A 72,089-nucleotide genomic window follows, 5' to 3' on the forward strand; every position below is an offset into this window, starting at 1 on the left:
GAACAAAACCTTCCAAAGTAAACAGTACATATATCTAAATTAAACATAAATGGAATTCTGGTGGTTTAAAAAGTTGTTGTGATATGAGATATTCAAAAAACAAATGTGATATGACACTGTATGAATGGAAAATTATATATTTATGGAGTGTGCTGATATGTCTGGATATTAAAAATTATTGAGCGGAGAGGCTTATTCTACAACTTAGTATGTTGGTTATAATAATAAATAAAAACATATTAGTAAAGTAATTACAAGTAAACAAAATGTGAGTAAGATGTTTAAATCTTATAATTTGGTTATTGAAAAAATATTTTAATACGAATTAATATTGACATATACTTAAACTAGCATTTGCACTAGATGTTGCAAAGGAAACGCTGTAAGGCATAAATTGAAGAACACAAATACAACAAAAGAATACTTTGATAAAGAATAAAAATATATTGAACGCTCAAATCAATGCCCCATTAACTGGAACCAGTTAGTAGACATATCTATCAACATTAGGATTATACACAATGATCAAGAAATTTCCCATATACAAATACTTCCACAGCAACCTTTTGTCACATCCACATTTTAAAAAATGCCTTGGAACATGATTGGAATCTCCCATATTGTTTTTTTCATTATGCAGATAAATCTTCCATATTGCTATTTTCATCATGAATGTTGTTAGTTCATTGTTGTAAAGTGTTGGTGTGTTAAATTCAATACTATAAGTTTGACATGCGAAAAACATTCCTCAATTAGCATAATATGCATTTTTCTCTCACCGTGTATTTTTCAGTCATGCATTGCAAAACTTCCATCAAAGAGCACAAGTAACAGATTAACATGTATTTTCCCTTCATTATTTTCATCATAGAGCCAAGAAATCTACGCCTTATCTATAAAGTAACAAAAACATTTTGAAATAAGTTTAATATTTCAAGTCAGTGTCTAACCTATAAAGTAACAAAAACATTTTGAAATAAATTTAATAGTTTAAGCAATTGACTAACCTAATTTAATAATTGAAAAATTCTCAAAGATGAATTATACTCCATAATAAGAGAGCCAACATTGGAGCCCATACTTTCACTGAAACCAAAAGAAACACAACCACTTGTTAAGAAGAAATTCAAATAATAATAATAAAACAAAAATAATAAACATTAGAGTATAAAATGGTATTTCCAACACACAGGTATAAATATACATGCTCTATGTCCATTGTTAGGTTAAATGGGTGTGGAGAAAATTAGTAGAGAACCCAAAATTGTATTTCTAATTAGGAAAGGGGTGGAGAAATGCTTTAAATGTGGGTTGTTGTCATTCTAATGAAACCCTTTGCAAAGGGGATGTTAAGATTCTGAGAGAGAAGCTAGGCTTGGCTCCTGTGAATCTGAACATCTCTTGAGGAACAATTATTTGTTATATTAGCTAATGATTCCTTTGACAGAGAGATATTTTTTTTATTTCTGTTTCCTTTCTTGTCAAGTCAAGTTGGGAGAGCATTGTAATTAGGCTTATATATAGCTAGAATGAGTAGAGTGAATCTACTGAGAGGGTCACTGAGGCTTCTGAGAAGCCATTGTAATCCCTTCACGACAGCGGTGTAACTTTTATATTGTGTGGATAAGAAAATATTAACTGTTGTTTCAAACTACGCGGTATAACTTTTATATTGTGTGGATAAGAAAATATTAACTGTTGTTTCAAACTACTGTGTGTTGTCCACTATATTCATGTTGCCTATATATGTGTAGTTTGTGATTTTTTTTATTACTCGAATGGAAGATAACACGAATCTGGCCTCTGTCGATGATATAGAATTTAGTAATCCTGTAGGTTCCACTACTACTATTGTCCTTGGTGACTCTGAAGGTGTCCTTGGTGACTCTGAAGGCATGAGTTCATCTCTTCAGAATTAGAGACTTCCTACTGCTATTGTTGGTGCTTTTTCTGAACATGATGAACACGAGCGAGGTAATGAGGAAGATGTTGACCGAAATTCTAAACACACCAGGCAAATTGTTGACTCTCCATCATTTAGACATGGTATTTGCAACAAGAGGGTCAGGTCTCCTAGTGATGATCTGTCAGTACTGGAGAGTTAGAAGGAGATATCCAAACAGTCTAGGGATTCAACACTAACACAAATAGAGAACGATCCAGAAAATACCATAAAGTTCATCATGGATCTGCATTATTTTCTCGATATATTTTGGATGGAGATCATAAAAGAAGTCAGACAAATCTTGAGCCATTTATCAAAAATGGGCTTGGAGCAGTGGATATTCAATTTCTAAGAACACTAGATCTTGCCTTACCTGGAATTTCCTCTCCTCTTGGTAAAGAGAACATCATTTTTCTCTTACAGTGGATAGAGGATTTGACCCTAAACTGCCTTTAGACATTCCTTGAAGAGTTTGAAAGGAGCATAACTGAAGGAAAATGGCTAAAGCACATCAAGGTACCAATATCATAACCTGTCTTTTTTGTTCAATTCTAAATGGAAATCTATTGGTTTTCAGTTAAGAGACCTTCCCTTAATTGATATTTCATTCTACGGCAAACCCATTGATGATGTCATGCGGGCCCTCCAAAAGATGGGAGTGGTGGTTGAGTATGGGAAAGGATGTGGTGTTATCACCAGTTGAAAGGCTTAGCTGCTCGAACACTCTTCAAACTAAGACACCTTATAAAACTTCGGGAGAATGTACTGTATTATTGTAACAATAATATTTATTTTATTTAAAAAACCAAATTGCTATGTTTATCCCTAATTAAAGAATGGATTGAGATATGGTAATGTATGCAAATGTCGAGCTAGCAATGAATTGTCAATTGTCTTTCATTCCATGTCCCTGATCGTCTTTGTGATAATTCAAATTCTCCAAAACAGACACAGATGTAATGAAAACAAAAAAGTGATATTGTAATTTTCTTTTATCAAAAACTGTTTATTGTAATAGTAATATTTATTTTACTTGAAAAACCAAATTGCTATGTTCAACCCTGATTAAAGATAATGTATGCAAATGTCAAGCAAGCAATGAATTAAAATTTGATGCAGAACTCTATGCTTTGATTAAACTTCTCATTTCAAATTCTCCAAAACAGACACAAATGTAATGAAAACAAAAAAGTGATATTGGAATTTTCTTTTATCAAAAATTGTTTATTGTAACAGTAATATTTATTTTACTTGAAAAACCAAATTGTTATGTTCAGCCCTGATTAAAGATAATGTATGCAAATGTCAAGCAAGCAATGAATTAAAATTTGATGTAGAAATCTATGCTTTGATTAAACTTCTCATTTCAAATTCTCCAAAACAGACACAGATGTAATGAAAACAAAAAAGTGATATTGTAATTTTCTTTTATCAAAAACTATTTATTGTAACAGTAATATTTATTTTACTTGAAAAACCAAATTGCTATGTTCGGCCCTGATTAAAGATAATGTATGCAAATGTCAAGCAAGCAATGAATTAAAATTTGATGCAGAACTCTATGCTTTGATTAAACTTCTCATTTCTATGACTTCTATTCGAAAATATGTGAATTGTCTTTCATTCCATGTCCCAGCTTTAAAATCCAGTTTCTAAATTTTTTATGACTGGTCCTTGAAACAGTTTCCTTACAAAATTAAAATAAAAATAACTTCAATATCACTGTTGTTATACAATAATCGCCCTAGAGATGCAGAAATTTCTATTTGCATCTGTCTTCTTCCTATAGAGTATATTCTCCATAGGAAAGAACTCAAATTTCGTCTAATTTCCTTGGTAATTGGAAGCAATTTTTCTCAGTCAGAGGTAAACATTTTCGTGGTTGCACATTTTTCAATGAATTGAAGATGATATAAGAAATTTTCTGCTAGATATTTCGTAAAAGTCATATTCTTTTAATGATTTCGATGATGTTATTTATTAAGATAGTCCATACAGTTCTGTAAGAACCTTTTCTCAATTAAAATACACAAAATAAACAAATTTCGGAAAATATGACATACTGGCAGCGTATTTTCGCTTGAGAAGGGAATATTATTTAGTCATTTTTCCCATTCCTAAAATGAAGAACACGCATTCAACCCTATCAAATAAAAAACATTTTTCCAATTCATCCAATCATCTTTGTGATAATTCAAATTCTCCAAGACAGACACAGACGTTAACGATGTAATGAAAACGAATGAGTGATATTGTAATTTTTCTTTTATCAAAAATTGTTTAGCTAAAACTTAAATCTTCTCCTTTTTGTTTGAAACATTACAATTTTTTTTCGTTCCAAACTTCAAAAATTTTCACACCATAGAGAGAAAATACAATTAGTTTCATGTTATTGGCCGACGGAAAATTTCGTCCCAAGCTTTACAAAGTTTCGCAAAAAAAAGAAAAAAGACAATCAATTTCAATTGGACATAAATTTCAAATTTCAACCTAATTTCCTACCTTTCAAATTTTACAAAGTTATATCAAATACATTAAATTTCTGTTTTTTTGGGGTAAGCCAGTGCAATTTTTAACAAAAATTTACAAATTTCAACTTTTACTTCGACATGAAAAAAGAAATCGAGCAGAACGAAGTGTAGCCTTTTCATTTTTTGTTGGCTACAATTTCACATCCCGTCTCTCAAAATCCTGCTTGAATTTAGAGAGGTTACCGTCAAACGAAAACAAATCATAGTAGGAGCAATTTAAACATACCATATCTCATAATTCCTCTCGAATTTCAAATGTTTGAACACAGGTATCGAGTAAAAATTGAGTTGCGTTAAAACCCTAAGCAGTGATGATAGAAAATCTAAAAAAATAATAACAGAGTAAGCAGCTCACTCACTTTTGCATTAAAACCCTAAGCAGTGAGGACAAAAATCTAAAAAAATAATAACAGAGTAAGCATCTCACTCATTTTTGCGTTAAAACCCTAAGCAGTGAGGACAGAAAGTCTAAAAAAATAATAACAGAGTAAGCATCTCACTCATTTTTGTTTTCGTTAAAACCCTAAGCAGTGAGGATGGAAAATCTAAAAAAATAATAATAGAGTAAGCATCTCACTCATTTTTGCGTTAAAATCCTAAGCAGTGAGAACAGAAAATCTAAAAAAATAATAACAGAGTAACCATCTCACTCATTTTTTAACGATTCGAGAACGAACCGTACAAGGGTTTACCCTCTGGAACAGAGCACAACATATTTTCCATTAAACTTAAAACATATGTACATAAATCACATTCCAGTGCAAAACAAATACATATCTAAATGTATTCCAGTGAAAACCTGAACGAGTAGTACCACAGAGGAATGTTAACCAAAAGAAAACATAGCTGAGCTTTGGAGCTACAGCCTGCAAAGTGAAATTTATAGTGGATAGTTAAGAAAATTTTCACTTACAAAATAGAAAATGAGTTTCGTACCTCCACTGCTTATCACTAATTACCCTGTAGTAAATAGTGGCTACAAGAAACTAAAGTAAAACAATAGAAACAAATCTAGGGTTTAATATATGCGATGATATAGAACCTTCTTTATAGTTTCTCTCACAGCAAAGAAATAAGCACCGTACCTACCTAATGTATAAAAGAAGACTGATAAGCTGGACGAGGGGCAGGCAATCCACTGCCAAAGTGCTGGTTGTTGTAATTAGTAGAGGAATTGTAAGAACCGGAACCCATTTAGAACATTAAACATTATATAGTGAAAAGAAAATATTCCTCCTCCCTTATAGGTTTTATGGGGCCTGATAAGATCAGAACTTGCTTGACCACGGTAAGATAAGCACCATACCTACCTAATGTATAAAAGAAGACTGATAAGCTGGAGGAGGGGCAGGCAATCCACTGCCAAAGTGATGGTTGCTGTAATTAGTAGAGGAATTGTAACAGCTGGAACCCAACAACGAAGGCCCCATGTTATTTGATGGATGCAGTCCGAAATCGTAGTTGTATTTTCCACAAAACATACGCATTCATCACTACATTGAGAATTAATTTCAATACAACAATGTGTCACCAGAGCAAGGTGACACATTACAAGGCACCATGGCGCACTGGCAGCAAAAGTAAGTTGTGAGCTGAACATCCCATGGCTGAACACCGTGGCAACACCTATCTCCTATGTAGTATGTGCATTAAACTGCAACCCTTGAAAGCACGTTGGCTCCTGAGGAGTAGGGTTACTGAATAATGATTGATCCACATACATGGTGGACCAATTTTTGTTGAAATTTATGATTAAATGGATTGAAATTGTAGAGCCTGATTGGCATTGATGGACTCAGTAACAAATATCTACTTCACCCTGATTATGCACTGTGGGTTTCATATACAATTTCATGGAACAAACAAACAATTTGATTAAAACTATAGATTGTGATCGTATAGCTGGATTCAACAATAAACATATACTGCACCCTAATTTCTGGAAGATCATGAAAATAAACAAATAATTTGGCTGTAATTGTATTTGTAGATTTTGATAGCATAGAAGGATTCAGTAACAAACAACTTACTGCACCTGAATTATGCCAGTTGTGACATACAATTTTCTCAATCAAAGAAACAAGAATAATTTTAGCAATGAGGGCCAAGGTCGCTATTAAATGCACATTCTACATAACAGATAGGTAGAGCCAATGTCTTTAAATGAGATTTTTTGGAGTTTCCTAGTGAAAAAATTTGTGGCCAAATCTTGATTTGTGTTGTTTGAACTGGTTTTTTAACTGCATATATAGATTCAGCACCCTCAAAAATCTCTGGGGCACTTTCTTTGTGAAGAGTTCACCTCGACAGTGTGTGATTTCAATGAATCCCTAGCAGATTTTAAACAAATTTAATCAGAAAACTTTCCAAAAAATCACATCTAAAAACTATTAGAATCTAAAAATATCTTGCAATCCTAAAAACAAGGGCAAGTTCAAACCATTAACCTTGCTGTTATCTGCCAAATTACTGAATATATAAAAATGCCCATGGTTGCCCCTATAAACAACATTTTCTCACCTGAAAATAAAGCACTGCTATCAAAGAGAGGGGAGACTGCAAGAATCACAAACAAACGAAAGAGACTGTTAAAAATTGTTGCTTGTTGCAGATTCTATTTCTTTCTTGCTTGCAGTTATAGTATCTGTCTTTACCTTTGATTATATTGGCTGTGAGATAAGAAGTGAAGAGAAGTAGAGGACACCATTAAAGCAGCAGTAGCAGAGGAGGTTTCGACTGGGGCGACCTGGGAACACGTCCACATTACTCTAAACTCTTGATTTCTCCATTAGTCCTGTGAATGTGTTGCAAGGTCACCCCAGTCGAGCCTGCTCTGTCTCATTTATTCATGTGAGCCCAATATGCAGGGGAAACCCTTTCTGAAACTGAGAGTCAATGAATGTCTGTAATTTATAATTTATTGAAATGAGATTGATAGAGAAGGAGAAAGGAACCGAAATCTGGTAGTACAAGCAGTACACGTGAAGTGCAGAGATGGCCCTGAGATTTATGTTGAGTTAGGTCGAAATTAGATGGTTTCACACACTGTCAGTGGAAGCAATGAAAGGGCTTAATCTCCTCCATATTTAGGTTGAAAGGACAACGCCACGATGGGAGTTCAGTATGAAATTGCAATGTATGGAATGTACTCCATTACTATTTTTACAAGAAAAAAATTGAATAGTACACACAATAATACTTTATTATAATAATAGAACGAATTGAAGTATAGTAAGGTTTGAAGGTGTCAAAGCCAGTGTGAATGTTGACGTGTCTATGAGACTCAGTTAATATAGTGACTATTGAGACTATGACATTAGCCAGGGACTTGCACACCAAAACTAGTTTCTGGCCTGATAAATATTTTGTTCACGGATGATATGTTATAAATCATATACATTTCACAACTTGCTTGACCATAGTAAGATAAGCACCGTACCTACCTAATGTATAAAAGAAGACTGATAAGTAGGAGGAGGGGCAGGAAGTCCACTGCCAAAGTGATGGTTGCTATAATTAGTAGAGGAATTATAAGAACCGTGCTCTAATATGTCTGATTTTGAGTCTGAGTTAGTTAAGAAAAATGCTCAAATGTAACTATATGCTCCTTCAGCAACCATGATGTCATGGTGACTTAGGAGCTCCACAGGAAATTTGTGAATTTCAAACCATTGCATTAACCCACTTGCAACTTCTCTTGGTAATGAACCACCTCAAGCACATTCACACTAAACCTCTGTGGAAGTTCCTCACCGAGCTATATTTCTCACCACCAATAAAACTGTATCCCTTCTTTTCTTGAACATAATCACACCAAAATTGCATATCTAATGGCTCTTCTCCATACTGAGATTCAAACTTATTTATGCCTCATTGGATAAATCCGTACATTCTTTCTACAAAAGAAATGATCACTAAATTTTTCAACACAACAATGTGTCGCAGGTATGGTTCAAAGAAAACTGAAGAGTTTAGAACCTTCTTTATAGTTTCTCTCACAATAAAGAAATAAGCACCGTACCTACCTAATGTATAAAAGAAGACTGATAAGCTGGACGAGGGGTAGGCAGTCCACTGCCAAAGTGCTGGTTGCTGTAATTGGTAGAGGAATTGTAAGAACTGGAACCCATTTAGAACATTAAACATTATATAGTGAAAAGAAAATATTCCTCCTCCCTTACAGGTTTTATGGGGCCTGATAAGATCAGAACTTGAAGGAGGTTGAGTGCCTCAGCATGTGTCAATAGAGTGCACAAGGGCAAGATTGAAGGGTTTACATGAGTGAGAACAGAATCTGATTTGAAAAGGCCCACTTGCAGTCCGAAATGAGTCAAGCCCTAAAAGAGACCTGAACCTCAGATCAGACTATGGTGGAGGGACGAAAGGCCTATCTGATTTGAACATTGTTTCAAATGCAAGCCAACTTGCGGTCTGAAATCGACAAACAAAAACAACTCTACATTATTCAATACAAATCTGATTTGAACATTGTTTCAAATGCAAGCCAACTTGCAGTCTAAAATCGACAAACAAAAACCACAACTCTGCATTAGTTTCGAAAAGAAATACACCTATTTATGTTTCTTTGTCGTTTCTAACTTGTATCAACAGCTAACTTGTAGGGCTTTGTCCTTACACACAGTAGAATCACTTTGTCCTTACGCACATTAGAATCAATCCTCCATAGGCCTGTAGACTTGCAACTCAAGAAAAGTAAACATAAAGCAAAATATCAGATAACAGTAACCCGAATATATATAAAACTTCATAACTACCACCATAATATGCAGAGGGCACCATATTCTGAGGGAAAAACGAAATAGCCTTTTCATTTTTCATTGGCTACAATTTCACATCCCGTCTCTCAAAATCCTGCTTGAATTTAGAGAGATTACCGTCAAACGGAAACAAATCACAGTAGGAGCAATTTAAACATACCATATCTCATAATTCCTCTTGAATTTCGAATGTTTTTATGCAGGTATCGAGTAAAAATTGAGTTGCGTTAAAACCCTAAGCAGTGAGGACAGAAAATCTAAAAAAATAATAACAGAGTAAGCAACTCACTCATTTTTGTGTTAAAACCCTAAGAAATGTGGACAGGAAATCTAAAAAAATAATAACAAAGTAAGCATCTCACTCATTTTTGCATTAAAACCCTAAGCAATGAGGACAGAAAGTCTAAAAAAATAATAACAGAGTAAGCATCTCACTCATTTTTGTTTTTGTTAAAACCCTAAGCATTGAGGACGGAAAATCTAAAAAAATAATAACAAAGTAAGCATCTCACTCATTTTTGCGTTAAAACCCTAAGCAGTGAGAACAGAAAATCTAAAAAAATAATAACAAAGTAACCATCTCACTCATTTTTTAACGATTCGAAAACAAACCGTATGAGGGTTTACCCTTTGGAATAGAGCATAACATATTTTCCATTAAACTTAAAACATATGTACATAAATCACATTCCAGTGTAAAAAAAAATACATATATAAATGTATTCTAGTGAAAACCTGAACGATTAGTACCACAGAGGAATGTTAACCAAAAGAAAATATAGCTGAGCTTTAGAGCTACAGTGAAAGTGAAATTTATAGTGGATAGTCAAGAAAATTTTCACTTACAAAACAAAAAATGAGTTTCGTGCCTCCACCACTTATCACTAATTACCCTGTAGTAAATAGTGGCTACAAGAAACTAAAGTAAAACAACAGAAACAAATCTAGGGTTTAATATATGCAATGGTAAAATCCCCAAAACACGTGGAGTTCAGAGCCATAGGGTGGAACGGTTGTCTAATAGCACTAAGCCTATTGACAACCATGCAAAGCTAGAGAGTGACCTGCGGGAAAATCAAACACAAATGTCATATTAAAACTTGTAATTATAATTAATCTATAGCATAACACAATAGCAGAGTTTACAAAAGAGGAATTAGTCAGCAAAGGAAATAAACAACAGCTGCCTCCAAGCCTGTGAAGTAGAGAAATCCTGGGAAGCTGCGGTCTCTAACCAATAGACCGCAAACAAAAAGAGATTACTAAGAAAACTTAGGGTGTACACCCATAATGAATCCAGCAGAGACAGAAAATAAAGGAACCATGGAAAGGAAGAAAATAAAAGAACCATGGAAAGTAAAACCTTGTTAACACAGAAATTATACCTGATAACTAATAATGGAGCAGAGAATCAGTCGCTAAGTGGATGTGGCTTAAAGGCAGTGGCAAATAACCTGGAATCCCAAGCAGAAGAGGTGGTTGTATCCGTGACAGCATTACTGTTGACAGATGGGGTTGAGAGCTAAACAGTCCCATGACAAACATGGGGAAACCAGAAAAATACCTTCCAAATTGTAACTGAAGAATACCTGTATTTTTGACAGATACGGTTGAGAGCTAAACACTGTGGGAAACCACTGAAAAATACCTTACAAATTATAACTGAAGAATACCTGTATGTTTCAATCTAATGGCAGAGGTTGTTTTAATCGTCTAACATTAAAATAAACGTCTCACAACAACACATGTGGCATGGTAGGGACTTTTTCTCCTGTGAATCTGCGCATTCCAATAGTCGGTCCCTTCCTTTGGTCTTTCTGGAGGTTCATATTCGCCCGGGAGCCTTTTATGTGCAAAATGTTCGTACCACAGAGACATTTGGTATCCGAATATCTCCCCTCGAGCTCCGCAACCCTGCTGGTTGATGTGCTCTGGCTGGTAACACCCCTGGGCTATTTTTGTGTCTCTGGCTCCGTCCATGGATTGCTGGAGGATCAAATTTGCGCTGCTCAGGCGGTTAGGGAGTTGCAACTACCTCAACATAATCGAACGACTCAACATGGCTCAATCATCTAACATATCATCTAATGGTGCAAAGTAATGACACGTAGGCAGAGAGCAAAATTGATTTCAGAGGGAATGCCTTACGGCGTAAATATGTTAATAATAAAAAACCATTTTAATTTGCGTCATAAAATGTCTTTATGTACATATTATGTAAAATATTTTAATTTCAAGTGAGTATATATTATATATCATTTAAAAAAATTATGTATATATCATGAAAAAATTAAGTTTTTATGGTTAAAAAGTTTATTTGGTCCTATATATACTTTATTTAGCATTCAAAATACAATTTAAACGATGAAAAATAACACATTATATTTTACACTCTAAAGAAGTTTGCACATAAAAAAATTTGATCTCTCGGCTTATGTTAGATTCGTACTTAAGATGGACCTATGCTCGTTATAATTACAATTCTGAATTATAAAATTTAGGGAATTATAAAATTTAGGTAATTATTTGATGGAGGTGCGACATTCATTCAAGGTACCAAATCTTGGTCAAGCTTTGACCTTGTGAGCTCCCATGCTTTTTCACGTTCTTTAAACAATTAAGCTGTCCAAATCATATCATTAACAGCGTGTATATTCGCCCATATTTTGCAGCGCATGCTCCTGCTTTGTCTCTACAAATCTGACATTAAATACTTTTTTCCTGTCACTTTCCATGAGTGGTTTGCGTTTTCAGAAAGAAGAAACTGGGTCGGTTCGTTGATGCCATGCGAGAATATGAAGGGCATTGTGGCAGAATACAGAGCTTGTAATTCCCAATGTAAGGCACAGATGGATCATAGATAATTAGGCCATTGATTGATCGATCAGTTGATATATTGATAATTAGGCCATTGATTGATCGATCAGTTGATAATTAGGCCATTGATTATTAGGGATTGGGAATGAGGATGCCTGTGGGAATGTGGAGGAGAAATGTGGAGCCAGAATCGAGAGGGCCCCTCGCAGTCTCGCTTGTCCGATCTTGATATCCGTTCTTGGCCTAAGTAAGTTTCATCTCTTCATTCTTTTTGTGGTTAATTATGTTCTTACTCATCAATATATAGTTCAGAGATTTAGGTTGAAGGTCTTATAAATGCAGAGAGTTTAAGGCTCACGAGAATTTCTGCAATATTTTTAATGAATTTTGTTCCTAATCATGTATGCTGGTGGCTTTGGCTGAAACATATACCAGAGTGGTATGAAAACTGAGCTTAAAGCATTTGGTTTACTTGGTAATGAATTTTGAATTTGGTAAAACTGACCAAATGTTCATACCCAGTCAGACATTTTCGCAGGTTTCAAAGGTAAATTATTATTCTGCTCAAGCCATAAGGTTCAGTATTATTCTGAAAGGATGCTGCTGGTTTTTCTGCGAATATGACTTTAAGAGTTCGATTGTTGGGATGAATATGAATATTTTGAAAACATATTTCTGGTCTTCAATATTGATATGATATTTCAGAGCTTTTTAAAGTAATTTTTCTCTCCGAATTCTCAGGGATGTTTCCGTTGGTTGGTTTCTTAGTAAAGATATGGAGTAGATTATTGCATCTTTTCTATTTAGATATTCCAGCAAGGTATATATCAAGTATCTGCCGGGTATATATAAAGTATGTGCGAGTATGGAATTAATTAAATATTTAGTACAATTATATAAATTAAATGGTTAATAAATGTAGATAAGCAAAATATATACCATTTAATTTATGTATTTTTTAGAATGAGTAGGTCATAATAAAAATTTTGATATAAAAAAAAATTGAAATTTTTTAATTTCATACTAAATTATATATACAAATAAAAGATTCTCAAATTTTAAATTTAGGCTATCCATGCATTTTTACTTTTTAAATCCATTCTGAAAATGAAATAAACTAAAGTAGAATTAACCAAATACCTAATTAACTTTATTGATTAAAAATAAACTAAAGTAGAATTAACCAAATACCTCATTAACTTTATTGATTAAACAAACTCTTAAGCTAAAATCTTATACATAAATCAACCTGGTTTTCATGTAACAGGTGGGGATGTCCTCCAGGAAAGTTTCTACTGAAATGCGAGGCAGAGGAGACATTTTACCTTGTGAGAGGTAAGGTGAGAGCATATATGGAAGGATCTCCAGATCAGTACGTAGATTTCGGTGCAGGTGATTTGGTGGTCATTCCAAAGGGGATGAACTGCACCTGGGACGTGTCTGTAGCTGTGGACAAGCACTACAAATTTGAGCACTGACTGACAGTTCATCAGCTTGTCTTTCAACATTCATCATAGCTTACTTCACATGAAAAGAAAGCCTTTGGAATACTTGTAATTTTCTTAAAGATTGATAGAGATTTAGCGCTCATAATTTCAATGTTGCCAAAATGTAAATTCTAAGGGATGCAAGTATTTGTGACAGGTTGCAAAAGCAGACGTCAGCATTTTCATATTGTAGATGTATAAAGACATGTCAGCGTGCTGAATTAAAACAAACTTGGCTCCTATGAAGATTAAACTCTTGCATTGTTAACAGATTCACTTCTTTGCATTTTGAAAGTTTCAGTAGCCAATTCCCGTGCTTTTATCAACATTATTAAAAAAGAGAATGGCCAGAAAAACAAATTTGGTTTTTATTAAAATTAGAGTTAGAGAGGGCGCGCAACAACTAGTAGTTTTATATCTCGAAGTTTAAATTACACACCATTTTTTCTCCTGTGAAGTGCGTCTTGGTGGAAGGCCGTAACAATCAATGTCAAATCATCTAACAGTTAATGAAGCAATTGGACACAACCAACTAATATTAATGTAGATACTTCAGAGGCTGTTTCTGATCCAAGTAGTTAATGTCGTGCTGAAAAAAAACAGTTAATGAAGCAATTGGACACAACCAACTAACAACCATTTCTATAAAATCAAATCCACTACTAACTACCGTAAATTATTCAAGACCCTCTCCATCTAAAGAGATATTGTCCTCTCGTGGAGTGTTACAAAAACATTGTTGGGTAAACATTACATTAAAATAAATTATAATTAATTATTAATTAAAATATTTTATTTTTGTTAAATTATATAAAAATAAAGTAAAATATGAAAAATAAATAAGTAATTATAATTATAATTAATTATTAATTAAAATATTTTATTTTTGTTAAATTATATAAAAATAAAGTAAAATATGAAAAATAAATAAATAATTATAATTATAATTAATAATTAAATCATTTTATTTTTATAGTAATTTCTGATCCTAACGAATTAAATGTCTTGAGGTACAAATTTTTTTTAGAGTTCAAAGAAATTTGATCATCTTAATCATTGGTAGATCCTGAGTTAAGTTGGATTTACAATAATCTGAATTAATTTGGATTTACAATAATTTATCTAAGATGCTTTTTATATTTTTCATTCATTAAAAATATATCAAGATCAGAATGAGTCATTAAATTGAAAAGATTTGTCTTAATTTTAATTTAAAAAATAAGTATTTATACAACATTTTTCTATGATAAAAATATTGTTATGGAAACAAAGGTATACTAAAATGTTTTTAGATATCATATTCCATCTATTTTAAACTCTAATTGAAAAAAACTAATGATATTATACAATTTTTAAAAATAAAATTAAAAAATATATACTTATTATTTTTTTTTAGAAATTACTATCAAATCTTCATATTTTTCCTAACAATTAAAAAAAATAAACAAAGAGTAATTCTACAAGGGTAGAATAACAATAATAAAGATTGAAACTTACATTCACACTCTTCAAATTTAATAAATTATATCTATATATATATATATATATATATATATATAGAAAAGAGGTTTTCGTCTATTTTCACAGATTATAAATAATACTTTATTCTATCAAAGAGAGAGAAACATTTTCCAATAATAGTTTGTCATAGTTGATTAAGATTCATGTTTACTTTCTTATAGATTCCATGCTCCAAACCTATGTTTCTTTGGATATGATTTATAAACAATACAAAAGAAATTATCCATTTAAGTAAAACATCTAACAATATTGATTATTCATGAGTTCCCAACACTAAATTTTTCACATAAATTTTGTACATGTACCATAAATTTAAATTGGTAAACTAGAGAGTTCCTTCTTAGGTTTTACTAAATAATATGCCCCAAATATTCTTCTTATAAATCACTTATGAAAAAAGCTAATAGTAATATCCAAAGTAATTACAATATATGTGATGTCAACTTAATAAAAAATCTGATTACATTTATTTAAATTAATAATCACATCTTAAAATAAATAAATAAAATTTCACATAAAATATTTTCACTAGCTCATACATTTTGTCCTTCCATAATTCTCAATCTCTTAACAAATCAAGCATAAATATATTAGTCTTATCAGTACTTTCCCTCTAGAGAGTCACCAAATGTGATGGATGTGTAACACTTCTAACATTATCATTTGAAATGAATCCATTATCCTTTTCAATTTTCTATTTATTTTCTAAAGATTTCTCAGGTATGAATAAACTTTGTTTACAAACTAATCAACAATTTGTAACTTTATAAAATAATTTGAAACATTATTCATAGTTAATGCTTTTCAGCCAACTATGGAGTGGATGCTTAATAAATGATGAACATGCTAATTGTACGATATTATTTTGTGCATGGTGCTTGACATTCGATAATAAGACTAACATTTTGGAGAAAAAATTGATAATATTAATACATTTAAAATGAAGAGACTTGTGAATATATAGATGTGTGGAGGAAAAGAATAATAGTAAAATTTGAAAGTTAGTTAATGCACCAAGTTACGAAATTAATAAATTTGCAAATAGGACGGATTTTTCCCATAACTTGGTATGCAGGCCATTTGTTTCATTTTGGAAAAAATAGACGTAAGTCTAATAAGAAAAGTTCGAATGGATGAAATAGTTAAATCATGAATAGTAGTTCGAATGGATGAAATAGTTAAATCTTGATCAATTTATGGTATTGTTGTCATTGCTACAACACCCTCCAAAAATTTTACTACATGCAAATTTGGAGCCTACCTCACCATTATATCAAGTGTTGTTTCAAGTCATTTTATATATTTCAAGTGTTTTTGATCATTATGATGTGTTGTCACATTGATTAGAACATCTCTAGAGCATCTCATGGTCTGAACACCTTGTTTGTTGTAAAATGACACTTTTGGTCGTAGTTACACACACTTTTATTTGTTGCAGTTGAGGATTATATCAAAAGTGGCATTTTGATGTCTATTCATCATTGTTTAAGCATGTCTAAATTTTCTTGACGAGTTGGTATGTTGCACACGATTTTATGTCTAAACTCATTGAGTTAGGTCCTTGTGTCATCCTCCAGACTTAGACAAATTTTGATGGTTCAAGAGAACCCATTAAGGCAAGAAGCGCATGAGCACACTCTTAGCCTTGATCAAGAACCTTTAGTTGTTCAGAAGTGCACCATGCGCCGTCTAAGAGTGCATAGCTCACTCCTAATGAATCTTTCCCTTTCCTTGTCCTGAACTACGCCCTTGATGAACCAAGTCTTCCTTTAAGTACACTCCTTCGACTCGAAGGAATGCACCCTCCTTGAGCACATGAGTGCATGGTGAAGACTTGAAGCTCAACTCCTTTAGCCTTTAGCACTGCGCCCTGCGCCTTCCTTTTCCTTATTGAGTGCATATCACACCCTGAAGCTCCAAATACTTTTCCTTTAGCCTTTAGCAATGCACCCTTCACCCACCTTGTCTCCCTTGACTGCACAATGCACTTGGGAAGCATGAAGCCTCATCCTTCGTCTTTCGAATATGCACTTTGTGCCCTCCCTTGAATGCCTCTCTCTCTCTCTTGAGTGCATGAGGGCATCCTGAAGCCCTAAAGATTCTTATCTTTAGCCCTTCAACCTTTTGAAGTGCGCCCTTGTGCCCAGAAGCTCTCCTTGCTCTGCCCAAGTGCACTATTGAGACACAAACAAAAAATCTACATTAAACATGAAAAGCATGCATGAAGAAGATCAGGCAAAGAAGGCCGATAAAGGAAGCATTTGAAACAAATAACACATGGAGCTCTTAATGATTGAAGCATCCTAAAGAATCCATACGATCAAAGACCCTTTGGAGGGTGAAGACATCAACGATCAGAAGCTGCACACAAGAGCAAAGACACGAGTGTCAACCATGTCACCATTGAAGAAAGTCCATGTCATCAGTCACTACAATCCAAGTCATTAATAGAAGTGAATTTTCATGTCATTATCAAATGATGATGTGGAAGTTATGATGTAATCATGTAATCATTGTAAAGACAAAGAAGCGAAAGTCTAAGAGTCATCTATGGACAAAAGAGCCATATATAGAAGTAAAAAATACATGTAATACCAAGAGGCATATGTAATTCAAAAATTCATTTGGAATTCCAAAGGTTCTAGAAGTCCAAAGGTCATTAGAAGTTGGAAAGCCAACAATCATGAGAATCTGAAAGGTCAGGCCTCAAGTTATAAAAGGATCCTCATTTTTCATGGAAAGGACTTTTAACCTTGGCTTCTCCCATAAGCATTAGAGAGATTGAGTTAGTACTTTTGGGGAGCAAGTAGTAGCTCTAACACTCCACTATTAGAGCTAGTGGTGTTCATTGTACTTATGTACCTTGGAAATTTTTCTTAATACTCAAATCCTTTTGGCTAACACATTTTCATGCATGGATTGTGGATGTTTTAATACTACTCTTTGAATATTTATGATTCACATTTTTTTTCAAATGTACTATAGTAATTGGTATATTTTGGTGACTTTGGTTGTTAGCATGAAATTTCTTGGAAGGTGTACCAAAAACATTCCACTTAAGTCACTCGTGATGTTAATTTTTCATAGGGCTACATTATTCTTTGCTTTGATAATTACATTTCTTCATTAACACATTAAGTCCACCCCATATCATTATAACATTATTCATATTTACATTATTATTCATAATCATATGCAACTATATAGAAAGAACATTATCATCATCATCAATGCAACAGAACATAAAGGAACAATAGAAGAAAAATATGCACACATAGAGACATCGTGATTGGTCGGAGACCAAGGCAAAACTCACTATGGGGAAAACCCTTGTAAATTCTTCTTCTTCTTAAATCGTCATCAAATGATTCAACAAAAGAGAGTACAATGATCCATATCTTTATCCACGCAACAAAACAACTAGAACATCCATAACATGACCTTAAACATGCTTGTACTTAAAGACCCTGATTCTGAGGACTGTAATGCACTGTCACTAACTGTAGTCAACTGCTGAATATGAGGTCAATGAGCGGAACCTTCAGAATAATGATACTTCATCTTTCGGTCTCAAACACATGCAGAGATACTGTGTGCAAGTGTCTAAGACAGATCTAGATGCTCTGTAGAGAACTGGATGAGTGAGTTTGGGACTGGTTTGGATGCTCCGAAGAGAATTGTATGCAAGTGTATGAGGTCCAACTACTTTGCAAAAACCCTAGACTCTTGGATGCTCCCTTAGACACCCTATGTGAGTGTCCAAGATTTCCTGGACGCTCCCTTGACCATACTGTGTCAGTGTCTAGGGACAAAAAACCTTAGTTACATGCGAGCATCCGAGACTCAGAAACCCTAGACACGTGCAAGTTTCAACCCTGTAGTTTTAGACCCTTTGCGTGAGATTTCCTTTGTTAGACCTGAGCGAACCAGACAATAGAAGAGTGAAGAGAGTGGTTGATCATTGTTTCCAAAATGAGCTTGGGGTATCTTCTATATATAGGGTTTCACAAGGTTCCACTTGAGGTTGAGGCTGACCTATCCAATTGTACATGTGCTTATGACCGACCTAATTCAATATACATGAGTAAATAAATAAATTCAAAAACCAACTTCTGCTTGTACAAATAAGGTGATCTTTAGGTTGATTTTGGTCCTCTAGAAAAGAGGAATCTATTGCAATTATTATCTTCATCGTATGAGTTGCCCAAAGTGGGATTTGACCGCAGTTGCATAATTTTAACACTCCATTTCAACTAGGGAGAATTCCACCTACCAATATTTGTCCATCGATCAATATGTCATTCTGATATCTTCAAGTGTCATCACGTATCATCACTGATCATTTCTGTCATGTATTCGTCATGCCATGACCATCTCAAGTGTTTCATCATCACAAGTCATCAATGTACATCTCGATCTATCCCTTGCTTATTCCTGCGTATCTCTTGATTGTTTCTGTTATCGGAGGGAAGCTTAAGCTACCACCCTCTATCCATCAAGCTACTACCCAAAATCTATGCTAGCAGGCTACTACTCGAAATATTATCATTAATCATCATCAGATAACATATCATCAAGGAGCACATCTCAACCTGTAACCACATCGAGGAGCACATCTCGACCCAAATATCATGGGGGAGTTATAAATCTACAACCCCATATCGAGCAATAGGATATCCAAACATACAGGGAGCACATCTCGACCCTGGGATCACATCAGGGTGCTCAATCCCAAACTGGAACCACATAGGGTTATCTCAACCCGTCCTATTACCTATTGATCTTCCCATCAACGACCTTGAATAGTCATGTGGTAGAACATCTGCATCATAATCGACTTGGGTTGTACACCCCAAGTACACTCTCAACTTGTTGGCCAAACGAAGAGTGGTATTCCCTACAAGCCCTTCTTGTGGGTATGATGCCAACTGGTGTATACTCTGCAAAGACGAGATAGGGGAGTAACATTCTCCAACCCTATGAAGATAGGGGAGCAACATCTCCAACCCTATGGTTAATAGATAGGGATCATACCCTATTGTCCAGAGTTCGCTCAACCCAAGGAGCCCTATATCTCAATTCCTCAACCTGGGAGCTCAGGCAAGAAAGAAGAGTTAGCTCAATGTCTTCGATCAGTACTACTCTCATCATACTCAAATCCAATATTTGTTTGTCTTAACCACAATTGATTCATTTTCATACAGGACATCAAATCGAATATCATGTTACGTCATAAATAATCATATAAAAATATCATAATCATCCTCCCTCTCACAGAAGTAAACTTGTCTCGAACCACTAATATAGATATTTAAAATACCACTAAATATGATAAAAAACTATAGAAAACCATTATTTTAAAGCAACTTTGCACCTTCCTTTCCTTTTCATTTGCTTTCTCTCTTCTTTTAGCTTTACGTGTGCACTGCTTTTCGTGCCCTTAGCATCTATCTCAGCATCTCCTGGGGTTGCACCCCTAAAAGCAATTTCTACTTTGATGCTACCATTAAACTTATGTCCCACTTTGACGACACATTGCTTTAATGTTATTTTGAATTCTTTAAATGCATCAGGAACGAACTAACTATAAAATCGCTTGAAGTGTATAATCAGAGTAGAATCTCATAAAATCTGATACGTTAGTTGATATCTCGTGACAAGTTAATCAGCATGAACCTCTCGGACGAAAAAAGATCCCTTGACTATAATTTGAATTCCTTAAATGCATAAGGAATAAACTCATTATAAAATTTATAATCATAGTAGAATCTCATAAAATCTAATATGTTAGTTGATATCTCGTGACAAGTTAATGAGCATGAACCTCTCGAAGAAAAACCCCTTGGCTTCAAGATAGGTAAGAAAATGACATTTACGGACCATTCACAATTATTTAAAAGTAGGTGTAATATAAATATAGTTGTTCAAATAATCTTCGGCAAAATCACATAACCAATCTTTTGTCGACGTGTTTCGAACCAACCAGTGTGGTTCATCGTCAGGACAAGTTGAAGAACCAATCCGGCTTAGCTTGATTAAATAGAGTGTGCATAGACTCCAACAGCTATAATGCTAACGGCTAATGAGGCCATGAAGGTAATTATTAAGCTAACTGACCCCGATACGGCTAAGTTAGTTGAGCTTTGCCTTACCTCCACCTTTTTCAGCTTCGAGGGAGAATTCTATGAGCAGACTTGCGGAGTTGCCATGGGCTCCCCCTTGTCCCCGGTCGTGGCTAATCTCTTCATGGAGGAGTTTGAGTCTAAGGCTTTGGCCTCCTCTCGCCTCTTACCAAAGCTCTGGAAAAGATTCGTGGATGACACTGGTGTTGTCTGGTCTCATGGTCCTGTCGAGCTGGATCGTTTCTTTAGTCACCTCAACAACCAATCCGCCGCCATTAAATTCACGATGGAAAAGGAAGATAATGGTTGTCTTCCGTTCTTGGATGTTCTCATCTCTAAGAAGGTGGATGGTTCCTTTTCTCATCAGGTGTATAGAAAGAAGACGCATACTGAGCAATACTTGCATGCTTCTTCGCATCATTTCCCCGCTCAGAAGTTAGGGGTTCTTAGCACGCTTGCCACCCGTGCTGTTAGAATTTCGGATGAGGAGAACCTGGAAGCGGAGAAGGCTCACCTCCTAGAAGTCTTTAAGAAGAATGGTTACGATAGGCGCCTCGGTCAAAAAGCCTTCCTCAGGGCCAAGAAGGAGCCTTCAATCCGAAGGGTTCCTAATGATCGTATCATGGGTGTGAACCTTCCTTACATCCAAGGAGTCACGGACAGGATTGCGAGGATTCTGAAGAAGTATGATGTTCCCGCAACTTTTAGACCTCTCAATACTATCCGTGGCTCCCTCAGGTCTGTGAAAGACCCGATTGACCCTAAGGACATGAAGGGCGTCTATGTCATTCCTTGTTCCTGTGGGACCCCTTATATTGGTGAGACTGGTCGCTCTATCAATCAGCGGATTAGCGAGCATTCGGCTGACTTAAGGCATGGTAGGACCAAGTCCTCGGCCCTGGCTGAGCATGCGGGGAAGACTATGCATCATGTATGTATAGAGGAGGCTCAAGTCATTGCCAAAATTGCGCAGTTTCACCATCGCAAATTTAGAGAGGCCCTGGAGATTGAGAAAAGGCTGAACAATCTTAATAGGGATGATGGCTGGAAGATTAGCAGTTGCTGGGTCCCAGCCTTATCTTCCTAGCCACCTCATTCCCCTTTTTGTTTTGTCTTAGGGTTTCTGTCTCCCCCCTCCTTTAATTTCTCTTTTAGCAGTTTTGTCGGATTATTATGGAGTGTTTAAGTCTTTAATAAGTTAGGATTTGGTTTCGGGCTAATTATTGTATTAACCTTAACTTGTTTATGATTCTATTGGGCATATTATACTTAGATTTGATTTTTTCCTTTTTTTCATTATTTATACATTTATAATTATTCCTATTATAACCTTAGAATTGAGTTTCCCTTTAACTAATGTCTAAAAAACCCCCCTTTTTAAACCTTATGAATAATATTATATTTACCTAATGACATTGTTAACTTTAATATTTTTGGAATGAATAAATATTAAATAAATATTGATTATTAATAGAAATTTGACCATTAGGTTTAAACGATAAATTATGATATACCAATAATATTAGTTATTCTATTAGTAATAAACATGGTCTTTATCAACCCTATAGGTAATAATATATTTACCTAAGGACTTAGTTACCTTTAATATTTTTATTGGAATAAAAAATATTGAACGAATATTGATTATTTGACCATTAGGTTTTAAGGTTGAATTATGATAATATTAGTTATAAATTATGGTATTTACCTAATATAACTAAATTCTAGGAATAATAATGTTTTAACAATTTGTTTGAAATTATAAATTATTAAGTAGATATAGATTATTTAATAAACTTATATTATTTTATATATCTTATTATTTTAATGGACCAGTATTTTTAAATAATAAATATGATATATTTTAAAGAACTAAATAGTGAAGACCTAACTTACCATTGGACCATTAAATAATTATTACGCATTTACCTAGTGTAACTAAATTATAAAAATAATAGTGATTTATTACCATTCTCTTGTATTTAAATAATATTGGAATAATAATAAATATAGTTTATTTAATATATATTATGAGATATATTGACCATTATAATTAAAATATTAACCTTTATTTACCTATCTTAGCTTTTTCTAGAAATATTAATTAACTAATTTAGTGGTTTGACCAGGAGCATTAGGTCATATTAGCCATTAGCATTATAGCTGTTGGAGTCTCTGCACACTCTATTTAATCAAGCTAAGCCGGATTGGTTCTTCAACTTGTCCTGACAATGAACCACACAGGTTGGTTCGAAACGCGTCGACAAAAGATTGGTTATGTGATTTTGCCGAAGATTATCTGAACAATGTTATGGATCACAGAAGTCTAAATTCCTTAATAAATATAGTTTTTTTAATAATGTTTTTAAATTTTATTTAAAATTTGATAAAAAATATTATTATTAATACTTTTCCCCAAAAATCACATTTTCTTATTAAAATATAAAAAGTTACATTGCCCACCTGCCAACCCAAAAAGATAACAAAAACTAAGCTTTTATATAAACAAAAGCAACCTTGTTATCATCATAGGTCCATTTACTAAACTATTCTTCTGAAAAATAGAACAAAACCTTCGAGAGTAAACGGTCCATAATTATCTAAATTAAACATAAATGGGGTTCTGACTGTTTAAAAAGCTGCTGCCATATGAGATATCCAAAAACAAAAACATATGTGATATGACAATGTATGAACAGAAAATCACAGATCTATGAAGGGAGTTCGCTGATCTGTAGAAACATATTCAAATATATATATAGATATATACTTACAAGTCTGAATTATAAATTAGATAGAAAATTTATCAAAATATTAAATTTATTTATATATTAAAAATATAATTTAAATTAAAAAAAAAAACACACATTGTTAAATCAACCAAAATATACATTAAAAAACCTTAAACTAATCCATAAATAATATGCGACTATCTAATGAATAATTGCATGTATTTTGATCATTGTCAACTGCATGTATTTTCACTACATGTATTTTGATCATTCTCAAGTGATTCAATGGTGAGCATCCCTTTCATATATGCATATTATATTTATTTTTGAGGAGGTTTATTTGTTTAAATAATATTTTAATCATATTTCTTATCGACATATGTATAGGGAGCGAAACACAGAAACAAATATATCACAGATAATTAGGCCATTGATTGATCCATCAGTTAATATATTGATATGGCAGAAGGGATTGGGAATGAGGATGCCTGTGGGAATGTGGAGGAGAAATATGGAGTCAGAATCGAGAGGCGCCCCTCGCAGTCTCGCTTGTCCGATCTTGATATCCGCTCTTGGCCTAAGTAAGTTTCATCTCTTCATTCCTTTACTTGTTATGTTCCTACTAATCAATATATAGTTCAGAGATTTAGGTTGAAGATCTTATAAATGCAGAGAGTTTAAGGCTCACGAAGATTGCTGCAATATCTTTAATGAATTTTCTTCCTAATGTATGCTGGTGGCTTTAGCTGAAACATATACCAGAGGGGTATCAAAACTTACTTGGTAATGAATTTTGAATTTGGTAAAACTAACCAAATGTTCATACCCAGTCAGACATTTTCGCAAGTTTTAAAGGTAAATTATTATTCTGCCCAAGCCATCCGGTTCAGTATCATTCTGAAAGGATGCTGCTGGTTTTTATGTGAATATAACTTTAAGAGTGGGATTGTTGGGATGAATATGAATATTTTGAAAACATATTGCGGGTCTTCAATATTGAAATGAAATTCAGAGGTTTTTTAAAGTAATTTTTCTCTCCGAATTCTCTGGCATGCTTCCGTTGGTTGGTGTTTTTAGTAAAGATATGGAGTAGATTATTGCATTTTCTCTATAGTAGATATTCTGGCAAGGTGTAGATTGCATTTTCTTTATAGTAGATATTCTAGCAAGGTGTAGATTGCATTTTTTCTATGCTATATATTTTAGCAAGGTGTAGATTGCATTTTTTTTTATGTTAGATATTCTAGCAGGCTGATAGTGTGAAATTAATTAATTAAATATTTAATATTAGTATAATTATATAAATTAAATAGCTGATAAATATAGATTGTTGGAAATAGTGAGAGGGCGGTGAATCAGTATTTCTTTTCTGACTAGTGTTTTACTAGTTAAAACATATATGTTCAGAACACAAGATGAACAACAAGAATAAATGCTTTTATTAATATAATCTTTGCAGTAAAATAGATACAATATATAGATGGTTGCAATCGGTTGCCAAGCACCAACTTGGACTTTTGTGAGGCTCCAACCTCCAGAGCTCCAACTCTATTTCACCAAGGTACCAACCTTGGACTTAGGAGCACCAACTCCCAAGAACTTCAATCCTTCCAGTTCCTGAGACACCAGTCCAAAGGACTCCTATCCTTCCTATCTCTGAGGCACCAATCCCAAAGACTTCAATCCCTCTTACTTCTGAGGCATCAGCCCCAAGGACTCCTATCCCACTTACTTCTGAGGTATCAACTCCAAGGACCCCTATCCTTCTTACTTCTGAGGCACCAGCCCCAAGGACTCCAATCCTACTTACTTCTGAGGCACCAACCCCAAGGGTTTTGACCCAATCTTGTCAAAGCACATTTGATAGTAATGTTTTGCTCTCAAAACTCTTCTCTACTGAGTTCTATATGTTCATAGCTTCACTGTAGTCTCCAAGCTACAACATCACTGACAACCAGTCTTATTATGAAGGAGTCTTCCCAATTCTTCATACTGCCCCCACAGAGTCTCCAATAGTCTTTGTGCTCTCTGATAATGTCTTCACACAACTGTAGTTAGTCTACTGTTAGCTGCACTAAGCTCTGATAAAGAACAACTTTTTGTTCAAGCATATATTCTCATTGTCACAGTGAATGCTTTAGCATGACTGTTTCTCTGCTGGCTACTTCTCCCCTTCGACTGTCTACTGTCCTATTGGTCCTTCGTCCCTCTTTCTGTTCTGCTGGACCCTCTTTCTGTACTGCTGGACCCTCACACAGCCTCTGTTTCCTCCAACTTATTTCAACAACGTTCAACCACTTCAAACAATTCTCTGTTTTCTTATACCCGACACCGCTGGCCTTTGGCTTCCTCAACGCTCACTTATCCTATCAGCTTCTTCCTCAGTCGCTCTCATTTCCTCTGCGTTTGCTTGCTTCTTCGGTGTCCCGACTTTCGGTTTCCTCTGTCTATTCGAGCGTTCCAATATTCACAGGACACGTTTAGGAGGAAGAGAGGGCGTATTACAGAGAAACATTGCCTATTAAAAGATATCAGAGAGATCCCTTTTTCTTTTAATAACGTTCATACACAGGACTTCAGTGCTTACGGAGGCTTTCATTTGGAGAGACTGTACCATCAGGGCGAGCCCACATGTCACGTTACCATCGCAATCACAACTGGCTTGATTCTAGCCTTCTGAGCTATCCGGGACGGTCATCATATGCATTTTTGCCTTCACACCCCACGCAAGGCCAACATTCAAATACATAGGAATTATGAGTAAAAACCACGAGTGAAGCGTTAAGGGCAGACTTCAAATTTAATTCACCTGAGTCTATAACCGCATTGGATCCTATGTACGATCGCAATCGGCAGTCGCACTCATGACATTTCTGATGGCCGATGGTCGATTCTTCACTGGATGCGATATTATATTAAGCCCATCTATAATGTTGCATCGGGTCCGGTCTTGTAGTCGCAATCAGCGATTCGCGACTTTCGGAGGTCCTTTATACGTCGGGCCCATGACATTGCCGATGGCCGACGACCGATCCACCTGCGGATGCTATATAATATAGGGTTGTTGTTGTAACCCATTCGGGTCCATGGGTCCCCATATATATATATATATATATATATATATATATATATATATATATATATATATATATATATATATATATCACAATTGCTTAAGGCCCGCATACATCGCAATCGGGGGTTTGGGGTGATGGCATGGTAGAACTTGTCGATTTTGTTGTCGCCGATATACATATATCTGCCCGCTCCAATAGTGTATTCCGCTATAACTCTGTTTTCAGCCTCCTGATAGTGTTAATATGGGTTTATGCTGCCGATAGTGTATATGACCCATATATATATATATATATATATATATATATATATATGTTTATGTACACTTTGCCTCCAATAGTGTATATAGCTCCACTCCTTTAACTCTGTTTATATATTTCTCCGCTGTTTCCTTTCTATCAGTTCTATGTGGCTCCTCCAATATTACATACTGCTCCGCTGTAATACTCCTCTGTTAACTTCTCTTCCGCTGTGTCCTCTGCTCTTCCTCTATGCTCCTCTGATCAGTCTTCCTTTGTGTTAACACTCAGGTTGTTCCCTTTGACTCCTGAGGGAATACGGCCGGGGTAACCACTAACCAAGCTTTGGATCACAGGTTCTAGCCAACCTGTAATCAGAGAGGGCTCTCTCTTTCACTGTTTACCTTTGTTCTTAAGAATCTTAGGCTAGATATGAGGTAAGGGTTTGGTTTGGTTTGGTTTGTAATTTTGGTTGAATGATGTCTTTCAGTACTTAAGGTGATATCTTCAGACAGTTTTAGACCATTGGGCAATGGAGTCTGTGGTTACAGGTTGTTTGAAGTGTTGAGTGGGATTGTCTAAACTGCAGGGCCATTTAAATATTCCATGAAACAAACTTAAAATTGTGGTGATGAAATATGATTAGCCAGTGGAAGGCAATTAAGAGTTTTCCACTAAACTGGTGATGTGAGAAAGAGATGTATTGACCAGGAGCAGGCTTGAATTCCTGAACAATAATCACTGTGAAAGGTATAGTTTGGAAGTGCAGCAATTAAGAATTACACTCTTATAACTATAACTGAGGTAAACATACATAATAGCTTAGATTGAGTTCAGGGTATTCTATGAATAAATCCTGAAGCTATTCTTTTTCTTTGCCATTAACTTGTGAAACAGAACATGAATGGATTATGAAGAAAATAACAAACATAACAAACAGGTGAAAGAAACTTATTGTTCCATGAAATACGCAAGAATCCTGTAGCATTCAGCAAGCACATCAAAACGCATCAGACAACACAGAACTTTGGAAATTCCATCAGCTTTGTTGTATTAAAACTCTGAATATTTACAGCATAGTATCTCCTGAAGAGAAAATCAACAACCCCTGCAAGCTTATGCGAGGGGGAATATATACAATCAGTTATACAAAAATATCTGAACCGCTGAGTCACTTGATAAATAAATACGCTCACCAACTTTACAGAATAGCAGATAAGGAAGTTATTACTGCTCTAAATACAAAATGAATACTCTTTAATTCTGTCAGAAGTCTTTTTGACCTTTGGAGGCCACTGAGTCGGTTGAGCATTCTGCATTAATGCTGAATGATGTGTCTTTATGGCTTTGTCATGCTGTAGCTTTCTCGGCCCTGTCATCTGTAGCTGTCAGTATTGCTTTAGTGGCCGAATTGGTTTGCTGAGCTGGCTCAGTCCATTCTTCTCCAGATATACTGAATGCATCAAATCTTTCTGAACATGATGACTTATGTTTTTGATGGAAAAACTTGATGAAAGCCTCTTGTTTACAGCAACAACTGTATCATTTTGGTCCACCATTCCTGTGTAGGCAGCTGATGTCTCAAAATTGCATCTAAGGTTTCATCTGCCTCTGTATATTTGTAGAAGTTTGGAGGCACTTCAAACAAATGTTTGATCTCATTCATAATAAAAAATAAGTTCTCTACTCTGTCATAGAGACTTTGCCCAGATGCTGGCCCTGTTTCTTCCGAAGTACTTGCTCCTGCAGTGATCTCGTTAGTGGCAAATGTATTCACCTTTTTGGCATAATTTTCATGTGATAATAGCCTCCCTGCGCTGTTCAGCAAGCTAGGAAGGCCTCTGCTTTGTAATGCTGCAAACTTATCCATGAATCTGTTTACTTATGTTTGCATGTCCTGGCTTCTTCTATCCAGTGTTTGTACCAGGCTTCTCAATGTAAGGACCCTCTTTATTAGCAGGATGGTTTCAGTTCTATTGGGGATTCCTATTGCTGCCAGCTGAGGACCTGTATGGTTATTGAGAACGTTGATCATTCTATTGGCTATCTCAGGCATATTGCCTAGAGATGCTCTTGCCCTTTGGACTTCCCTGTGTGCCTTGGCTATGAGCTCCATTTGCTCATGAATTGTCTCTATATACTGCCATTGATCTGTTATGGATTGGCCAATGTTGGCCCATAAGACTTTCTTGATTTCAGTTACAACCTTGTCAAGGGTGAGCTCTTTCTCCAGCTCCTTTATCTTCTCTTTGAGAGCCTTTATTTCTCTTCCTTTTTCAGCTACATTTTGCTTAGACTTGTCATATTTTTCATTCAGCTTAGCTAGATTTTCCTTGGCCTCATTTAGCTCTGCCATTTGGGCTTCCAGGGCTTGAATTTCATTCATCAGCTTCTGCATGTCAAGGCTTGGAGCCTGCTCTGATGTTGTTGCTGGTGCTGATGTTGATGGAGCTGTCTCAACTGTTTGCACTGTAGGAGGAGTGACAATTTGAGGGGGTTCCTCAAGGTTGATTACTTGTGGAGGGGGCTGAACTGCTTTGCCTCCTTCTTTCTGCTGTAGGGCTGCCTGCAATGCAGCCTCTGTTTCTATTAATTTTTCTTCAGTCTGCACCAACTGTTTGTGCAGTGTTACCAGCAATGTTGTTGTATCCTGGTCCTTCCTTTGCTGAGCAATCTCTTCTGTTTGGGGGTGAAAGGTTGCTGGGATCTTTATCATCTTCCTTAGAGCTGCAATATCTGCATCTCTTTCTTTTAGCAGTGCCTGCACAGCTTTGGGGTCCTTTGGGTCATGCCCGAGCTCTATAATTATTTCCTCCAGAGACTTGATCCTGTTGTCTTTAGCCCGGGATGATGCCTTTTCTAACTCCAATTGTGCAGTGGTATTATTCAAAGAATTCTGCAATCTATAATTTGTCAATGTATTATCTGCTAGGGTAGCATACACCATCTCACCCGTCTGTTTATGCAATTCAATTTGATCCATTGGGTGGATTTCCTTGGACAGGATTTCCAAGTTCGTTCTTATATAATCAACTGCAGACTGTGGCTGCAGCGCTGTGGGCTTGAAATGGCTCATTATCATTTTGCCCTCTTGCACATCATATGCAGACATCAACCTCTGCTGGTTTGTAGGAGCCATTTTCAACAAGTGGTTGTATAGCTGTAACCTCAATGGCTCATTTCTGGTCTTGATGTCTATGAATTGTTTCTTTATGCTAGACTCACCCTTTCTTTGTTGCCCTGAGGAGCTGACCTCTCCTCCAAATATTCTTTGTTTTTCTTGCTGTAATGAGCTAGCTGATACCTCTGTGCTGGGGGGACCCATCTGTGCTTGACCAAAAGGCATCTCCTCCTCTGAAAAAGGATCGAGCCTTTGTCTCTTTTCCCCTTGTTGTGATGTTGTGGTACTAAGGGGAGTCTGTTCCTCTCTATCTCTCTTGTTACCCCTCTCTTCATTGATAGGGGTTTGGAGCACCGAAGTCTCCACTGTAACATTCTGCACTGAGGCCTCATTTTCTTGCGTTTGCTCATCATTAGGACCAGGAGCCTCTGCCATTTCTTCCTGCTGTTCAGGATGATTTTCAGGCTGTTCTTCTTGGGCTGATTTCTGTTCTGTTTCCTTGCCTTTATCCTTGGCTGAAGTCTCTGCTGTGATTGGGGCTTGGACTGTCTTTTGTGGAGCTATAGATGATGAGGCAGCTGCTCCCACTTGAGTGCCTGGAAGAGAAAATTCCTGTGAATAGAGCTCTAAGTCAGCCAACTTTTGGAGATTTCTTATTCCTCTTTGAGCTAATTCTTCTTGTGTAGTGGCCTCTTCTAAGGCGCCTTCCTTCCATTCTAGTTGATTTGCATATTTTTCTATGTGAGGCAACCTTATGTGATCATAACCGGCCAGCCTATATCTGACCCTTTTTAAGCTTATGAAATGATTGGGGTTGTATGGTTTCCAAAGGAAACTGGTCTGTAAGCCAAGGCTTTCCAGCATTATATTTGCCTCTTGCCAACCTTCCTCCCTTTTATTGTAGATGAAGTGGCCTAATTGGTTTCTAACTTTAAGCTGTGCCTTCTTGCCCCTGCTTGAAAAATGGAGTACATCAGCATTCCCAAATTGCCTGAAATACTCGAGGGCAAACAATCTCATAGGCACATATCTGGGCAATCTATATGGGGGCAACTCACACCCACATATTCTAATAACTGTGTGGTTTTGGTAAAAATACCAATCCCCAATGCTGTATACCTTGGACAACTGAAGAATCCTCTGCATCTCATCAGTTAGTCTTGGAGGAGGTGAGCTCAGGAGCAGAGACATGGCTGGGTGGATGAAGAGGTCTATAAACTCACAATAAGTGTATGGGGAATAAGATCTGCAGTGGAAAGCAGAGGACCAATAGACCACTGACCTTGGATTGCCTTGTGCATCCACTCTTTTCATAGGAAAATGAAATTTCTCATGCTGATAGTATAGGATTAAATGGTAGATATAGGAGGTGTATCTGAACACCCTTTCTCTTGCTAAGTCTATCAATTGCTCATGTATTTTATTGGAGATGTAAGTGGCATAGTCATAACAGATTGGGGGCTTACCAGGGGAAAACATGGCCATCATTACCAGCACAGTTTCATCAACAAATTCTATTGAATTATAGCCCAGTATGGGACTAATCATATCTGCAAGGTCTCTGCCCAATTGATTCAGGTATACATGAGAAATGGGAGGGTACTTCATAGTCTCAGAGGTTGAATCAATGAACAATTGATTTATCTTAGTGATTTGAGCATCTGTCAGTTTAGCTCCTTGTTTTATCAGATCCATCAATGATAAAGGAACTAATTTCTTATCAGTCTTGAAGTTTAGCATCTCTCTGATGGCTACAGGGGTGACATAAAAAACAACTGAGCCTGAAGGGTCAAGCACAACCCTCTGAGTGGGGTCATAGCAGTCAGCACATCGGTGGATTAAGTCAGGGAACTGGTTGACCTGAGGGAGCTTGAAGATGGGGAGGAAAGAGTCCCAAATGCCCAATATATCCATTCCACTATCATGCTTGAGTTTCAATTCATTTAGCAAGTGAATGTGATACTTGCTATGCATTAGCATTTCCTCTGATATTTGGTAATCTTGATCTGCTAATGATTTCCACTCCAACTCTCTCTGAGGGGCATTCAATGGAGCAACATTCAGGGCAACAGGTGCTACTGGTGTATCCATGTTTTACCAGTGAATTTGGTTTGAATTTCGACTATTTCTGGAAGAAATACCGTCCTGCGCGGTGGGTTAGGTAATTTGCTGAATTACAGCCTGTTTCAGAGCAACAGGGGTGTAATTGGGCACAATTGGCCGGTTTAAAAAAGGAATTAACTTAGTTTCAAGGTGTAGCAGGCCTATTTCTCAGGTGAAAATGGTCAATTTCCTGGTTTTTTAATCAATGCAGAACGTAACAGAGTGCGCAGTCGGAGAATTGGTAAATACCTGGTGTTATAATGATGGAGGAGCTTGGTTGCAGTCAAATGCTGAGCGGAAATAGCTCTGGAATGGTCTTGGTAGGTTGGCGGCAGCAAAGGACGTGAAAATGCATGCAGGAAGCAGAGCACAAAATGTTGAAAAAGTGCGCAAAAATGGCAAAATTCGGCCAAATATGGGCTTTTTGGCGTTGGCGCGAAAATTTGGGTGACGTCATCAGGTGGGGTCAGGGTCGGGTGACGTCAGCATGACGTCATCGGGTGACGTGGCGGCCTGTGAGTGGTGCACGGGGACTGCATAGGTGGCGTGACAGCTCGGAGCGATGGCAGGCGGGGGCGCTGACGCAGCGGTGAAGTTGCGTGACGTTGGCATGACAGGACAGCTGAAAACCAGGAGTGGTAAGCAGTATGATATCGCACCGCTCTTCATACGGAAGCGGGATTGTCAGAAGGCGGCCCGATAAGATTTGGGGGCGACGCGTGGTAGAGGCCTGACGTCACCCTCTGACAAATTTCGAGAGGTAATGTCCGGTCTTCGGGGCCCGTCCGATATGGATGTGGGCCGTCGGATGGGAAAGCCCAGATCCGACGGTCGACGGGTCGATAAGGTGCCAGGACAATATGGCAGCGGGCGAGGAATATTTAATTGTTTTTCTGGAAATGCGCGCCCAGGCGGACCTTTGGACTTTGGCGGGTTTTATGGGTTTTTTTTCAATGTATTTTCTGTTGGAAATAATACTGAGAGGGGGGGTGAATCAGTATTATCAGATTAATAAAACCTTTTCAATTTCCTACTCAGAAACATATACGCGACTTCTGTTAAGTGAACCAGCGTGTACACGCGACTGTGTCTAAAGCAACTAGCGTATATGAAGATATCTTATGATTCAGTTAATCTTATCTTCAGTAAATGCATCAGAACATTATTAAGCAATTTAGGAGTAAACAGGTGCAGTATAACAGAACAGAATCATCACACAAGAGCCACACACATGAACACCATGATATAAGGTGGAAACCCAATGTGGGTGAAAACCACCTGCTGCAATTCGTCTCTTTCTTTCTTTAATGAGAAACTTCTTTTACAATATACTGGTGCAGTCCTTTACCAGTATGCAGGCTACAACCTGCAGAGGGCTACAACCCTCTCTTTCGTTTTCCAACTACTTTTGGAAGGGAGCTACAACCCCCTCAGCTCTTGTACTAGCTGATCCATTTACTAGTACGTAGGTGCTGACCCTACAACCTTCAGGGACCACGTTTCATCAATTTTCAGACTGGATCCAAGAGTACAAAGCAAACATTACCGCAATACAATCATCAACTTATACTTGCATCATAATTCATTAAACAACCCAATATCGAATCACTGAAACCCTGTCATCAAGAACACAGAACCCAAACCAGAATCTAGAACTCTGCAACAACCACCAGAATCAGCAACAACCTGAAATATCAACCCTTATCATGCATACGCTACTTCACTGTACCAAAACCGCGTGTATACGCGCTTTCTCCAAAGGCAACCCGCGTGCAGATCTAGAAATGATTACTTCTGCCTTTGCTGTCAGATCCGACCCTTACCAAGCGTCCCGAACAGATAACCAACAATACCAGATCCTCTCACTGCGTCAGCTACACACAATCCATGCTACTTTGCCTAGTGATCTTCTCCTTATATAGCTTTAGGCCTTGTTCAATACCAAGAGCCAAAACCATAGAAACACAATACCATCAACTTCAATACTAGGGATCGACACGCCCGTCGAGACACAATGGTCCGAAACCATAGGCACAACTTCCAAGGACTAACCGCCATGGACCAAAGGTACGTTTCCACATACACGCGCTTTTGCTGAAGCCAACCTGCGTGTACACGCTGATTATCCTTGCTGAACCTGCGTATATATCTTTCTTGTCCTGCTGTACTGAGATCTGTCTTCTAGTTAAGTTGTCATCACCTGTACCAGTCTCTGAGCACCTGTACCAACCTTCTGAGTGAGTTGCCATCAAGGACAACACTTGAATCATAATGCCAACAATCTCCCCCTTTGGACTTGATGGCAACCACCACACCAAGTCACTCTCCCCCTTTGACATCAAGGGCAAAGGGTGGACCAAGATATTCTCTTCCTTGGTATACCTTCTGCTGACCATACTGCTGTCCATACTCCCCCTGAGTATATGCTGAAATCTCCAAATGTGCTCCCCCTTTGTGTATGCCAAAGTGTACCAATCTATCCATCCTGCTCTTGCTGAAAAGTGCTGTTCATGCTCCCCTTGACTGTAGGCAAGATCTGTAAAAGATGTTCTACAAGAAGAACAAAGACTTATACATCATAGAAGACCTTCCTATCACCAAAAGACTCAACATACATTCATCACCCAACCTAGTGGGGATATCCCAATATTGACTCATTCACCTAACCATGTGAAGATACATGATAATACATGAACATTTCATCATTCATCCCAGGCATAGTGGGGAAACCAACATAGGCCGTTACATGACCTTGACATCATAAAAGAGATACATGACATAGTGATGAAATATCTAGACCAAGACTTATGAAAGCCACCAACAGCATCATGATCTGTACCATCAGCCTGCAATACCATTCCTAAACAGTAAGATGTATCATTTAGCTTCATAGACTTTATCAACACCTTCTAACCATAATGCCAACAATGCATTATTCGAAGAATATTCTCCCCCTGAGTGTAAGCCAACCATGTCTGAACCATTTCCTGAGTCTGTTCTGCTCCCCCTGAGCCTGAGCCAACCATGACTGAACCTGGGTCTGTTCTGCTGCCCTTTCTTCATATACACGACTTTGCAGCCTGTAACTCGCGTATATACGCGACTTGTCTTCAGTCTATCAGCGTATGCAGGATGGAATACTGAATTTCATCACTTTCAGATTCCCCTGTGTCTGTTATGTCAGCTGTCTGAGTTATCCCACACCTTTCTGTCTCTGTCTTCTTCAATTCCTGCAACTGTGATGATGTATGGTCCCCTTGTCTTGAATTTTGAAATCTGCTTCTGCATTCCCTTGCTTTATGCCCATAGTTGTTGCATGTATAGCACCTTATATTTTTCATGTTCCTTCTATCACACTCAAATGCTTTGTGTCCATATGCATTACAGGCAAAGCAATACCCTCTGAAATACCTGGGATGAGATGATCTTTCTTGAACCATTCTACTTCTGAATCTGGCTGCAACATGTCCAAGATTATGACATACATAACATTCAACTTTATTCAGCGGAGGAAATAATCGTCTATCACGTTCATAGTTAGGAGTAAAGGATCTTCCTTGAGGAATTTCTTTTCTTGGTTGTTCCTTGAGCATTTCAGATTTCTCATTAGAGTTTCTTGTCTCACCTTGTGAACTAGATTCACCTTCAACATATTCATGAAAACCAAGACCAGTCTTGATAGCAGGAGATCTTTGACTATTAAGAATATCATCCAAGACTTTAGAACTATCTTGAAATCGTAAAAGCTTATCCTTTTCTTCTAGTTTACCTTTCAAGATATTTACCTCAACTTGATGTTGTTCTTCCTTTTTCAGATACTGCTTCCTTAGGTCTTCTTCAACTTTTCTCCCTTCTTCTACTTGTCGCTTTAGTTTGATCACTTCATGTTCTTGATCTTCAAGATCTTTTTTTAGAGAGAGGATCTTTGATTCAAGTCTCTGAATAGTTGTGCTCTGATCTTTTGCTATATCCTGCAATTTCTCCCTTACCCTGGTTTCCGTTTCCAATAGTTCTTTTAATTTGGCAGCTTCTTCAGTTTCTGCATTCTTCTCTTCATGTGCCATGAGACTTTTAATATCCTCGCTATCATTGGATGAAGCATTCTTCTTCTTGTGCGCCATGAGACTTCTAATATCTTCACTATCATTAAATGAACTTTTAATATGGGAATAATAGCTTCTACCATCTTGTTCATATATCCTTTCTTTGTTATGAGGACATCTAGCAGCATAGTGACCAACTCTACCACATAGAAAACATTTGAAAGGCAGCTTATCTTTGAACCGTCCAGTTCCACGTTCAAGATTCTTGACAAAATTTACCTCATCTTCTTCCTCTGACACTTCGAATGCGGCCTCTGGTGGTACCTCTAGTCGCATTTCAAAAGCAGTTAGGATCCCGTGAAGCTGTGACATGGTAAGTTTTCGCACATTCTCCTTTTCTTCTACGGCAGATACTTTAGAATCAAATTTAGTAGACAAAGATCTCAAAACCTTTTGAACTAAGACAACTTCCTCAAATTCTTCACCCAGATCCCTCATACAATTCACAATCTCATCCATACGCAGGAAATAATTAGCTACGCTTTCATTACTTCGCATCTTAAGAGTTTCATACCGGATTCTGAGAGTTTGAAGCTTCGCTATTTTTACCAGATCATCTCCTTCGTAGCTTGTAACGATTTTGTCCCATATTTCCTTAGCTGATTTGAGATGCATGATCTTCATAAATTCTGATTGAGTCAAAGTACCCAATAGGACATTAACTACTTTGGCATTGAGCTCATATTGCTTTTTCTCTGCTGGATCTGTAGGAGTTGCTGATGGGAATTTGTATCCTCCTTCTATGAGTCCCCAAACTTCTGCTCCAAGAGACTGTAAATATGCAGTGGTTCTTATCTTCCAGTGAGTAAAATTGTTCCCGTCAAAGACTGGTGGCCTGATGTGTGCCTCTCTTTCTGGATTAGCCATTTTGATGGATCTTTTCCTTCAAGCGATCAAGCTTCCTTTGAAGGACCTGCTCTGATACCAATTGTTGGAAATAATACTGAGAGGGGGGGTGAATCAGTATTATCAGATTAATAAAACCTTTTCAATTTCCTACTCAGAAACATATACGCGACTTCTGTTAAGTGAACCAGCGTGTACACGCGACTGTGTCTAAAGCAACTAGCGTATATGAAGATATCTTATGATTCAGTTAATCTTATCTTCAGTAAATGCATCAGAACATTATTAAGCAATTTAGGAGTAAACAGGTGCAGTATAACAGAACAGAATCATCACACAAGAGCCACACACATGAACACCATGATATAAGGTGGAAACCCAATGTGGGTGAAAACCACCTGCTGCAATTCGTCTCTTTCTTTCTTTAATGAGAAACTTCTTTTACAATATACTGGTGCAGTCCTTTACCAGTATGCAGGCTACAACCTGCAGAGGGCTACAACCCTCTCTTTCGTTTTCCAACTACTTTTGGAAGGGAGCTACAACCCCCTCAGCTCTTGTACTAGCTGATCCATTTACTAGTACGTAGGTGCTGACCCTACAACCTTCAGGGACCACGTTTCATCAATTTTCAGACTGGATCCAAGAGTACAAAGCAAACATTACCGCAATACAATCATCAACTTATACTTGCATCATAATTCATTAAACAACCCAATACCGAATCACTGAAACCCTGTCATCAAGAACACAGAACCCAAACCAGAATCTAGAACTCTGCAACAACCACCAGAATCAACAACAACCTGAAATATCAACCCTTATCATGCATACGCTACTTCACTGTACCAAAACCGCGTGTATACGCGCTTTCTCCAAAGGCAACCCGCGTGCAGATCTAGAAATGATTACTTCTGCCTTTGCTGTCAGATCCGACCCTTACCAAGCGTCCCGAACAGATAACCAACAATACCAGATCCTCTCACTGCGTCAGCTACACACAATCCATGCTACTTTGCCTAGTGATCTTCTCCTTATATAGCTTTAGGCCTTGTTCAATACCAAGAGCCAAAACCATAGAAACACAATACCATCAACTTCAATACTAGGGATCGACACGCCCGTCGAGACACAATGGTCCGAAACCATAGGCACAACTTCCAAGGACTAACCGCCATGGACCAAAGGTACGTTTCCACATACACGCGCTTTTGCTGAAGCCAACCTGCGTGTACACGCTGATTATCCTTGCTGAACCTGCGTATATATCTTTCTTGTTCTGCTATACTGAGATCTGTCTTCTAGTTAAGTTGTCATCACCTGTACCAGTCTCTGAGCACCTGTACCAACCTTCTGAGTGAGTTGCCATCAAGGACAACACTTGAATCATAATGCCAACATTTTCTGTGAAAATGCGCATCGCACCAAAACTTTGGATAAAGCGGAACAATGGGTTTTTTGGTGTGTTTTGCAAATAGCGCAGGTTAGGGGTAATAGTGGGTTTTTACAAGGCCTTTTGCAAATGAAGTGGGTAAATGATTTCAAAGGTTTGCAAAGGGAAAAAAGGGGTAGGACTTAGGTTATTAGACTGACCAGAGGTCAATTTAATCCCTGCTTTTGGGCATATGGCTATAATTGCCAGGGGGAGGGAATATTTATACATTGCTTGGGGTTTATACACCATAGTGTTTATAATAGTAGGGGAAAATGGGAACATAGGGGATTTAGATAATAAGAAGTTAGGAGTTAATATGAGTGGAAAAGGTGGATGAAGGGGGAAAAACCACTAAGTTTATATGAAATCAACTTAGTTTAGGAAGTAGATCAAAATGAAAAGAATTTTACACAAGAAATGTGGCTTTTAAAGAAACAAGAACCAACACAAGACTTTGACTTCTTTCATGAACATAGGTAGTATTGGGATGTTAGCAATGAATGTGATGGGGGATAATCTGGAAGTTAGACATGCTTCATTGAGTTGCTGCAAAAACTGCTGAATGAGAGACCTGCACTGGCACCCTGTTTTTCCTTTGCTTAGGCCAGTGAAATGCCATAAACCATGCTTTCTGCAACCCCAACTACCTACCCATTCTATTGCCTAGCATTTTTTGTTACTTCTAGGAGGGTGCACTTAGACTTGCAAACCCTCATGTACCTTTTCTTTTCCTTTGGCTTTTTCTTTTGATTTTCTATCTAAGGCTAGCCTTATTGCTTCCAAGGCCCCAGATTAAATAGTTGGGAACCTTCATTCTCTACCTAACTACTTTATCTGCCAAGATTGAACTGTTTGGACAGACTTCTTTCTCTAATCTACAACAAAAATTGAAACATGGCATGATCCAGCTTAGACTGTTGGATCACCCATCCAAATTCAGTTAACGTCAAGCTATGTACACATATTGCATTCCTTTGGAAATATGAGATCTTTGCATTACCAAAGCAGAGTATATTTGGAACTTTCTTTGCCAATCATGAAATATGAAACCTATTGGTATAGGTATCTAACAGTGGCTCCACTTGGGGATGGTTTTTCTTCTTGAAAGACCAAGAACAGCAGGTCAGAATGCCTTGGCCCTTGACTTCTTTTTACCAAAACTTGGAGTTTTCCTCCTTGAAATCTCAAAATTGTGCCCTTTTCATCTTGGTAGATCTCTGAGCTTATTTGTCTTCTGCTGATAACTTACAAAACTTGGGAAGCTGCCTTTTCTACATGTTAACAGAAAGTAATATATACACCTTATAAGAAAGTAATATATACACCCTATAATGTACAAGGGAAAGTCAAACTATATACATGGGAAGTAGTCAAAATAGTGCTTCAACATCCTGCCATTCACAGGACCTTCATCCAAGTCAGTTTCATCCAGATTTTTTAGGAAGTAAGTATTGTTTCCTTGTACTGCTTGAATTACAAAAGGCCCCCTCCAAAGGGAGTCAAATTTGCCATGCTTTCCCTTGTCTTCTCTTCTTGCATCCCACTTGAGGACTTTGTCACCCATGTTGAAATCTTCAGCCTTAGTTCTTCTATCAAAAGCTTTCTTTAACTTTTCTTGTAGAACTTGAACCCTGTGATAAACTTGGTCTCTAGTTTGCTGCAAACATATAATTTGATTTACTCTTCTTTGCATATCATTTGGTTCAGCCTGACTTTCTTGAAGCAGTTTCATGACAGGGATCCCTAAGGATGAAGGGAATTTGGCTTCTAATCCATAGACTAACTCATATGGGCTGACCCCAATGGATCTCTTGGTTGTTAGTCTATCTGCCCATAAGGCATTCACAAGTTTCGTATGCCAATTCTTCTTATTTTCTTCCAACACCTTCTTTATGATGTTTACAAGGCTTTTATTTGATGATTCAGCTAGGCCATTTCCTTGAGGGTAGTATGCAGTGGAATGGCCCAAAGTAATATGAAATCTGTGGCAGAAGTTCACCATCTTCTTGGATCTAAAAGCAGCAGCATTGTCTGTTATAATTTTGTCAGGACAGCCAAATCTAGCAAGAATATTAGTCTCCAGAAACTGAATGATAGTAGAATCATTTGCTTGTCTACATGGAACAGCTTCAATCCATTTAGTAAAGTAATCTGTGGCTGTTAGAATCCATCTATGTTGGCCTGAAGAAGAAGGATGAATTTCTCCAATGAAGTCCAGGCCCCACTGCTGAAAGGGCTTCTCTGTTGCAATAGGCCTCAAAGGAAGGGGCAGTAATTTTCTCTTTCCCTCAAATACTTGACACTTGTGACATGAAGTGGTAAATTTTTTAACATCAGAGAACAGGGTTGGCCAATAGTAACCTGCCCTTAGTATCTTGTCCACAGTGGACTTCCAGTACAAATGTCCACCACAATCACCTGCATGAAATTCTTTCATCACATTATCAGTTTCATCCATATTCAAACAGTTCAGCAGTATACCTTCATGATTTTTCCATAGTAAATTACCATCTATAACACAGAATTTTGCAGCTTTCATTTTTAGAAATCTAGATTTGGTTCTGGACAATCCTGGGGGAGCACACAGGTTTTGCAATATATAACAGATATCAAAATACCACTGGGATTGTTCAAAGGCTGCATTGATCTTTGGAGTCGCCAGCTCCGGTTCACTGTCCAGTTGGTTAATGTCCAAGGCTTGAAAATTTGTTTCAGACATTAATTTAGCCAAACCTTGCCCTTTTATCAGTTTCGTAGGTCTTATCTCAATATCAAATTCTAAAATGTTGGCAATCCATTTTCCTCTTCTGCCTTCTAAGTTTTCTTGAGTGAGTATGTCTTTCACAATGGGACTTGGTACATAAGCTATAACATGGGAGTACAGGATGTAGATCCGGAAATCTTTGATGGCTTTGACCAAAGCATAAGCTTGTTTTTCCATGATCTGATATTTCAGGGGTGCATCTCTAAGAGCTCTACTAAAGAAAGCAATAGGTTTCTCATTTCCTTGGTCATCTTTCTGCAATAAGACAGCAGCAATGGTATGCTGGGAGGCAAAAGAGAAAATGATAAACTCTTTGTCAAATTGAGGATTTGTTAAGACTGGAGTTTGGGTAAGGGCCAATTTGATACCTTCAAAAGCTTGATTTGCTTCTACTGTCCACTTTACTTTTGAATCCTTTTTTAGCATGTTGTTTAGTAATCTGATTAATTCTGCTAAGTTTGGGATAAACCTCCTTAAAAAGTTGATCTTTCCCAAGAAGGCTTGTAATTCTTTGATGTTTCTTGGATGGGGCATTTGCAAGATGGCCTGTATTCTGTCTGGGTCAATTCTAATGCCATCCTTAGAAATGATGTGACCTAACAATTTACCTTCTTCCAAACCAAATAGAGACTTCTTAGGATTTAAGGAAATCCCATATTTTCTACATGTCATGAATATCTGTCTCAAGTGTTTCAGATGTTCTTGGTCAGACTTTGAGAAAGGTGTGAGGTCATCTAAGTAAATGACAAGAAAGTCATGGATCTCTTTAGCAAAAGCAATGTCCATTTCTCTTTGAAATGTAGCTCCTGCATTTTTCAATCCAAAAGGCATTTTAACATATTTGAAAGTTCCCCATGGGGTTGTGAATGCTGTTTTATCTTGATCATCAGGGTGGACTAGGATCTGGTTGAAGCCTGAGAATCCATCAAGTAATGATATTCTTGAAGCCCCCACCACTCTTTGGAGAATGTGATCCATTTTAGGTAAGGGGTAATTGTCTTTGAGGGATACTTGGTTTAAATTTCTTAGATCAACGCAGAGCCTAATCTCACCGGTTTTCTTTCTTGTGGGCACCAAATTTGAAATCCAGTCTGAGAACCTGATTGGTGCTATGATACCAGCTTTAAACATTTTTTGTACCTCTTTTTCGATTGAAGGGAGAAGCATAGGATTGATCCTTCTCAATTTTTGCTTGAATGGCTTTTGATTAGGCTTGAGAGGGATGGTGTGTTGGATAACCGAGGTGTCATAGGATTTCAAATCCTCATAACTCCATGCAAACACATCTTGGAACTCTTTAAAGAGGTCAATGTATTTAGGCTTCTGGTCGGGAGGTAAAGATGCAGATAATTTTATTATTTTGGGTTTTTCAGGAGTCCCAATGTTGCATTCTTCAATGGCAGCATTGAGGGGCTGCATTTTCGGTTTTCTAGGGACATCATTTGAATAAAAAATGTCCTCCAATGGAGTTAGGCCTGTTGGCAGAAAGTTATCCTTTAACTCTATGATTTCAGCCTCTGTACCAGCTATTTCATCCAAATGCAGTTGTTCAAGTTCTTGTATTTGTTGCTTGTCAAAGCTTGTTGAACAAAGCATTTTACTTGCTGTTTTGGGTGATATAGCTATTTGGTCCTGTTCTCTCAATGGTTGTATGTCTTTCACAGAATCAACATCAATGTTCAAACCTGAAAATTCGTGCTGCAAGGTTAAGAAATTATTTATCTGTGTGTCATCCTCAAATACTTGCCAGTCTTTAACATTGTTTGGGACAGAAGGTCGGTGTTTTATCTCGGCTGTAAAACTATGGTTAGGTTCAAAAGGAAATTTGCATGTACTAGCAAATGTGGCTAAACTGTGTGCATGAAGATTGTGGGCTCTAGCTATCTTGGTTATCTGAAATTCAGTGAAATTTTTAAGCATTTCAATAGCAGCAGACCTATATGACCTTAGTCTTTTGTCATTGGTGACAAAATTACCTTTCACTTGTTGGATAATAAGGTCTGAATCTCCCATGATTGAAAGTTTTGTGGCATCTAATGATTTTACCAGTTTGAGGCCCAGCAAAAGAGCCTCATATTCTGCCATATTGTTGGTACATCTGAAATTAAGCCTATAAGCCCGACCTTGTGCATGATTGCTTTGTTTGTTATGAATCCACACTCCAGCTCCTGCCCCTAATTTGTTGACTGATCCATCAAACTCAAGAAACCATAAGATCTCCTGTTTTAAGGGATTTTCAACATTCTTTCTATAATTTGGGATTATAAGTTGGAGTTCTTGTTTTTCATCTGGTTTATCTTTTAGGAGTGACTCATCAATTGGTTTCTCAATTTTGATCTCTTGGGGACTTGGTTGCTTACTCTCATGCATATTTTGTTCAAGTGTGACCGATTTATTATCACCCTTAGGACTTGTATCATCATTGAACAGAATAAAGGAATCCATATCTGAATGGACTGCATAAATGGGGAAATTTTGAGGCTTTTCTTCACTGCTCACCATGTATTTCATAAGTGACTCTCTATATAGCCTCTTGGGTTGACCAAAGACTGAGATGGTGGCATATGACATGTATAGTTGCAGGGAACCTTGGAGTTTAGCCCCCCATGATCTTGATAACAACATTCCGTATTTGGGTGGGATATCTGCAACTACAACATCCATTAAGATTGTTTTGTTTGGATACTAGACAAGGGATACACATAGATCTTTTATCAAACCTAAACACTTAACTTGGCTAGAGTCAAATGAAAATAGATCCTTATATGGTCTTGTAATGTCTAGGTTGAGTCTCTCCATCACTGATTTAGGCATAAGGTTATGAGAGGCGCCTGAATCAAACATTGCATTGTGTAATATCTTATCATGAACATGCAAGCTGATATAAAAAGGTAGGATCCCTGTAACTGCTGTCTTTCCATCAACCTCTGGACCGAAAAGTAGTTCTGGGGTATCATCCAACACATTGACATCATCTTTATTATGGGTAAGTTGAAGGGATTTTTTGATTTGTTGGTTGTAAATGTCATGCTTGGCTAGCTCTGAAAGAGGAATGGCTATCTTCAATTTGCCAATTTCAGCTTCTAAGTCAAAGGGTTTTTCAGATTGGACCTTGGTATTGTGGTTGACAACCCTTTCTTTGTTATACAAATTTTCTTCTTGGTTTTCACTCTGATCTTGAGGTTTGTCCTTTTTACTCATCTTTTGGGAAGTAATGCTTGGATTTGGCTGCAAGGGTGATGTAGCCATTGATTGTTGATTTGGGGAAGATGCTTGAGTTATTTCTTCAATTGTTACTTCATTTGTAATTGAATCAGTTTTGTCAATTGGCTCTGTGACAATGGTCTTCTTAGGCAGTGGAGTGTCCTTTGTTTTTTCAGGCTGTGTCACATTTATAGTCCTGCTCCTTAGCTTGTATTGCTTATGAACTTCATAAACAGCTGTGTCATAGCCTTGTTTAAAGTCAAAAGACTCACCTGACTTGGTTTGGAACTGCTTAATGTCATCATCCTTATGATCTTCTTGACTTAGAAAAATTTGCTGATCGTCGTTTAGGCCCATTAGGTTAATGTGGGTATCATCTATCTGTTCATTTGAAGTGGATGTTTCAGCATAGTTTTCCTGGAATGGTGGTCTAATTTCTGGTTCAGGGCTTGCTCTACCAACATTAGGATTCTGATTTCTCCTAAAATTTGGATTCCTGATATGGTTATTCTGCGGTGCTTCCCATGATGACTTCCTCTCAACTGATTCTACTCGGTCACCTAATCTATGCATCCCAGTGATTATTGCATCTAATTTCTGATCCCAGCCTGAAGGCTCTTCTTTGAAGGTAGTTTTTCTTTCAGTTCTAGTCCTATTCCTCTTGGCTATCAGGTTGGCTTCCACACTCACTGCTATGTCTTGCATTTCAGCTAGAGTCCGAGGAGCTCTTTCTCTTAATTGGTATGCCATATCCGAATCAAATCCATCAGGAAAGGTGTATAGAGCTAAATCAGGTGGGGGTCTGAGATTTTGGGGAATAGCATTGTAGACATTGTTAAAACGAGCACAATAGTCCAAGACAGTTTCTTGGGGACCTCTTTTGATAGTATTGTATTCAGATAAAATATGAAGTGGGTCCTTTTTCTTCTCCCATCGGTTGATAAAGCTTTGATACAGGGCTTCAGGGTCAGCTATAGAGTTTGCTGCTAGTGATCTAAACCATGTTCTTACATCTCCTGTTAGGCTTTGCACAAAAATTTTCATTCTTACCCCATCATCATCTATCTCGTAATTTTCAAAGTAATCCTGTAATTTTTTAGTATGTTGAAGGGCTGAATAAGAGCCAGTACCATCAAAATATGATATCTTAGTTTGATAATCTTGAGGCATAGGCCCAAGATTAGCAGGTAACTGCAGTGGGGCATATCTATTAGCCATGTTTGGTTGGACAACAGGGATAACCGAGATGAATGGGACAAGTGGAGGAAATGGGATGAAAGGGGTGTGTGTAGTTGATGGAGTGGTTGAAGGAATACCTTGTGAAGTGGATGAAGAGTTAGGAGATTGTGGACCAGTTGTATAAGGATGTAGAGAAGGCTTAACAGGGGTTGGAATGTCAGTTTGAAGACCTACTTCAGAACTTGAATTGGATAAAGTCCCTTCTGATTTGTGTCTCTTGAGGATTTTTGAAATCAAATTCGGATTTTGAAATTCAGGTGCTGGATCAGGATCTGGGTTTGATCTTGTGTAACGAGTTTTCTTCTTAGGAGCCAGCTTCTATAATTTTCTTCAAGAGAATTTCTAAGGAGGTAGTAATGTTTTGAAAAGGACTGGTCAGTTATGGCCCAACTATATGAAAATTAAAACTGAATAAAGATTGACTGAGGCAGCTTTTATATACTCCTGCAAATGCAAAGCAAAGGCAGTTTCTAAGGCTATCTGGCTGTCACTCAGGCTTTATCTACAACATTAAGATTCAGATAGTAGGTTACAAAGTTCATCGAGGTCCCCAGTGGAGTCGCCATTTATGTTAACACCCAGGTTGTTCCCTTTGACTCCTGAGGGAATACGGCCGGGGTAACCACTAACCAAGCTTTGGATCACAGGTTCTAGCCAACCTGTAATCAGAGAGGGCTCTCTCTTTCACTGTTTACCTTTGTTCTTAAGAATCTTAGGCTAGATATGAGGTAAGGGTTTGGTTTGGTTTGGTTTGTAATTTTGGTTGAATGATGTCTTTCAGTACTTAAGGTGATATCTTCAGACAGTTTTAGACCATTGGGCAATGGAGTCTGTGGTTACAGGTTGTTTGAAGTGTTGAGTGGGATTGTCTAAACTGCAGGGCCATTTAAATATTCCATGAAACAAACTTAAAATTGTGGTGATGAAATATGATTAGCCAGTGGAAGGCAATGAAGAGTTTTCCACTAAACTGGTGATGTGAGAAAGAGATGTATTGACCAGGAGCAGGCTTGAATACCTGAACAATAATCACTGTGAAAGGTATAGTTTGGAAGTGCAACAATTAAGAATTACACTCTTATAACTATAACTGAGGTAAACATACATAATAGCTTAGATTGAGTTCAGGGTATTCTATGAATAAATCCTGAAGCTATTCTTTTTCTTTGCCATTAACTTGTGAAACAAAACATGAATGGATTATGAAGAAAATAACAAACATAACGAACAGGTTAAAGAAACTTATTGTTCCATGAAATACGCAGGAATCCTGTAGCATTCAGCAAGCACATCAAAACGCATCAGACAACACAGAACTTTGGAAATTCCATCAGCTTTGTTGTATTAAAACTCTGAACATTTACAGCATAGTATCTCCTGAAGAGAAAATCAACAACCCCTGCAAGCTTATGCGAGGGGGAATATATACAATCGGTTATACAAAAATATCTGAACCGCTGAGTCACTTGATAAATAAATACGCTCACCAACTTTATAGAATAGCAGATAAGGAAGTTATTACTGCTCTAAATACAAAATGAATACTCTTTAATTCTGTCAGAAGTCTTTTTGACCTTTGGAGGCCACTGAGTCGGTTGAGCATTCTGCATTAATGCTGAATGATGTGTCTTTATGGCTTTGTCATGCTGTAGCTTTCTCGGCCCTGTCATCTGTAGCTGTCAGTATTGCTTTAGTGGCCGAATTGGTTTGCTGAGCTGGCTCAGTCCATTCTTCTCCAGATATACTGAATGCATCAAATCTTTCTGAACATGATGACTTATGTTTTTGATGGAAAAACTTGATGAAAGCCTCTTGTTTACAGCAACAACTGTATCATTTTGGTCCACCATTCCTGTGTAGGCAGCTGATGTCTCAAAATTGCATCTAAGGTTTCATCTGCCTCTGTATATTTGTAGAAGTTTGGAGGCACTTCAAACAAATGTTTGATCTCATTCATAATAAAAAATAAGTTCTCTACTCTGTCATAGAGACTTTGCCCAGATGCTGGCCCTGTTTCTTCTGAAGTACTTGCTCCTGCAGTGATCTCGTTAGTGGCAAATGTATTCACCCTTTTGGCATAATTTTCATGTGATAATAGCCTCCCTGCGCTGTTCAGCAAGCCAGGAAGGCCTCTGCTCTGTAATGCTGCAAACTTATCCATGAATCTGTTTACTTCTGTTTGCATGTCCTGGCTTCTTCTATCCAGTGTTTGTACCAGGCTTCTCAATGTAAGGACCCTCTTTATTAGCAGGATGGTTTCAGTTCTATTGGGGATTCCTATTGCTGCCAGCTGAGGACCTGTACGGTTATTGAGAACGTTGATCATTCTATTGGCTATCTCAGGCATATTGCCTAGAGATGCCCTTGCCCTTTGGACTTCCCTGTGTGCCTTGGCTATGAGCTCCATTTGCTCATGAATTGTCTCTATATACTGCCATTGATCTGTTATGGATTGGCCAATGTTGGCCCATAAGACTTTCTTGATTTCAGTTACAACCTTGTCAAGGGTGAGCTCTTTCTCCAGCTCCTTTATCTTCTCTTTGAGAGCCTTTATTTCTCTTCCTTTTTCAGCTACATTTTGCTTAGACTTGTCATATTTTTCATTCAGCTTAGCTAGATTTTCCTTGGCCTCATTTAGCTCTGCCATTTGGGCTTCCAGGGCTTGAATTTCATTCATCAGCTTCTGCATGTCAAGGCTTGGAGCCTGCTCTGATGTTGTTGCTGGTGCTGATGTTGATGGAGCTGTCTCAACTGTTTGCACTGTAGGAGGAGTGACAATTTGAGGGGGTTCCTCAAGGTTGATTACTTGTGGAGGGGGCTGAACTGCTTTGCCTCCTTCTTTCTGCTGTAGGGCTGCCTGCAATGCAGCCTCTGTTTCTATTAATTTTTCTTCAGTCTGCACCAACTGTTTGTGCAGTGTTACCAGCAATGTTGCTGTATCCTGGTCCTTCCTCTGCTGAGCAATCTCTTCTGTTTGGGGGTGAAAGGTTGCTGGGATCTTTATCATCTTCCTTAGAGCTGCAATATCTGCATCTCTTTCTTTTAGCAGTGCCTGCACAGCTTTGGGGTCCTTTGGGTCATGCCCGAGCTCTATAATTATTTCCTCCAGAGACCTGATCCTGTTGTCTTTAGCCTGGGAGGATGCCTTTTCTAACTCCAATTGTGCAGTGGTATTATTCAAAGAATTCTGCAATCTATAATTTGTCAATGTATTATCTGCTAGGGTAGCATACACCATCTCACCCGTCTGTTTATGCAATTCAATTTGATCCATTGGGTGGATTTCCTTGGACAGGATTTCCAAGTTTGTTCTTATATAATCAGCTGCAGACTGTGGCTGCAATGCTGTGGGCTTGAAATGGATCATTATCATTTTGCCCTCTTGCACATCATATGCAGACATTAACCTCTGCTGGTTTGTAGGAGCCATTTTCAACAAGTGGTTGTATAGTTGTAACCTCAATGGCTCATTTCTGGTCTTGATGTCTATGAATTGTTTCTTTATGCTAGACTCACCCTTTCTTTGTTGCCCTGAGGAGCTGACCTCTCCTCCAAGTATTCTTTGTTGTTCTTGCTGTAATGAGCTAGCTGATACCTCTGTGCTGGGGGGACCCATCTGTGCTTGACCAAAAGGCATCTCCTCCTCTGAAAAAGGATCGAGCCTTTGTCTCTTTTCCCCTTGTTGTGATGTTGCGGTACTAAGGGGAGTCTGTTCCTCTCTATCTCTCTTCTTACCCCTCTCTTCATTGATAGGGGTTTGGAGCACCGAAGTCTCCACTGTAACATTCTGCACTGAGGCCTCCTTTTCTTGCGTTTGCTCATCATTAGGACCAGGAGCCTCTGCCATTTCTTCCTGCTGTTCAGGATGATTTTCAGGCTGTTCTTCTTGGGCTGATTTCTGTTCTGTTTCCTTGCCTTTATCCTTGGCTGAAGTCTCTGCTGTGATTGGGGCTTGGACTGTCTTTTGTGGAGCTGTAGATGATGAGGCAGCTGCTCCCACTTGAGTGCCTGGAAGAGAAAATACCTGTGAACAGAGCTCTAAGTCAGCCAACTTTTGGAGATTTCTTATTCCTCTTTGAGCTAATTCTTCTTGTGTAGTGGCCTCTTCTAAGGTGCCTTCCTTCCATTCTAGTTGATTTGCATATTTTTCTATGTGAGGCAACCTTATGTGATCATAACCGGCCAGCCTATATCTGACCCTTCTTAAGCTTATGAAATGATTGGGGTCGTATGGTTTCCAAAGGAAACTGGTCTGTAAGCCAAGGCTTTCCAGCATTATATCTGCCTCTTGCCAACCTTCCTCCCTTTTATTGTAGATGAAGTGGCCTAATTGGTTTCTAACTTTAAGCTGTGCCTTCTTGCCCCTGCTTGAAAAATGGAGTACATCAGCATTCCCAAATTGCCTGAAATACTCGAGGGCAAACAATCTCATAGGCACATATCTGGGCAATCTGTATGGGGGCAACTCACACCCATATATTCTAATAACTGTGTGGTTTTGGTAAAAATACCAATCCCCAATGCTGTATACCTTGGACAACTGAAGAATCCTCTGCATCTCATCAGTTAGTCTTGGAGGAGGTGAGCTCAGGAGCAGAGACATGGCTGGGTGGATGAAGAGGTCTATAAACTCACAATAAGTGTATGGGGAATAAGATCTGCAGTGGAAAGCAGAGGATCAATAGACCACTGACCTTGGATTGCCTTGTGCATCCACTCTTTTCATAGGAAAATGAAATTTCTCATGTTGATAGTATAGGATTAAATGGTAGATATAGGAGGTGTATCTGAACACCCTTTCTCTTGCTAAGTCTATCAATTGCTCATGTATTTTATTGGAGATGTAAGTGGCATAGTCATAACAGATTGGGGGCTTACCAGGGGAAAACATGGCCATCATTACCAGCACAGTTTCATCAACAAATTCTATTGAATTATAGCCTAGTATGGGACTAATCATATTTGCAAGGTCTTTGCCCAATTGATTCAGGTATACATGAGAAATGGGAGGGTACTTCATAGTCTCAGAGGTTGAATCAATGAACAATTGATTTATCTTAGTGATTTGAGCATCTGTCAGTTTAGCTCCTTGTTTTATCAGATCCATCAATGATAAAGGAACTAATTTCTTATCAGTCTTGAAGTTCAGCATCTCTCTGATGGCTGCAGGGGTGACATAAAAAACAACTGAGCCTGAAGGGTCAAGCACAGCCCTCTGAGTGGGGTCATAGCAGTCAGCACATCGGTGGATTAGGTCAGGGAACTGGTTGACCTGAGGGAGCTTGAAGATGGGGAGGAAAGAGTCCCAAATGCCCAATATATCCATTCCACTATCATGCTTGAGTTTCAATTCATTTAGCAAGTGAATGTGATACTTGCTATGCATTAGCATTTCCTCTGATATTTGGTAATCTTGATCTGCTAATGATTTCCACTCCAACTCTCTCTGAGGGGCATTCAATGGAGCAACATTCAGGGCAACAGGTGCTACTGGTGTATCCATGTTTTACCAGTGAATTTGGTTTGAATTTCGACTATTTCTGGAAGAAATACCGTCCTGCACGGTGGGTTAGGTAATTTGCTGAATTACAGCCTGTTTCAGAGCAACAAGGGTGTAATTAGGCACAATTGGCTGGCTTAAAAAAGGAATTAACTTAGTTTCAAGGTGTAGCAAGCCTATTTCTCAGGTGAAAATCGTCAATTTCCTGGTTTTTTAATCAATGCAGAACGTAACAGAGTGCGAAGTCGGAGAATTGGTAAATACCTGGTGTTATAATGATGGAGGAGCTTGGTTGCAGTCAAATGCTGAGCGGCAGCAGCTCTGGAATGGTCTTGGTAGGTTGGCAGCAGCAAAGGATGTGAAAATGCATGCAGGAGGCAGAGCACAAAACGTTGAAAAAGTGCGCAAAAATGGCAAAATTCGGCCAAATATGGGCTTTTTGGCGTTGGCGCGAAAATTTGGGTGACGTCAGCATGATGTCATCAGGTGGGGTCAGGGTCGGGTGACGTCAACATGACGTCATCGGGTGACGTGGCGGCCTGTGAGTGGTGCATGGGGACTGCATAGGTGGCGTGACAGCTCGGAGCGATGGCGGGCGGGGGCGCTGACGTGGCGGTGAAGTGGCGTGACGTTGGCATGACAGGACAGCTGAAAACCGGGAGTGGTAAGCGGTATGATATCGCACCGCTCTTCATACGGAAGCGGGATTGTCAGAAGGCGGCCCGATAAGATTTGGGGGCGACGCGTGGCAGAGGCCTGACGTCACCCTCTGACAAATTTCGGGAGGTAACGTCCGGTCTTCGGGGCCCGTCCGATATGGATGTGGGCCGTCGGATGGGAAAGCCCAGATCCGACGGTCGACGGGTCGATAAGGTGCCAGGACAATACGGCAGCGGGCGAGGAATATTTAATTGTTTTTCTGGAAATGCGCGCCCAGGCGGACCTTTGGACTTTGGCGGGTTTTATGGGTTTTTTCAATGTATTTTCTGTGAAAATGCGCATCGCACCAAAACTTTGGATAAAGCGGAACAATGGGTTTTTTGGTGTGTTTTGCAAATAGCGCAGGTTAGGGGTAATAGTGGGTTTTTACAAGGCCTTTTGCAAATGAAGTGGGTAAATGATTTCAAAGGTTTGCGAAGGGAAAAAAGGGGTAGGACTTAGGTTATTAGACTGACCAGAGGTCAATTTAATCCCTGCTTTTGGGCATATGGCTATAATTGCCAGGGGGAGGGAATATTTATACATTGCTTGGGGTTTATACACCATAGTGTTTATAATAGTAGGGGAAAAGGGGAACATAGGGGATTTAGATAATAAGAAGTTAGGAGTTAATATGAGTGGAAAAGGTGGATGAAGGGGGAAAAACCACTAAGTTTATATGAAATCAACTTAGTTTAGGAAGTAGATCAAAATGAAAAGAATTTTACACAAGAAATGTGGCTTTTAAAGAAACAAGAACCAACACAAGACTTTGACTTCTTTCATGAACATAGGTAGTATTGGGATGTTAGCAATGAATGTGATGGGGGATAATCTGGAAGTTAGACATGCTTCATTGAGTTGCTGCAAAAACTGCTGAATGAGAGACCTGCACTGGCACCCTGTTTTTCCTTTGCTTATGCCAGTGAAATGCCATAAACCATGCTTTCTGCAACCCCAACTACCTACCCATTCTATTGCCTAGCATTTTTTGTTACTTCTAGGAGGGTGCACTTAGACTTGCAAACCCTCATGTACCTTTTCTTTTCCTTTGGCTTTTTCTTTTGATTTTCTATATAAGGCTAGCCTTATTGCTTCCAAGGCCCCAGATTAAACAGTTGGGAACCTTCATTCTCTACCTAACTACTTTATCTGCCAAGATTGAACTGTTTGGACAGACTTCTTTCTCTAATCTACAACAAAAATTGAAACATGGCATGATCCAGCTTAGACTATTGGATCACCCATCCAAATTCAGTTAACATCAAGCTATGTACACATATTGCATTCCTTTGGAAATATGGGATCTTTGCATCACCAAAGTAGAGCATATTTGGAACTTTCTTTGCCAATCATGAAATATGAAACCTATTGGTATAGGTATCTAACACTTTGGATTCTGAACCTTAGGCATATTTGCTCCGATAGCTCTGTTTTGGCATATATATATATATATATATGGTTCCTCCTGTAGCTCCTCTTGCTCCAATGTGGCTCGTCTGGCTTGGCAGTGTCTTTCAAAGACCTCCTTGCATATATGAATGCCTCTCTTGCTCTGATATCCTGTAATATGCTTTGATATGCCTCCTTTGGTAACTACTCTTGGTTATGGCTTGGCTATCCTAATAGCCTTGCTCCTGTCTCTTCATGGATCTGCTCGGCTTCCCCTTGGCTTTATGTCATCCTCTAGTATCTAGAATATTGCCATATTGATATCAATGACAATCTAGGTCAACAATCTCCCCATTTGTTATTGATGGCAATATTCTTCTTCTCTCCCCCTTTGTTATTGATGGAAATATTATTCTTCTCTCCCACTTTGACATCAATGGCAAAGGAGTGCTATGGGACTCCCCCTATCAAACTGCTTATGTTCTTCATGAATGCTAGATTTTCATGGGTCTGTGACTTCCCCTGTCATAGTGCTCTTCTTCTTTTTACTCAAGATAGAAGTATTGATGCTTTATCATTTATTAGCACATTATTCCATCTTCATGTCTCAGAACTACTCTATCATGGCTTCAACAATGTTTAAAGATGCTCTACTTCAATGCTTTCAATCAGATTGCAAAGAGCCATACACCAAGTGTCCAAAAATAGGTTTTTATGCTTCGAACCATATCGCTGTCTCCACAAGCAGAATTGAGAGACCTTCATAGTCCGAATCAAGAGAAAATTCCACTGAGATTGTCTTTCTTGCTATCTTTCTTCAGATCTGAGTTCCTTTGTGTCTCTGTGCTTCTCCTTGAGTGACTGCCATCCAGTATTCAACTTCACTGCATTTGGATGAAAAGGTGAGAGGTTGTGCCTTACTGTTGCTATATTTTCTCAGTGACCAGTCTTAGCATAAGTTATATTTGACTGCACCACACTCTCCTTTCTATGAGCCATCTTGTCCTTGTGTTCTTGTACACATCTCTGCATGTTATTTCCCTAGCAGATTTAGATATCCAGTCTATGACTGTCTTTTAAATACAATTGCTGATTTGCATCTTCATGCAATGCTTCAGTTTTGTTATATGCTGCCAGCTGCTCTTATTTCAATACTCCATTCCAGATGTATCTGTTTGGTTGAAGATTGCCTCCATTAGTGTCCAGAATTTAACTGTTCTCACATTGAATCCCTAAGTCAAGACATAAACTTCTGTGATAACAACACCATAGTTATTTGCCCTATTTCTCTAACAACAGTCTAAAGAATGGTTAGAGGATTATGTTCTTCAGTGGAGTACTCCTGAGAAATGATTTGAATCAAAGAATGACTGTTAATATAGCTCAACAAGGATTTCATAGGGACCCTTTCACTAATAGCTTCTGCAATAATGATTAAGGATCACAGGGTCCCCCTGACTGTATGCATCATCTCCTTTTTGGCAGAGTCTTCCCATCAAATGCTTAGATTGTCAAAATTCAGGCCAATGACACATGTTGTTGGCTAGAGAGTTCAAGGGAATTTCTTATTGTATTTGCTTCCTTCTCCATACTTGTGTAACTTTCTTCTTTTGCATGGTCCTAGCTTGTGTAAGAGCCCAAGTTAAGTTACAATCACATGCCATATGACCAATGTTAGGACACTTGAAGCATTCTACATTGTTCATGAATAGAATTCATGATTTCTTCTTGCAAAATTGTTTCTTGGAGATTGTTGGGGACCATAATATCTATCTCTATGAGATGGTTGGGGACCATAACATCTATCTTTATGATATGCTTTACAGTCTTTTTCCATGTGACCAAAATTTGTACAAGAATAAAAATAACCAAAAAATGAACTTTGGTACTTGCGAGATGGAGATTTCCTTGATGTACTTCTAAAGCCTTTCTGCCTTGGGATCCTTTGATGATAACCATTGCCTCTCGCATCTTTGACATCATCTACATTCCTTCTTGGAGCAAGATTTCTTCTTGGAGCAGAATTTCTTCTAGGAGCAGGATTTCTTCTATTGTAGCCTTGATTTTTCTCCTTGCCTTTGCTGGAACTGGGAGCATCACCATTTCTTTCTGGCTTCTTCACATCCCTTTTGTTTAAATCATTTTCATTCTTGTTTGAGGATTCGCCTGCATACCCGAGACCTGATTTATCAAATGGACATCTGTGATAGTTGAGCATGTCATCCAAGGCTTAAGAGCTCTTCAAGATTTTGTTCATCCCTTCAACCTTTGTTATGAGGAAGACAATATCTTCTTCCAATCTTTCACACTCATTATTCTTCTTGGCAAGTTGTTTCTCAGTTTCTTCCTTGATACGAGTAACTTCATCTGCTTCTATTTTAAGGGAGATGATATTTGACTTCATTTTGAAGATTTCTTCATCCTTTGCTTTCAGTTGATAGATCATGATGTTTATTTCCTTTCCTACTTGATCAAATTGTCCTTTTGTGACTCCTAATGCTTCCATGGTATTTTCAGCTCCTTGTGCTTGTTTCCTTGCTTTTTGTAGTTGAGACTTGAGAGAGGAGACCTCTACCTTGTACTGACTAATCTCTTCTTCAAGTTTGTTCAAGCTCTTGTGCCTTTGTTCAAGTTGACTTGACAAGGTAACTTCCTGATTCTTTGCTTTATTCAATTGATTTGTCATGGATATGACTTCTTCATGATGCTTTCTTTTTCTTTGATGAAATTTCTTCTTAAGCTTGGCAAGCTCTTCATCCCTTTCTTGTACTTGAAGCTTGACAAGGTCAACTTTCTCCCTTGTTTGATTTTGGTCACTAGCTAGTGCTATCTTCTTAAGTTCCTTATTTTCTTTCTTCAAATTGTTAATCTCTTCCATGGCAGCCATAAGTTGAGTGAGAAGATCTTCTACAAAGTATTTTTCATTCTCTTCATCTTCTAGGTCTGATTTAGCCTTGATGTCATCATCCTCATTTTCAGATTCTATGATGGGTTCTGGATTTCCTTCTTGATTTCCATCATCTTCTTGACTGATGGTCATGGTCAATTCTCCTTTTGAGTGAAGGTCATGAAGTTTTTCCCATATACCCTTTTCTGATGAATATTTTCCTAGATTGTTCTTTACAGAATTAGGTAGCCCATTCAAGATTGCCTTCATTGCTTTTGCATTGTACTCCTTGGATTCTTCATCCATCCTACTATCAACAATCACTGATTTCCAGATTTCAATGCCTCGAGTCTGTAAGAAATTCCTCATTCTCACTTCCCATATATTAAAGTTCCCATTGAGCCTTAGGAGGATTGGAGACTTTCTTCCTTGACTTCGTCATTTGTGTTCTAAAGGTCAACCTTCAAGCAGTTAAGCTTTGAATGAAGGTACTGACTCTGACACCAATTGTTGGGAATACTGAGAGGGGGGGTGAATCAATATTTCTTTTTCTGATGAGTGTTTTACCAGTTAAAACATATATGTTCAGAACACAAGATGAACAACAAGAATAAATGCTTTTATTAATATAATATTTGTAGTAAAATAGATACAATATATAGATAGTTGCAATCGGTTGCCAAGCACCAACTTGGAATTTTGTGAGGCTTCAACCTCCAGAGCTCCAACTCTATTTTGCCAAGGTACCAACCTTGTACTTAGGAGCACCAACTCCTAAGGACTTCAATCCTTCCAGTTCTTGAGACACCAGTCAAAAGGACTCCTATCCTTCCTATCTCTGAGGCACCAATCCCAAAGACTTCAATCCCTCTTACTTCTGAGGCATCAACCCCAAGGACTCCTATCCCACTTACTTTTGAGGTATCAACTCCAAGGACCCATATCCTTCTTACTTCTAAGGCACCGGCCCCAAGGACTACAATCCTACTTACTTCTGAGGCACCAGCCCCAAGGGTTCTGACCCAATCTTGTCAAGGCACATTTGATAGTAATGTTCTACTCTTAGAACTCTTCTCCATTGAGTTCTGTATATTCATAGCTTCACTGTAGTCTCCAAGCTACAACATTAATGACAATCAGTCTTCTTATGAAGGAGTTTTCCCAATTCTTCATACTGCCCACACAGAGTCTCCAATAGCCTTTGTGCTCTCTGATAATGTCTTCACACAGCTCTAGTCAGTCTACTGTTAGCTGCACTAAGCTCTATATAAAGAACAACTTTCTGTTCAAGCATATATTCTCATTGTCACAGTGAATGCTTCAGCATGACTATTTCTCTGCTGGCTACTTCTCCCCTTTGACTGTCTACTGTCTTGTTGGTCCTTCGTCCCTCTTTCTGTTTTGCTGGACCCTCTTTCTATACTGCTGGACCCTCACGCGGCCTCTGTTTCCTCCAGCTTATTTCAACAACGTTCAACCACTTCAAACAATTCTCTGTTTTCTTATACCTAACACTGCTGGCCTTTGGCTTCCTCAACGCTCGCTTATCCTACCAGCTTCCTCCTCGGTTGTTGTCATTTCCTCTACATTCGCTTGCTTCTTCGACTTCCTGCTTTTGGTTTCCTCTGTCTATTCGAGCGTTCCAATATTTATAGGACACGTTTAGGAGGAAGAGAGGGCGTATTACAGAGAAATGTTGCCTATTAAAAGATATCAGAGAGATCCCCTTTTGTTTAATAACGTTCATACACAGGACTTTAGTGCTTACGAAGGCTTTCGTTTGGAGAGACTATACCATCAAGGTGAGCCCACATGTCACGTTACCATTGCAATCGAAACCGACTTGATTCTAGCCTTCTGAGATATCCAGGACCATCATCATATGCATTTTTGCCTTCACACTGCGCACAAGGCCAACATTCAAATACACAGGAATTATGAGTAAAAACCACAAGCGAAGCGTTAAGGGTGGACTTCAAATTTAATTCACCTGAGTCTATAACCGTATCAGATCTGATGTGAAATTGCAATCAGTAGTCACACTCATGACATTGCTGATGGCCAATGGTCGATTCTCCACTGGACACGATATTATACTAAGCCCATCTATAATGTTGCATCGGGTCTGGTCTTGTAGTCGCAATTGGCGATTCGCGGCTTCCGGAGTTCCTTTATACGTCAGGCCCATGACATTGCCGATGGCCAACGATTGATCCACCTGCGGATGCGATATAATATAGGGTTGTTGCTATAATCAGTTCAGGTCCATGAGTCCCCATATATATATCTATATATATATATATATATATATATATATATATATATATATATATATCGCTTAAGGTCTGCATACATCGCAATCGGGGGTTTGGGGTGATGGGATGGTAGAACCCGCCGATTTTGCTGTCGCCGATATACATATATCTGCGCGCTCCGATAGTGTATTTCGCTATAACTCTGTTTTCTGCCTCCTGATAGTGTAAACGAAATATAACTAAGCCTTCTGCTGCCGATAGTGTTGAATGCATATATGTATGGGTTTTGGCCTCCGATAGTGTTAAACGCACCCTTTGCTCCTTTGATAGCTTCCGATAGTGTTAATATGGGTTTATGCCGCTGATAGTGTATATGACCCATATATATATATGTTTATGTACACTCTACCTCCAATAGTGTATATAGCTCCACTCCTTTAACTCTGTTTATATATTGCTCTGTTGTTTCCTTTCTATTGGTTCTATGTGGCTCCTCCAATATTATATATTGCTTCACTGTAATACTCCTTCGTTAGCTACTCTTCCGCTCTTCCTCTATGCTCCTTTGATCGGTCTTCCTTTCGATTCTGAACCTTGGGCATATTTTCTCTGATAGCTCTGTTTTGGCATATATATATATATATATATATATATATATATATATATATATATATATATATATATGGTTCCTCTTGTAGCTCCTATTGCTCCAATGTGGCTCCTCTGGCTTGGTAGTGTCTTTCAAAGACCTCCTTGCATATATGAATGCTTCTCTTGCTTTGATATCCTGTGATATGCTTTGATATGCCTCCTTTGATAACTCCTCTTGCTTATGGCTTGGCTATCCTGATGGCCTTGCTCCTGTCTCTTCATGGATCTGCTCGGCTTCCCCTTGGCTTCATGTCATCCTCTAGTATCTAGAATATTGCCATATTGACATCAATGACAACCTAAATCAACATAGATAATTATCAAATTATATATATATATATATATATATATATATATATATATATATATATATATATATATATATAATTCTTAAAATTTCTCATAGTATAAAAAATAGAGAGTACAAACATATAAGAGAAAATTTGTCAAGCTACATGAAAGGGACAAATATATAATAAAAAATTGAAATGAAAAAATAGTTTGAAAACTCTTAATTTCATTTTACTAAATTGTATATACCAATACAAATATTCTCAAATTATTAAGTTAAAAATATTCATACATTTTTATTTTTGAATCCATTCTGAATGTCCACTCTGAAATAAACTTAGATATTGATCTTTCATTATAAAATTAACCAAATACCTAATTAACTTTATTGATTAAACAAACTCTTAAAACTAAAATCTTATACATAAATCAACCTAGTTTTCATGTAACAGGTGGGGATGTCCTCCAGGAAAGTTTCTACTGAAATTCGAGGTAGAGGAGACATTCTACCTTGTGAAACGTAAAGCGAGAGCATATATGAAGGAATCTTCAGACCAGTACGTGGATTTCGGTGCAGGTGATTTGGTGGTCATTCCAAAGGGGATGAACTGCACCTGGGACGTGTCTATAGCTGTGGACAAGCATTACAAATTTGAGCACTGACTGGCAGTCCATCGGCTTGTATTTCATTATTTGTCACAACTTACTTCACATGAAAAGAAAGCCTTTGGAATACTTGTAATTTCCTTGAAAATTAATAGAGATGTAGCGCTCATGAATTTCAAGGTTGCCAAATTGTAAATTCCAAGGGATGCAAGTATTTGTGACAGGTTGCAAAACCAGAAGTCAGCATTTTCCTATTGTAGATCTATGAAGAGATGTTAGCGTGCTGAACTAAAGTAAACATGGCTCTTATGAAGATTAAACTTTTGCATTGTTAATAGATTCACTTCTTTGCATTTTCAAAGTTTTAGTAGTCAATTCCGGTGCTTTTATTAACATTATTAAAAAAGAGAATGGCGAGAAAAACCAATATGGCTTTTCATTAAAATCAGAGTTAGAAGGTTAGGAAAGGCGCACAACAACCGGTAGTTTTATATCTTGATGTTTAAACTACACACCACTTTTTCTCCTGTGAAGTGCATCTTGGTGGAAGGCCATAACAATCAAAGTCAAATCATCTAATAGTTAATAAAGAAATTGGACACAACCAGCTAACAACCATTTCGATAAAATCAAATCAACTACTAACTATCCTAAAATTGTTCAAGACCCTCTCTGTAACGCCTTGCGGTTGATAGGCAACCGGGCGCGCGCTCCACCTGCTTCGCAAAATTGACTAAGGCATAAACTAGTTTGACGGGCGACCAAGGGCGTAACTTATCTATGGGGACGAGTTGGTGCTTTGTCGTTTATATGGCGAGTTGGAGGGCTCGTCGTGTTGGCCGACCGTGGGCAAACACAAACTATGGACGCATTGGGTGGGCGGTCCTATGCCATGGGCGAGCCAACCACACATGAAATGTCGAAGTGTTGCAAACGCACGCGGTTGGGTGAAGTCGGGAGAGTCGGCTGAGGGCACGACCTCCGCGTTGGAAAGCATATACACTATGTGACGAGGGATGCATTTGAGGCATCACACTTGGCATCGGTTGATCAAGAAAGAAGTGCGAAGATAGGGGTATAGCCGCAACAAGGCACAGCACTAATGCGCTTGCCCGTCGGGCAGGATACACGGGACTTTGCGCAAACTTGGAGTTCGGTCGAAGTGTGGGTGGAAGGCATGTAGGGGCACCCGCCCACCCGCCAAGGCTTGAAACAAAGGTTGAGGTTGTAAGTTGGGCGGATTTTTGAGGTGCTGACCAAATATGCGGATTTTATGCCTGATGAGCTACCAAAGAAACTTTCACCAAGGCCTGCAGTGGACCATAACATTGAGCTTGAGCCAGGAAAACAACCCCCGGCTAAAGCACCTTATCGATTGTCAGGACCTGAGTTGGAGGAATTGAAACGACAGCTGAAGGAGTTAGCTGATGTAGGTTTCATTAGACCTTCAAGGTCCCCTTATGAAGCTCTGGTATTGTTCCAGCGGAAGAAGGATTCAAATGAGCTACGGATGTGCTGTGATTACCGTGCATTGAACAAGCAGACGGTAAGGAACAGGTATCCTTTGCCATTAGCTGTTGATTGCTTTGAAAAGCTTGCGAAAGCTCGAGTGTTTTCCAAGATGGACTTGATACATGGGTATTATCAAGTGCGGATAGCTGAAGGAGACAAGAAGAAGACCGTGATAGTAACAAGGTATGGTAGCTTTGAGTTCCTTGTTATGCCATTCAGGTTGTGTAATGCTCCTGCTACGTTTTGCACTTTGATGAATGATGTCCTACGACCATACTTGGATTCGTTCATAGTAGTGTACTTGGATGATATAGTGGTGTACAATGATAACATGGAGGATCATAAGAAGCACTTGGTGATGGTGTTCGAGGCACTGAGGGCAAATCAGTTGTTCTTGAAGAAGTCTAAGTGTGTGTTCGCTCAGACTGAGATTCCGTTCCTTGGGCATATTGTTGGTCAAGGGTACAAACGGATGGAGTCGAGCAGAGTGAAGGCAATCGAGGACTAGGTTGAACCAAAGAATGTACATGAGATGAGGTTATTTTTGGGCATGACCAACTACCAACGGAAGTTCGTAGAGGGGTACTCCAAGGTAACATCATCACTGACAGACCTATTGAAGAAAGACAAGAGGTGGAGTTGGACGGATAAATGTCAGAAGGCATTTGATGACTTGAAGAGGAGGATGGTTACAGCACCGATACTGACGTTGCCGGACTTCGAGCGACCATTTGAGGTACACACAGATGCTTCAGATTTTGCCATAGGAGGGGTTCTTATGCAGTATGGGCATCCGCTGGCATACGAGAGTTGGAAGTTGAAGGATAGAGAACAGAGGTATTCGGTCCATGAGAAGGAGATGATTGTGATCATTCACTGTCTTCATGTGTGGAGGAATTACCTGATTGGGAAGCCGTTTGTTGTCAAGATTGACAATGTTGTAGCAAGTTATTTTGCATCACAACTGAAGCTTTCTACGAAGCAAGCTCGTTGGTAGGACTTCTTGGTAGAGTTCGACATGATTATCGAGTATAGACCGGGAGGACACAATGCGGTAGCAGATGCCCTTAGCAGGAAGGGACAACTTGCAGCATTGGAAGGTGAAGACCGGGCAGCTAGGAGTAGGAGTCAAGTTTAGATGTCAGAAGAGATGTAGAATAAGATCAAGGAAAGTGTTGAAACTGATACTTTGGCGCAGAATATAGTGAGCAGATAAAGGAGGGGAAGACACGAAAGTTCTTTCTACGAGACGGGTTCTTGTTCTTTGGAAACCAGCTCTATGTTCCAAAGTCATCTGGGCTCAGGAGGCACCTTTTGAAGGAATGCCACGACTCACCGTGGGCTGGCCACCCAGGGCAGCGTCGTTCTTTGGCATTGCTGGAGAGAGCATTATTTTGAGAGAAGATGCGAGAAGATGTAGAGGAGTATGTACATATGTGCATCATTTGTCAGCAAGACAAATCGGATACTCAGAGGCAAGGAGGACTGTTGCAGCCTTTACCGATTCCTGAGAGACCATGGATGAGTGTCTTGATGGACTTCATCACTTAGTTGGCACAGGTTCAAGGGTATAATGGGATAATGGTCGTGGTTGATCGTTTTTCCAAGTATGTTGTCTTTGTTCCAACAAAGATACCTTGTGGAGCCAAGCGGACTGCGGAGTTGTTCTTTAAGAACATAGTGAAGTATTGGGGGATGCCATTAAGCATCGTGTCGGATAGATATCTGCGTTTTACAAGCAGATTTTGGACCACATTGTTCAAATTAGTTGGGACAGATTTGTTGATGAGTTCGAGTTACCATCCACAGACAGATGGGCAGACCGAGAGGATCAACGCGTTGCCGGAGGACTACTTGAGACATTATGTGACGGCTGATCAGAAGAATTGGCGTGAACTCTTGGATATTGGTTAGTTTAGCTACAATATTCAAAAGAGTTCTGTGACGAGGTATAGTTCATTTGAGTTGGTAAATGGGCAGATGCCGATTGCACCGCGTACCATAGCGACAGGAGGTTTTTTGAGGAGTCCTCATGCGAAGAAGTTCATGAAGGCTTGGGACGATACCTTGGAGTTGGCACAGTTGCGCTTGCACGAAGCTGCAAGGAGAATGAAGAAATGGGTTGATTGAGGAAGACGGTATGCACACTTCAGTGTGGGAGATATGGTGTTTCTCAGGATTACCAGGGAGCAGTTTCAGCCAGCCAAGGGGACTGCGAGAAAACTGACATGGAAGTATGAGGGACCATTCTGAGTGAAGAAGAGAGTGGGGGAAGTTGCTTATGAGCTGGAGCTTCTGCACCATATGCACATGAAGCATCTAGTTTTTCACATGAGTCAGTTGGAAAGATGCAGACTTGATGTTGATCATCCAGAGAGAGCTGAACTGCCAAGAGGACCAGCTGGGATTGTGGATAAGCCAGGACTAGAGTTGGATAAGATTTTGAGCTACAAAACTACAAGGATTGGTTGCCACATGAAACGGGAGTATCTTGTCAGATGGAAGAATGCACCAGAGGAGGAAAGTTGGGAATCAGAGGACTCGCTTTGGAGATGGAAGAAGAAGATTGCAAAGTATGAACGAAAGATATTGAGGCAGTCGGGATTGTCGAGGGCGACAATGATTTTGAGTGTGGGAGGATGTAACACCCTACGGTTGACAGGCAATCGGGCACGCGCTCCACCTGTTCCGCGAAATTGACTAAGGCATAAAACAGTGCGACGAGCGACCAAGGGCGTAACATATCTATGGGGACAGTTGGTGCTCCGTTGTTTATATGGCGAGTTGGAGGGCTCATCTTGTTGGTTGACCGTGGGCAAATGCAAACTATGGACGCGTTGGGTGGGCGGTCCCATGCCATGGGCAGGCCGACAACTCATGAAATGTTGAAGTGTTGCAAACGCGCGCGGTTGGGTGAAGTAGGGAGAGTCGACAGAGGGCACGACCTCCATGTTGGAAAGCATATAAACTATGCGATGAGGGATGCATTTGAGGCATCGCACTTGGCATTGGTCGATCAAGAAAGAAGTGCGAAGATAGGGGTATAACCGTAGCAAGGTGCAGCGCTAATGCGCCCTCCTGCCGGGCAAGATACACGGGACTTTGTGCAGACTTGGAGTTCGGTCGAAGTTTGGGTGGAAGGTGTGTAGGGGCACCTGCCTGCCAAGGCTTGAAATAAAGGTTGAGGTTGTAGGTTGGGCGCGGGTTGTGCACGGGTGCACCCGCCCAGCTTGACAATAAGACCTGATTGTATTGTATTTTGGTTAAGTCATGGTGAGACCACCGTGTGCTCTTGCACGGGTGGGCGCCCGATTTGGGTAAAACACCGGTGGAGCCAAGCTCCCGATCACTTGTAAAAATCTTCATATATAATAAAATAATTCTCTTGCATATGGATGGTGTTCATGCTGCTCTTCTATGATGTTATTATATTAATGGTTTCCGCACATTAATATGTTATTCATGTTTAATGATGAATGTTAAGGCGTAGTTCGTAAAGTAAGCTAACAATGGAAGATGTTAATTACTTAGGCGGTGCCGCACTTGGCAAATTTAATGAAAAAGGAATTGGGGGTGTGACACTCTCCATCTAGAAGAGAGATTTTCCTCTCCCGCAGTGTTACATAAACATGGTTAGGTAAACATTACGTTAAAATAAAAATAAAATAATTTATAATTAATCATTAATTAAAACGTTTTAATTTTGTAAAATTATATAAAAACAAAATAAAATATAAAAAATAAATAAATAATTATAATTATAATTAATAATTAAATCATTTTATATTTATGGTAATTTTTGATTTAAAGGGATCAAATTTTTTGAGGTACAATTTTTTTTTAAGAATTCAAATAAATTTGATCATCTTAGCCCTCGGTAGATCCCCCTGAGTTAAATTGGATTTACACTAATTTATATTTGAAATAGTTGAAAATTGAAAATTATTAAGTAGAGTGTTATGTAATTTTCTATTTCTCTGTAATGCTTTTCATATTTTCTTTTCATTAAAAATATATCTAAGATAAGAATGAGTAGTTAAATTGAAATGATTTGTCTTAATTTTAATTTAAAAGTAAATATTTATACAACATTTTTTATGATAAAAAAATTGTTATGGAAACAAATGTATACTAAAATGTTTTTAGGTATCATATTAATCTATTTTCAACTCTAATTTAAAAAAAAACTATTATATAATTTTTAAAAATAAAATTAAGAAATATATACTTTATTATTATTATTTTTTAAATTACTATCAAATCTTCATATTTTTCTTAACAATTAAAAAAGAAGAAGTAATTTTATAAGTGTAAAATAAGTCCATGATAATAAAAAAGATTGAAACTTACATTCACACTCTTCATATATATATATATATATATATTATAAATAACATTTGTCCATAAAAAGGAAAGAAACAATTGCCAAGAATAATTTTCCATAGTTGATAAGCATGGAAATCCTTCAAACTATTGATGTTCACTTCCTCATATCCCATGCTCCAAATTTATGTTTTCTTGATATGATTTATAAACAATACAAAAGCAATCATCCATTTAACTAAAAAATTTACCAATATCCATTTAATTTTAATTCTATTTCTCTTAATATTAAACATAAATAATTTTAGTCATATTTACTTATAATAATAAGAACTTTTCAATTAATTACTTCAACTCATAACATAATTAATCTACTTAAATATTTAAAATTACGTAAAAGTTACTAATAAAAAGGTTATCATAAAATTAATAAATAATTATTGAAAAGAGTTATTAAAAAAGTTATCATTCTATCTCCCTAGAAAATTGGGATAATTATCTTAAGAAGTTGTATGACTCTCTGGGCACCATGGACACCATCTTAAACACTCCTATTAAGGATGATATTTTTTCTTTGGAAGACGTCGAGTCTCGATTAGTAAGCTCGCTAATGGGAAATTCAAAGGTATTGAAGGTTACCAAGCTGAGATCTTTAAAATGGGAAAATCTATCCTCATTCCTCATCTCCACAAGCTTCTCAATTTGGTTGTAAAGCATGGCTTCCCTAACCTTTGGATGTAAAGCCTTATTGTGCCTATCTTTAAGAATGGGGACAAAAGTGCTCCCTCTAACTACAAGACCATTATGATTAGCCACATCCTAGCCAAGCTTCATGGACTCATTCTAGAAAAAAAGCTTAGCCTTTGGCTTGAGAACCAGGGTAAAAGAGCTAAAGGGCAAGCTAGTTTTAGGAGACATCAATCGACCATCGACCACCTTGTCACCCTTAGAATCATCACAGAGGAATGTTGCAATAGTAAAACCAATATCTTATGTTGTGTTGTGGACTTTAGAAAAGATTTCAACCCTGTCCCCTGAGATAAGCTTTGGGAGAGGCTTGAAGAGATCATGGTTCCTCTTGAACCGAGGATTGTTGTGATTCACCTCTACGAGCTTGTCATTGCCAAGCTTAAGACCAACTAAGTTTGGTCTAAAGGTATTAAATGTAATATCGGGGTTAAACAAGGTTGTCCCCTTTCCCATACCCTTTTTGGTATTTACATCAAGGTGTGTCTGGAAACTGTGAGCTGCAAAGGCACCAAGCTCACTGATATTGTCATAACTCTTCTCCTTTATGCTGATGATATCGTTCTTCTTGCAAGGAGCCATGATAACCTAGACAAGCAACTTAAGGCTCTTCATGTTTACTGCTCCAAGATGGGTATGACTGTTAATATCGACAAGACTAAAGTCATGATCATTAAATCCAAAAAGATCACCCATGGTAGTTTTGTCTATGATAACCATTGTCTTGAGCAGGTTTCTTCTTATAAATATTTGGGTATTGACTTTCCTCATCAGCTCAACTGGAATTACAACATCGAGAAAAGAATTATTGGAGGTTGGAAAGCTTATTATGAGCTTGAAAATAATTGTAAGTGAGCTGATTTGTACATTTGGAGTAAAAAAAGGTTCCTCTTTAAGACTCTCGTCACCCCTGTTATCTTATACGGATGTGAAGTTTGGGGGTGCAGTATATCTAGGGAGTCATGGAGAAAGATTGAGATGATCCAAAAGCAATTCATAACCTATAACCTCAAGATCAAGGGAAATACTCCCTATCCTATCCTCTTGATCAAAGTTGGCTTGTCCCCCATTGAAAGTATGACTATGTTTATATATCTAATGTATAATAAGAAGTTTCACAATATGGAATCCAAGAGGCTCCTAAAAATTGCTTCTAACTTTAGTCAAAACCCCCACCTACACCTCAAGCGCGAGTGGCATCAGGATGCTCAGTGTTGGCTCAACCTTTGGGGGATTAAGGAGGAGATCATCATGGGAGAGTATCAAAGATAATATTACCTCTATTTTTAAGGACAAGATGTGGGACGCTAAGGAGCTGGAGGGTAAAAGGAAGTTAAGGTACTATAAGAAGGTGATCAACCCCGCCCTTGATAGCCAAAATTATCTCTCTATGTTGAATAGCACTAGGAAGAAAATGAACATCGCTAGGATCATAAATAACTCTCATGAGCTTCAGAGTGAGACTGGGTAGTGGTCTACTCCCAAGACTCCCTGGGACGATAGAATTTGTCAGATTTATGATACTAAGAAGGTGGAAGATGAAAAACACTTCCTTTTAAACTGCCCGACTCTTGCCCACATCCATTCTCAATTCTCTATCATCAACCACACCTCCAATCTTCTTGACTTATTAAGCCAGCCCAACTATAGCGATCTTGGAATGCTTCTTTCCCTGCTCCTTGATCATAGAAAGAAGATTTTGAAAAATGACAATTAGACTCTCTTTCCTCGAGGTTCGGAAGACCACATTGGTCTTAGTGGATGTTAATCATCATCATCATGAACAATAACTCTTAATAAATCTTCACCTCACAAAAATAATTATTTCACATAAATTTTGACAAATAATATTAAATATCTAATAAACTAATTTCTTCTGGCTGAATCCAAGATATCCTCCACTATAATTATTATGTATAACCCTAATTTTTTCGAGTCCTAACCCACACCAAGCTTCTCAATAATAATTGGCACTCCTTGAAGATGGACTCACATAGAAGTCCGAAATGTTGGGTTTACCAAAATTCTAAACATGTTATTCCACATTTTTTAAAATTCAATTCACCCATATGAATTCTCTTTTCAAAATATAATTATTATAACATATTTATATTAATATTATATTTAAAATTAATATCCACATTTTCTTAAATTCAATGGATTCTTTTCAAAATATAAATATTATATTTAATATTAATATTAATATTAGATTTAATTTTGTTTTTTACATGGCATGATAACATAATTTATAATAAAACTACATCAAATTAATATTTTCAAATATTACAATGTTGATTTAGAAATATTCATGTCTTTAAAGATTTTAACATATCCATAGGAAATGGCTTTTCTCTTTAAAGATTTATTTTATAAATATTTAATTGAAAGAAATATTAAAAAAAATTGGAGCATGATTTTGATTCTTTGGGTTGAATTAACTTTTTTTCCTTTCATTTAAGAATTATATTGGCTTTAGGAAAAAATAAAAATGTTTAAAATTTTATCTAATTTAAAATTTTAATGTGGTAAAATTTTTTGTTAAAGGTAAATTTATGATCCATTGAGATTCAAATTCACTTATAATAATTTATTATCCATTCAAATTATATATAATAATACATAGTTATATTTTAATAATTAATCTTAGTATATTAATAAGATTAAAAAGTTATATATAATATAAGATTTAAGTTATTTAATTTAAGATTCAAATTAATGCTTTGATCACATTAATGAATTTTTTTGAAAATGTGACATATTTACACATCAGAGAGTCATAATGGCTTGTACAATAAACCTTTCCTCGCCATAAGTCAGATAAATACTTCTAAACCAGTCTTATATGTGGTTTTGGAATCTATATTTACTAGGATATTGGAGACGAGATCTCTCGTTGTATGGAGTCAAAGTGCACACCAGTTAATGGAAGTGCTACATTCATGTAAGGTACAAAATAGTGGTCAAGCTTTGACCTTGTTAGCTCCCATGTTTTTTGGGTCATCCTTAAATGGATTGTAGATTCCCCAAATATTTGAGAATCTGACGACCATAGGCATGGTCAATTTTTTGACCGTTTGACCGCGCCCAGTCCGTTGGATTCCCGAATTCGAAGAGTCTCACCATATTTTTTCACTTTCTTTAAACAATTAGTCTGTCCACTTTCTTTAAACAATTAGTCTGTCCAAATCATACATTAACATCGCGTGTATTCGCCCATATCTTGCAGCAAATGCTCCTGCTTTGTCTCTACAAATCTGACATTAAATACTTTGTCTTTTCCTGGTCAATTTCCAGGAGTGGTTTGCGTTTTCAGAAAGAAAAAAACTGGGTCGGTTCGTTGATTCCATGGCAGAATATGACAGGAATTGGGTCCGAATACAGAGCTTATAATTCCCAATTTAAGGCATAAATTTATCATAGATAGTCAGTCGATTAATTGATCGATCAGCTAATATATTGATATGGCAGAACGGATTGGGAATGAGGATGCCTGTGGGAATGTGGAGGAGAAATATGGAGCCAGAATCGAGAGGGGCCCCTCGCAGTCTCGCTTGTCCGATCTTGATATCCGTTCTTGGCCAAAGTAAGTTTCATCTCTTCATTCTTTTTGTGGTTAATTATGTTCTTACTCATCATTATATAGTTCAGAGATTTAGTTTGAAGATCTTGTAAATGCAGAGACTTTAAGGCTCACGAAAATTTCTGCAATATTTTAAAGGAATTTTCTTCCTAATCATGTAGGCTGGTGGCTTTAGCTGAAACATATACCAGAAGGGTATGAAAACTGAGCTTAGAGCATTTGGTGTACTTGATAATGAATTTTGAATTTGGTAAAACTGACCTAATGTTCATACCCAATCAAACATTTTGGCAAGTTTCAAAGGTAAATTATTATTCTGCTCAAGCCATACGGTTCAGTATTATTCTGAAAGGGTGCAGCTGGTTTTTCTGTGAATATTACTTAAAGAGTTGGATTGCTGGGATGAATATCAATATTTTGAAAACATATTTCTGGTCTTCAATATTGAAATGATATTTCAGAGCTTTTCTAAAGTAATTTTTCTCTCCGAATTCTCAGGGATGCTTCCGTTGGAGTAGATTATTGCATCTTCTCTAATTGTAGATATTCCAGCAACGTATATGTTAGTGTGAGATTAGCCCACCAAATATCTAACATAAATATAATTATATAAATGATTGATAAATATAACTATACAAATGAAATATCTCACATAAATATAATTATATAAATGATTGGTAAATATAATTATATAAATGAAATGATTGATAATTTTTTTTTTCAGCGAAATGATTGATAAATTTAGATAATCATTTAAACTTATACCATTTAATTGATGTGATCTTTAGTCAGGCCACAATGAAGTAGAGGAGAAGGGACAAACATATAAGGAAATGGAAAAGACAAACATATAAAGGAAATTTTGAAATGAAAAAACAGTTTGAAATTTTTTAATTTCATTTACTAAATTATATATATTAGTAAAAATATTTTCAAATTATTAAATCAAAATTATTTGTAATTTTTATTTTTGAATCCATTCTGAGATAAACTTAAATATTGATCTTTCATGATAGAATCAACCAAATACCTAAGTAAATTTATTGATTAAACAAACTCTTCAACAAAAATCTTATGCATAAATTTAAACTAGTTTTCATGTAACAGGTGGGGATGTCCTCCAGGAAAGTTTCTACTGAAATTCGAGGCAGAAGAGACATTTTACGTTGTGAAAGGTAAAGTGAGAGCATATATGAAGGGATCTTCAGACAAGTACGTAAATTTCGGTGCAGGTGATTTGGTGGTCATTCCAAAGGGGATGAACTGCACCTGGGACGTGTCTGTAGCTGTGGACAAGCATTACAAATTTGAGCACTGACTGACAGTTCATCAGCTTGTCTTTCAACATTCATCACAGCTTACTTCACTTGAAAAGAAAGCCTTTGGAATACTTGTAATTTCCTTGAAGATTGATAGAGATGTACCGCTCATGAATTTCAATGTTGCCAAATGTAAATTCCAAGGGATGCATTTGTTACAGGTTGCAAAACTACAAGTTAGCATTTTTATATTGTATGTATATGAAGATAGGTTAGCCAGTTGAATTAAAATTAGTATATATTTATTTTAAATATAAATTTAATA

At 37.7% G+C, this 72,089-nt stretch overlaps 3 protein-coding genes across 3 annotated transcripts; all 3 read left to right on the top strand.

Moving 5' to 3' along the window:
• The first annotated feature begins 12,247 nt into the window (after positions 1–12,247).
• LOC149150368 (uncharacterized) lies at positions 12,248–13,582 on the top strand. Its single transcript, XM_089442778.1, has 2 exons — positions 12,248–12,318; positions 13,339–13,582. The coding sequence occupies exons 1-2, from the start codon at positions 12,248–12,250 to the stop codon at positions 13,547–13,549; spliced, it is 282 nt and encodes a 93-aa protein (XP_089298904.1). The 3' UTR covers positions 13,550–13,582.
• Positions 13,583–24,392: 10,810 nt separating this feature from the next.
• On the top strand, positions 24,393–60,400 carry LOC149150369 (uncharacterized). Its single transcript, XM_089445933.1, has 2 exons — positions 24,393–24,514; positions 60,190–60,400. Exons 1-2 carry the CDS (start codon positions 24,393–24,395, stop codon positions 60,398–60,400), a joined length of 333 nt encoding a protein of 110 aa, XP_089302059.1.
• Positions 60,401–70,345: 9,945 nt separating this feature from the next.
• On the top strand, positions 70,346–71,949 carry LOC149150370 (uncharacterized). Its single transcript, XM_089445205.1, has 2 exons — positions 70,346–70,508; positions 71,613–71,949. The coding sequence occupies exons 1-2, from the start codon at positions 70,387–70,389 to the stop codon at positions 71,821–71,823; spliced, it is 333 nt and encodes a 110-aa protein (XP_089301331.1). The 5' UTR covers positions 70,346–70,386; the 3' UTR covers positions 71,824–71,949.
• Positions 71,950–72,089: the final 140 nt, after the last annotated feature.

The sequence above is a fragment of the Pinus tabuliformis genome, chromosome 9, assembly GCF_031772625.1.
Source record: "Pinus tabuliformis cultivar Carrire ecotype Pingquan chromosome 9, CPIR1, whole genome shotgun sequence".
Taxonomy (NCBI): domain Eukaryota; kingdom Viridiplantae; phylum Streptophyta; class Pinopsida; order Pinales; family Pinaceae; genus Pinus; species Pinus tabuliformis.

Coding starts and splice junctions, on each gene's coding strand:
- LOC149150369 (XM_089445933.1), top strand. CDS start 24,393: ATGGCAGAAGGGATTGGGAATGAGGATGCCTGTGGGAATGTGGAGGAG. Junction 24,515..60,189: donor GATATCCGCTCTTGGCCTAA/GTAAGTTTCATC, acceptor TTCATGTAACAG/GTGGGGATGTCCTCCAGGAA.
- LOC149150370 (XM_089445205.1), top strand. CDS start 70,387: ATGGCAGAACGGATTGGGAATGAGGATGCCTGTGGGAATGTGGAGGAG. Junction 70,509..71,612: donor GATATCCGTTCTTGGCCAAA/GTAAGTTTCATC, acceptor TTCATGTAACAG/GTGGGGATGTCCTCCAGGAA.
- LOC149150368 (XM_089442778.1), top strand. CDS start 12,248: ATGTGGAGCCAGAATCGAGAGGGCCCCTCGCAGTCTCGCTTGTCCGAT. Junction 12,319..13,338: donor GATATCCGTTCTTGGCCTAA/GTAAGTTTCATC, acceptor TTCATGTAACAG/GTGGGGATGTCCTCCAGGAA.